The following is a 72089-nucleotide window of genomic DNA, read 5'->3' on the forward strand; positions in this document are numbered from 1 at the left end:
TATCTTCAACCACCAACTTACCATCCTGAGACAAGGCTGAGTATAGCCCACCAAGATCTCCGCCATGGCACAACTCAAGGGGGGGCGCCAACCCAGACAGGATGACCACATCAGTGAATCAACCCACTCAGGTGACGCACCCCTTCCAGGGACGGCATGAGAGAGCCCCAGTAAGCCAGTGACTCAGCCCCTGTAATAGGGTTAGAGGCAGAGAATCCCAGTGGAAAGAGGGGAACCGGCCAGGCAGAGAGAGCAAGGGCGGTTCGTTGCTCCAGAGCCTTTCCGTTCACCTTCCCACTCCTGGGCCAGACTACACTCAATCATATGACCCACTGAAGAGATGAGTCTTCAGTAAAGACTTAAAGGTTGAGACCGAGTTTGCGTCTCTGACATGGGTAGGCAGACCGTTCCATAAAAATTGAGCTCTATAGGAGAAAGCCCTGCCTATATAAACTATAATAAATAATAAAAACTTAAAACACACGTAGTTATGTTCTAGCTGTAGATCCAGTTCTGACATTATATGTAAGCCTAGAAGAGGCGACCCGAATCCCGAGTTTCGGCTCAATAGGTCATTCGGAGCCCGGAGCAGCGACCTTAATTAGTGCTGAAAATTCCCTTTTTCCAGGCGTTGCTATGGTGTCCCTGAATGAGCTATCGGACAGAAACTTTATGGTATGTCTCTATGAGATGAGACGGTTTCAATGCACCTAGGCTTGTGATTCTGGGACTTTTCTAAAGGTCATCATTTTCGCGATGTTCAAAATGAATTGAAGTCATTGCAAATGGATGACGCTGTTTCTCGGCCTGAGAACCTTCTAGAGCCGCATAACTCACCGTACACTATCGACTTAAGCTCTAGAACATGTATACAATGTTTCAGAGCTCTAGGTCTGACGGTTCTTTGATAGTTCGAACGCAGGTAACCTTCAATAAGAATGCCCCATTCAAAAATGTAGAACCAGGAACAGCTATAGCCCTTGGTTCACCCCAGACCTGACTGACCAGCACAAAAACATCCTGTGGCTTACTGGATTCGCATCGACTAGCCCCTGCGATATGCAACTTTTCAGGGAAGTTAGGAACCAATATATTCTATACAGGCAGTTAGGAAAGCAAGGCTAGCTTTTTCAAACATAAATTTGCACCCTGTAGCACAAACTAAAAGTTCTGCGACACTGTAAAGTCCATGGAGAATAAGAGCACCACCTCCCAGCTGCCCACTGCACTGAGGCTAGGGAAACACTGTCACCACTGATAAATCCACGATAATTGAGATTTTCAACAAGCATTTTTCTACAGCTGTAATATTTTTGAATTTCACGCTCTGCCGCTAGTGGAACCCCAGCCCTAAAAAGTTATTAACAAACAGATCACCGGCCATTTCGAATTCCACTGTACCTTCTCCACTATGCAATCTGGTTTCCGAGCTGGTCATGGGTGCACCTCAGCCACACTCAAGGTCCTAAACGATATCATAACCGCCATCGATAAAAGACAATACTGTGTAGCCGTATTCATCGACCTGGCCAAGGCTTTCGACTCTGTCAATCACTGCATTCTTATCGGCAGACTCAACAGCCTTGGTTTCTCAAATGACTGCATCGCCTGGTTCACTAACTACTTCTCAGACAGAGTTCAGTGTGTTAAAACAGAGGGCCTGTTGTCAAATCAAATCAAATCAAATGTATTTATATAGCCCTTCGTACATCAGCTGATATCTCAAAGTGCTGTACAGAAACCCAGCCTAAAACCCCAAACAGCAAACAATGCAGGTGTAAAAGCACGGTGGCTAGGAAAAACTCCCTAGAAAGGCCAAAACCTAGGAAGAAACCTAGAGAGGAACCAAGCTATGTGGGGTGGCCAGTCCTCTTCTGGCTGTGCCGGGTAGAGATTATAACAGAACATGACCAAGATGTTCAAATGTTCATAAATGACCAGCATGGTCGAATAATAATAAGGCAGAACAGTTGAAACTGGAGCAGCAGCACAGTCAGGTGGACTGGGGACAGCAAGGAGTCATCATGTCAGGTAGTCCTGGGGCACGGTCCTAGGGCTCAGGTCCTCCGAGAGAGAGAAAGAAAGAGAGAATTAGAGAGAGCATATGTGGGGTGGCCAGTCCTCTTCTGGCTGTGCCGGGTGGAGATTATAACAGAACGTGGCCAAGATGTTCAAATGTTCATAAATGACCAGCATGGTTGAATAATAGTAAGGCAGAACAGTTGAAACTGGAGCAGCAGCATGGCCAGGTGGACTGGGGACAGCAAGGAGTCATCATGTCAGGTAGTCCTGGGACATGGTCCTAGGGCCCAGGCCAGTTGAAACTGGAGCAGCAGCATGGCCAGGTGGACTGGGGACAGCAAGGAGTCATCATGTCAGGTAGTCCTGGGGCATGGTCCTAGGGCTCAGGTCCTCCGAGAGAGAGAAAGAAAGAGAGAAGGAGAGAATTAGAGAACGCACACTTAGATTCACACAGGACACCGAATAGGACAGGAGAAGTACTCCAGATATAACAAACTGACCCTAGCCCCCCGACACATAAACTACTGCAGCATAAATACTGGAGGCTGAGACAGGAGGGGTCAGGAGACACTGTGGCCCCATCCGAGGACACCCCCGGACAGGGCCAAACAGGAAGGATATAACCCCACCCACTTTGCCAAAGCACAGCCCCCCACACCACTAGAGGGATATCTTCAACCACCAACTTACCATCCTGAGACAAGGCCGAGTATAGCCCACAAAGATCTCCGCCACGGCACAACCCAAGGGGGGGGGGCGCCAACCCAGACAGGCTGACCACAACAGTGAATCAACCCACCCAGGTGACGCACCCCCCCAGGGACGGCATGAGAGAGCCCCAGTAAGCCAGTGACTCAGCCCCGTAACAGGGTTAGAGGCAGAGAATCCCAGTGGAAAGAGGGGAACCGGCCAGGCAGAGACAGCAAGGGCGGTTCGTTGCTCCAGAGCCTTTCCGTTCACCTTCCCACTCCTGGGCCAGACTACACTCAATCATATGACCCACTGAAGAGATGAGTCTTCAGTAAAGACTTAAAGGTTGAGACCGAGTTTGCGTCTCTGACATGGGTAGGCAGACTCGCCCTGCCTCCATAAAAATGGAGCTCTATAGCGAGAAAGCCCTGCCTCCAGCTGTTTGCTTGCCCTTGTTTGGGTGTGGGCCTGATCAGAAATTTAGGGACAATTAGACACTTCCTCAGTGGTAGAGGCCTGTGTCTTGTGACCGTAGCGTACGTGTAGGTATGTACGGCAGGACCAAATCAGAGAGATAGGTAGGAGCAAGCCCATGTAATGCTTTGTAGGTTAGCAGTAAAACCTTGAAATCAGCCCTTGCTTTGACAGGAAGCCAGTGTAGAGAGGCTAGCACTGGAGTAATATGATCAAATTTTTTGGTTCTAGTCAGGATTCTAGCAGCCGTATTTAGCACTAACTGAAGTTTATTTAGTGCTTTATCCGGGTAGCCGGAAAATAGAGCATTGCAGTAGTCTAACCTAGAAGTGACAAAAGCATGGATTAATTTTTCTGCATCATTTTTGGACAGAAAGTTTCTGATTTTTGCAATGTTACGTAGATGGAAAAAAGCTGTCCTCTAAATGGTCTTGATATGTTCTTCAAAAGAGAGATCAGGGTCCAGAGTAACGCCGAGGTCCTTCACAGTTTTATTTGAGACGACTGTACAACCATTAAGATTAATTGTCAGATTCAACAGAAGATCTCTTTGTTTCTTGGGACCTAGAACAAGCATCTCTGTTTTGTCCGAGTTTAATAGTAGAAATTTTGCAGCCATCCACTTCCTTATGTCTGAAACACATGCTTCTAGCGAGGGCAATTTTGGGGCTTCACCATGTTTCATTGAAATGTACAGCTGTGTGTCATCCGCATAGCAGTGAAAGTTTACATTATGTTTTCGAATAACATCCCCAAGAGGTAAAATATATAGTGAAAACAATAGTGGTCCTAAAACAGAACCTTGAGGAACACCGAAATTTACAGTTGATTTGTCAGAGGACAAACCATTCACAGAGACAAACTGATATCTTTCCGACAGATAAGATCTAACCCAGGCCAGAACATGTCCGTGTAGACCAATTTGGGTTTCCAATCTCTCCAAAAGAATGTGGTGATCGATGGTATCAAAAGCAGCACTAAGGTCTAGGAGCACGAGGACAGATGCAGAGCTCGGTCCGATGCCATTAAAATGTCATTTACCACCTTCACAAGTGCCGTCTCAGTGCTATGATGGGGTCTAAAACCAGACTGAAGCATTTCGTATACATTGTTTGTCTTCAGGAAGGCAGTGAGTTGCTGCGCAACAGCCTTCTCTAAAATTTTTGAGAGGAATGGAAGATTCGATATAGGCCGATAGTTTTTTATATTTTCTGGGTCAAGGTTTGGCTTTTTCAAGAGAGGCTTTATTACTGCCACTTTTAGTGAGTTTGGTACACATCCAGTGGATAGAGAGCAGTTTATTATGTTCAACATAGGAGGGCCAAGCACAGGAAGCAGCTCTTTCAGTAGTTTAGTTGGAATAGGGTCCAGTATGCAGCTTGAAGGTTTAGAGGCCATGATTATTTTCATCATTGTGTCAAGAGATATAGTACTAAAAGACTTGAGCGTCTCTCTTGATCCTAGGTCCTGGCAGAGTTATTTGAGCTATTTGTTGTCCGGACCTCTGGCAGTCTCTATGGGGGTGCCACAGGGTTCAAATCTCGGGCCATCTCTTTTCTGTGTGATGTCTCTCTTGCTGCTGGCGATTCTCTGATGCACCTCTACGCAGACGACAGAATTCTTTATACAACTGGCCCTTCTTTGGACACTGGCTTCTTCAGGCTAGAGTCCTTTTTTCTGAATTACCGACTGACTGACATGCCCAAAGTAAACTACGTGTTACACAGGCCCAGAAGCCAGGATATGCATATCATTGGTACGATTGGATAGAAAACACTTTGAAGTTTGTATAAATGTTAAAATAATGTCTGTGACTATAACACAATAGATATGGTAGGAGAAAATCCAAAGAAAATTGTTTTTTTTGTTGATAGCCATGCTCTTTCAATGGAAGGTCATAACCAATTCCTATGGCTTCCACTAGATGTCAACAGTCTTTGTTGAAGGTTTCAGGCTTGTTTCTTCCCAAACAAGGAAGAATTTTGAGTTTTAGTACTGGGAGTCAGAGCTGTAAATCAGTCTGTGCGCGCGCGACGAAGAGGACCTGCTAGTTTTCCTTTCCTATTGAACATACTTCATTCCGTATGAAATATTATAGTTTAATTACACTTTAGGGTACCTGAGGATTTTATAGAAACATATTTTGACTTGTTTTAACAAAGTTTAGCAGAAGCTTTTTGGATTCCTTTCTCTGCATGTTGAACGAGTGGATTACTCAAATCGATGGCTCCAAATAAACTGACTTTTGGGATATAAAGAAGATTTTATCTAACAAAGTGACCATACATGTTGTAGCTGGGACACTTTGAATTGCAAATCAGAGGATGATTTTCAAAAAGTAAGTGAATATTTAATGGCTATTTGTGATTTTATGAAGCCTGTGCAGGTTGAAAAATATATTGTGGGCGCCGTCCTCAAACAATAAGGCATGCTTTCGCTGTTAAGCCTATTGTAAATCGGACAATGCAGGTAGATGAACAATAATTTAAGCTTTTAACCGATATAAGACACTTGTATGTACCTAAATGTTTAATATCCATAACTTCTATGATTATTTATTTGAATTGCGCACCCTCCAATTTCACCGGAAGTTGTCAATAGGAGTCCCACTGGCGCTAAGAATTAACTAACCTCCAGACGAGCTTCAATGCTATACACCTCTCCTTCCATGGCCTCCAACTGCAAGTAAGCTAAATGCATGCTTTTCAACCAATCGCAGCCCGCACCTGCCCGCCCGTCTAGCATCACTACTCTGCACGGTTCTGATTTAGAATATGTGGCCAACTACAAATATCTAGGTGTCTGGTTAGACTGTAAAATCTCTCCTTCAAGACTCACATTAAGCATCTCCAATTCAAAATTAAATCTTGAATTGGCTTCCTATTTCGCAACAAAGCATCCTTCACTCATGGTGCCAAACATACCCTCATAAAACGGACTATCCTACCGATCCTTGACTTCGGGGATGTAATTTACAAAATAGCCTCCAACACTCTACTCAGCAACTTGGATGCAGTCTATCACAGTACCATCCGTTTTATCACCAAAGCTCCATACACTAGCCACCACTGCAACCTGTATGCTCTCGTTGGCTGGCCCTCGCTTCATTTTCGTCGCCAAACCCACTGGCTCCAGGTCATCTATATGTCTTTGCTAGGTAAAGCCCCACCTTATCTCAGCTCACTGGTCACCATAGCAGCACCCACCCATAGCACGCACTCCAGCAGGTATATTTCACTGGTCACCCCCAAAGCCAATTCCTACTTTGGCCGCCTTTCCTTCCAGTTCTCTGCTGCCAATGACTAGAACGAATTGCAAAATCACTGAAGCTGGAGACTCATATCTCCTCACTACGGTCAAGCATCAGCTGTCAGAGCAGCTTACAGATCATTGCACCAGTACATAGCCCATCTGTAAATAGCCCACCTAACTACCCCATCCCCATATTGTTTTTGTTTTTTTGCACCCCAGTATCTCTACTTGTACATTCATCTTCTGCACATCTCTCACTCCAGTGTTTAATTGCTAAATTGTAATTATTTCGCCACTATGGCCGATTTATTACCTTATCTGCCTGTGTTATTGACTGTGTTGTTGTTTGTGTCGCACTGCTTTGCTTTATCTTGGCCAGGTCACAGTTGGCCTCCCTGGATAAATAAAGGTGAAATAAATAATTGCAGGCTCTGTGTATCTGTAAACCTCACACTGTGTCACTCCTCATTGACTATGTGTGTGTGTGAGTTCAGAAAATCACATAAATCACATACAGCTCCAAAACCTGCCTTAACAGATTCATTTGAACATGCCGCAACTGAATCTATAACATTTTTGGTTAAAGAAATGTGGGGGGGTTTTCATCACCAAAAAGACATTGAAATATTTCTGTCTGGTTCTTTTTTTTTCATACACCGTAAGTTTATGTACATTGACGTGAAGTGATCAAATTAGCGGTGTATTACCGTTTTTGACCTATAATCCCAGAAAATGGGCCTTAACTCAAAAAGTGTTGAGGCCTCGATGCCATCTTGTTTCTGGGCTAAAAGCCCATTTGGCCAAACTGTGCTCACAGAGTTTCGCCTTCAAAGTATTTTCCTTTTAGGAGAGACGGCCATGTCTGTTTGGTGATGTTTTGTCCATTTGCAATAATTTTCCAGAAATGTCGGAAACCAAATGTCAGAGAGACTTTATTTGATGACTTCCCAGGAGATCTGGCCCTGGGGCACGACCTGAGGCCGCCGGCCTATTTTAATAACACTCGTGGACGTCTAGTAAGGGACCATACATTTGCAATATGGAGTTTGCAATATCCTCATCAACCATATGGGTAATGCCAACGGTGTCTATTATGTAGGAAAGATTGGAAACAACAATAACAACAATAGGGATCTAGACAGCCACAAGCCAGGGAAAATCTGCGGTCCCTGCCACAATATCTAACCGCATCGTGGGCTGCGTTCAAGACCTCAACAAAACCACGCTAGATTGATAGGCAGCTAGGCTAGCTGCTACACCAAGACAGATGGTAGTGGTCCCAGCAACTGATGCCAACTGCATCGCGGGATCTAAACTCAAATGGTAACTATCTAGTAACTAAACTTTTTCAATAGACTTTCAAAATTTTCCAAAACAACAAACTGAGTTCCCCCTCATTCCGTGTTCAACAGGGAGTGACGCATTGTGCAGTGCGTATGTACACGCATAAGCTACGGACAACATACACAATTGCATTTTATCGATGGCAATTTGAATGCATAGATATACCGTGACAAGATCCTGAAGCCCATTGTTGTGCCATTCATCTGCCGACATCACCTCCTGTTTCAGCATGATAATGTATGGCCCCATGCATAAGGCTGTAACGCAACAAAATGTGGAAAAAGTCAAGAGGTCTGAATACTTTCTAAATGCGCTGTACAAGTCCTGGGTGCTGAAAATGTCCTAGTTCTTCCATACTCATCAGACATGTAAACCATTGAGCATGCTTGGGGTGCTCTTGATCAACTTGTATGACAGCATGTTCCAGTTCATGCCAATATCCAGCAACTTCACACAGCCATTGAAGATGAGTGGGACAACATTCCACTGTCTGATCAACTCTATATGAAGGAGATGTGTCGCACTACATGATGCAAATGGTGTTCACACCAGATACTAACTGGCTTTCTGATTCATGCCCCTACCTTTTCTTAAGGTATCTTTGACCAACAGATGCAAATCTGTATTCCCAGTCATGTGAAATCCATAGATGAGGATCAAATGAATTTATTTAAATTGACTGCACTTAAATTGACTGAACTGTAACTTTACATGAACTGTAACTCAGTAAAATCTTTGAAATTGTTGCATGTTGCGTTTTATATTTTTGTTCATTTTATGTCCATCTTTAATTGTCCCAGAAATGCTCATGAAGCTGGTTCATTGCTGGTTCTGAGGTTTAATCATTGTTTGAAATGTACTTTCCAACTGAGGGTTCTGACAGACACGGGTAGATATTTTTAACCTGTTGCTTCTACTCGGGACGCTTGCGTCCCAACTAGAGCTCTGGAAATGCAAATGCGCTACGCTAAATGCTAATAGTATTAGTTAAAACTCAAAAGTTCATTAAAATACACATGCAGGGTATCGAATTAAAGCTACACTCGTTGTGAATCCAGGCAACAAGTCAGATTTTTAAAATGCTTTTCGGCGAAAGCATGAGAAGCTATTATCTGATAGCATGCAACACCCCAAAAGACCCACAGGGGACGTAAACAAAATAATTAGCATTTCGGCGTTACACAAACCGCACAATAAAATAGAAAACATTCATTACCTTTCACCATCTTCTTTGTTGGCACTCCTAGGTGTCCCATAAACACTATTTGGGTCTTTATTTCGATTAAATCGGTCCATATAAAGCCTAGATATCGTTATATGTAGACTGTGTGATAAACGAAAAAAACATCGTTTCAAAACGTAACGTCATTTTTTAAAATTAAAAAAGTCGACGATAAACTTTCACAAAACACTTCGAAATACGTTTGTAATGCAACTTTAGGTATTAGTAAACGTTAATAAGCGATAAAATTCATCAGGAGGCGATGTAAAGATCATTAGCTGTCCGTCTGGAAAAATGTCCAGCTAGAAACTCAACGAAAATATCCGGTCCTAGACCGAAGGAGATACGGTGTCCTGTATGTGTTTGACCAAGAAAAAACTCGAAGGGAAATGACAAGACTCTAGACACCGTGTGGAAGCTGTAGGTACTGCAACCTCAGTCAATTAATTGTGGTTCACGTTTATCAATGGGTTCAAGTAGCGCATGGATATATTTTCCCATTTTCAGTGATCAGTTTTTCCTGTGCTTTTCAATGTAAATGCCGTTCTGGTAAAGCCACAGCAGTGATTTAACCAGTTTTTTAAACGTCTGAGTGTTTTCTATCCACACAGACTAAGCAAATGCATATACTATATTCCTGGCATGAGTAGCAGGGCGCTGAAATGTTGCGCGATTTTTAACAGAATGTTCAAAAAAGTAGAGGGTCGACTTAATAAGAGGTTAAATCATAAGAACCGCTATTTTTGCAAGCATAAGGACCTCATTCAACAAATATAAATCGTTTTTCTATGCTGATGATTCAGCTCCACTCGTGTCCCATAAGGACAAAACCTCAGTGAAAGAAATCAGAGTTATCCAATATCAGTAAATGGCTTTCAGATAACCAACGTTATCCCTAACCCTAACCCCAGATAACCAACGTTATCCCTAACCCTAACCCCAGATAACCAACGTTATTCTACAATGTAGAAAATAGTGAAAATAAAGAAAAACCCTTGAATGAGTAGGTGTGTCCAAACTTTTGACTGGTAGTGTATGTAATGTGTATATCTATATAATGTTTTTGATCCATGCAATAAGGTGACCATAATGGTAATATGGCTGATTCAAACTTATTATTAGTATTTGCTCCTGAACTTACAAGAGGTATAAATACTTTTTTGTTTTCTGTTTTTATTAATTTCAGAAAATGTATCGTTTTTTTTCACTTTGAAAATGTGGATTAGGTTGTGTAGATAAGTGTGCGAAAATCTCGATTGAAATTTAAGGCAGCAAAATGTGAAAACTGTTTAAGGGTGCTCTCTCCCTATCCCAGTCTGCTCTCCCCACATGCTTCAAGATGGCCACCATTGTCCCTGTTCCTAAAAATGTAAAGGTAACTGAACTAAATGACTATCGGCCCGTATCACTCACTCCTGTCATCATGAAGTGCTTTGAGAGACTAGTCAAGGATCATATCACCTCCACCTTACCTGTCACCCTAGACCCACTCCAATTTGCTTACGGCCCGTGCATTCTGCCCTATCCAATCTGGACAAGAGGAATATCTACATATGTAAGAATGCTGTTCATTGACTATAGCTCAGCATTCAACACCATAGTAACCTCCAAGCTAATCATTAAGCTTGAAGCCCTGGGTCTGAACCCTGCCCTGTGCAATTGGGTCCTCGACTTCCCGACGGGCCGCCCCCCCAGGTGGTGAAGATAGGAAACAACACTTCCACTTCGCTGATCCTCAACACTGGGGCCCCACAAGGGCTCAGTCCCCTCCTGTACTCCCTGTTCACCCATGACTGCCTGGAGATGCACGCCTCCAACTCAATCAAGATTGTAGACGACACAACAGTAGTAGGCTTGATTACCAACAACGATGAGTTAGCCTACAGCGAGGAGGCGAGGCCTCTGGGAGTGTGGTGTCAAGAAAATAACCTCTCACTCAACATCAACAAAACAAAGGAGATGGTCGTGGACTTCAGGAAACAGCAGAGGGAGCACCCCCCGATCTACATTGACGGGACACCAGTGGAGAAGGTGGAATATTTTAAGTTCCTCTGCGTACACATCACCGACAAACTGAAATAGTCCACCCACACAGACAGTTTGGCGAAGAATGCGCAACCTCAAGAGGCTGAAGAAATTTGGCCTGTCACCTAAAACCCTCACAAATCTTTATAGATGCACAATTAAGAGCATCCTGTCGGCCTGCATCCCTGCCTGGTTTGGCAACTGCACTGCCCACAACCGCAGGGCTCTCCAGAGGGTGGTGCGGTCTACACAATGTATAACCAGGGGCAAACTACCTGCCCTCCAGGACACCTACAGCACCCAATGTCACATGAATGCCAAAAAGATCATCAAGGACAACAACCACCCAAGCCACTGCCTGTTCACCCAGCTATCATCCAGAAGGCAAAGTCGGTACAGGTGCTTCAAAGCTGGGACCGAGAGACTGAAAAACAGATTCTATCTCAAGGACATCAGACAGTTGAATAGCCGTCACTAGCACAGAGAGGCTGCAGCCTACATACACAGACTTGAAATCATTGGCCACTTTAATAAACGGAACACTAGTCACTTTAATAATGTCACTTTAATAATGTTTACATATCTTGCATTACTCATCTCAGATGTGTATACTGTATTCTGTACTATCTACTGTATCTTAGTCTATGCCGCTCTGACATTGCTTGTCCATATATTTATATATTCTTAATTCCAGTACTTTACTTACATTTGTGTGCATTAGGCATTTGTTGTGAAATTGTTAGATGTTACTTGTTAGATATTGCTGCACTGCCGGAACTAGAAGCACAAGCATTTCACTACACCCGCAGTAACATCTGATAAACACGTGTATGTGACAAATCAAATGTGAGTTGATAAACATTCACCATTGGCACTATATGTTGAGTTTTTGATGAGCAAGTAGCAACTCATTTTATTCTATTCACTCAGTCTATTTATTAACAAACCCAAACATCTGCCAGCAGAAAATACATTTTCGCCCTAATATTGAAAAATGTAGAAAACCAGAAACGTTTTAAAACAGAGGCTTGGGGGTCACCTTATTGAATTGGTTAATTATAAAATATCAGATACCTAAAATGACAACACTCTAGGTAAAAATCAATTATAAAAGATACGATTTCTTAAATCATTTTGCCAAATATACAATGTATTTGTACAGTCTAAAGAAGCAAAAAGAAGCAGCAACACACAATGAATTATTACCAAAATAATAACAATCAGATTATGTTTTAGGTCAAAGCCTCATTAGCTTTTTACAAGTCTGCCTGATATTAGCCATCCTAATGCCATACATAATAGGATTGAAAAGTGGTGGACATATTAGAAAATAAACTAATAAAATAGTGCGAATTATAGGTGGAAGATGTGCAGTATCATATCTGCCTTGCAGAATCACAAATAAACAGCCAGAGGAGAAGTTCAGCAAAGAGGCTATATGTGGCATACAGGTGTTAAATGCTTTCTGTTTCGTCTCTTTAGAAGACTTTAAACAAATGTGTAGAATTTTTACATATGAGTATATGGTAGGACATATAGTACAAGAAATAGAAAGCACAGTGCCAACAAGACCCCATATGTTATTCAGCGTAGTATTTGAACAGGCAAGCTTGACTATCGAGTAGTTGTCACAATACACTCTGTCTAGAACATTACCACAAAATTGCAGTCGCAAACTCAGGGAGATAACGATGGCATTGAGGAAAAAAGAATACAACCAGGACAGCAGAATTAAGCCCAAAACTATTTTAGGTGTCATAATATTGTTATACTGTAGAGGATAACAAATACAAATGTACCTGTCATATGACATAACTGCTAAATTACAAAATTCTGTTATAGCATATGTGTACAACACATAAATCTGGAGATAACAATAAAGAAGGGAAATATCATGTGTGTCAGACAGCAAGTAAAACATGAGAGCAGGAAACAAACCAGTGCTCCCATACAACTGATTAACAAACAAAGCACATAGAAACAGATACATGGATTCATGAAGGCTTCTTTCAATGCAGATAACTCCAATAAGTAAAGTATTGGCAAGAATGATGACAAAATATATTACAGTCACTACAGTAAAGTAGAAATACTTCATTTGTCCAATATCACCGTATGCAGCAAGCCTGAAGACCTCGTAGTGAGTAGAGTTGTCCATGGTCCTGGTAGATGGTAAAGGTGTGCTGTCAAATTTAGATGAAGAGTAGATAATCCTCTATAGTACTGTAGCTTAAATATAAATTGAAACAATGAAATCACAAGGACCAGACAACCTAAATGGAACATTCACTGACCTGTTCTTCTTACTGTGATAGATTTTCCCACATCTATACTCACCAATATAGATGCTTTTTCATTCTCCTGATAACATAATTCATAGCCTAAATCAAACAATATTATACTTTGTATCTTGCACTCGTATTACTTATTACATTAAAATGCTAAATAAATTGATTACATCTAAAGTATGCCAAGTCCTAAATTTATACCGACCATTTCTAATCCATGTTGAACTGCTTAAACTCAGCTCCTCACTTGATTATTATACTTGTGGGGGGAAAAAAGTGTGTCATGGTGTGATATGCAAATAAGCACCAATACCTGGGGAAAATTTGATCGTTTCAGAGTCAAGGAAACCATATTGAGAAAAACAGATACAATTTTGAAACACTGGCCTTCCAAGGGGTTCAAATCCTTTCTTAAATTCTATAGAAATACAACAATTCATAGAGAATAGTATATTAAACAGGGCATGTCTAGCTGGTATAGAGTCAATTTGCGGGGGGACCGATTAATTGAGGTAATTGAGGTCAAATGTACATGTAGGGAGAGTTACATTGACTATGCATAGGTAATAAACAGAGTAGCAGCAGCGTAAAAGAGGGGTCTGGGTAGTCCTTTGATAAGCTGTTCAGGAGTATTATGGCTTGGGGTAGAAGCAGTGAAGAAGCCTTTTGGACCTGGACTTGGCGCTCCAGTACCACTTGCCGTGCGGTAGCAGAGAGAACAGTCTATGACTAGGGTGGCTGGAGTCTTTGACAATTTTTAGGGCCTTCCTCTGACACCGCCTGGTATAGAGGTCCTCGATGGCAGGAAGCTTGGCCCAAGTGATGTACTGGGCCATACCCACTACCCTTTGTAGTGCCTTGCGGTCGGAGGCCAAGCAGTTGCCATACCAGGCAGTGATGTAACCAGTCAGGAGGCTCTCGATGGTGCAGTTGTAGATCCTTTTGAGGATCTGAGGACACATGCCAAATCTTTTCAGTCTCCTGAGGGGGAATAGGTTTTGTCGTGCCCTCTTCACGGGTGTCTTGGTGTGCTAGGACCATGTTACTTGTTGGTGATGTGGACATCAAGCTACTTGAAGCTCTCAACCTTCTCCACTACAGCCCTGTCGATGAGAATGGGGGCATGTTCGGTCCTCTTTTTCTTGTAGTCCACAATCATCATCTCCTTAGTCTTGATCACGTTGAGGGAGAGGTTGTTGTCCTGGCACCACACGGCCAGGTCTCTGACCTCCTCCCTCAAGGCTTCTACATCGTTGTCGGTGATCAGGCCTACTACCGGTATCGGCAGACTTGATGACGGTGTTGGAGTCGTTCCTGACCGTGCAGTCATGAGTGAACAGGGAGTACAGGAAGTGACTGAGCAAGCACCCCTGAGGGTTCCCCGTGTTGAGGATCAGAGTGCCGGATGTGTTGTACCTACCCTTAACACCTGGGGGCGGTCCGTCAGGAAGATCCAGTTTTAGAGGGAAGTGTTTAGTCCCATAGTCCTTAGCTTAGTGATGAGCTTTGAGGGCACTATGGTGTTGAACGTTGAGCTGTAGTCAATGAACAACATCCTTACATAGGTGTTCCTTTTGTCCAGATGGGAAAGGGCAGTGTGGAATACAATAGAGATTATATCATCTGTGTATATGTTAGGGTTGTATAAAAATGGGAGTGGGTCTAGGGTTTCTGGGATAATGGTGTTGTTGTGAGGCATGACCAGCCTTTCAAAGCATTTCGTGGCTACAGACATGAGTCCTACAGGTCGGTAGTCATTTAGGCAGGTTAGCTTAGTGTTCTTTTGCACAGGGACTATGGTGGTATGCTTGGGACATGTTGGTATTACAAAATCAGACGGGGAGGTTGAAAATGTCAGTGCATACACTTGCCAGTTGGTCAGCGCATGCTCAGAGTACATGTCCTGGTAATTCATCTGGTCCTACTGCCCTGTTAATGTGGACCTGTTTAAAGGTCTTACTCACATCGGCTGTGGAGAACATGATCACACAGTCGTCCAGAACAGCGGATGCTCTCATGCATGTTTCAGTGCTACTTGCCTCAAAGCGAGCATAGAAGTAATTGAGCTGGTCTGGTAGGCTCGTGTCACAGCGCTCCAGGACAAGTTGTCTACAGAAATAAAGGAACTTAAAATCAAGAAATTCAACCAAGACAAAAAAGACAAGGCCGATGGTAAAGTCTACTTCTGGAGAAACCCTGACAAAAGGGGTCCTGCTCCCCCTCTCCATGACAGACGCAGGAGGGATGCCGCTTACTTCGATCCACCCTTGTCTGATCAACGCTCTACAACCAGCGTCTCATCGGCTTCCAGTGGTGTTTTTTTATTCAACGAGAGACTGGACGGGCGGAAAGGCGGAGGTGGCCGCAGGCACGCGCATCGACGAGATGCCGCACCCGACGGGGTAAGAAGAAACGTCTATCAGAGGCAGAGGAGCCCGTTCACACGGTCCCAGAACTCACGGGTCTTTAATTTATCAAGCAAGATATTGAGCCCTGCCCATGTCTCTTTGCTTAATAAAGGGTTATATTTTGTGCCTACAACCCAGTGCAACGATTTTGATGTTAAGGTAGACATGTTTAAGTTTTTTAGAAATATCCGTTTAAGTGAATACTTTAGCTCCCTTAATTCTGACACTTCTATTGACCCAGTAGGTTGCTCTCCTGCACATACTCCGACTCCTTTTAGAAGCAAGCGTTATTTTATACCTCCAGCCAATCGCAATCACTTTATCGAGACATATTGCAGACTTGTGGAAAATTATGTTGGACATCTCCTTAAGAATAAACAGGGGTCCAAATCTTTCCATCATTTACCTAAGGATGAAAAACAAGCTTTGCTTGATTTACAATCCGATACGTCAGTCCTTATTCGTCCTGCTGATAAGGGTGGGTCGGTTGTACTCATGGATAGGACAGTTTATGTACATGAGTGTCATAGACAGCTGCTTGACAACACCTTATACAAGAAACTCAGAAGTGACCCCACTTCCCGATTTCAGAATACTATCTTTACTGTCCTAGATGGGTATTTAAGTTCTGGTCAGATAACCAAAAAATAACATGATTTTTTGGCTATTCAGCACCCTAAAATTGCCACTTTCTATACTTTGCCGAAATTACACAAGAATGTTACACAACCTCCAGGGTGCCCTATTGTAGCGGGCATTGATGCAGTAACGGCCCCTCTATCTACCTCTATCTACTTTTGATTGACTTTTTTATATTAGACCATCTCAGAACAGCAGAACAGCTCAGAACAGCTCCCTCCTTTGTAAAGGACACCAGCAGTGATCTGATCTCTATCATTGAATCTCTATCTTGATCCTCTCCTGAGAATACCTTGTTAGTTACTTTTGATGTTGAGTCGTTATACACAAATATTCCACACGAGGGCGGTATTGAAGCTATGGAACATTTTCTTCTGCAACGTGACCCTAATGAACAGTGGCTGAAATAGTACTCACGCATAACTATTTCATGTTTCTGAATGATTTCTTTATTCAGACGAAAGGTACTGCTATGGGATCCCCCATGGATCCTAACTATGCTAATTTGTATGTGGATTACATGGAGAAACAGTCTATTTTCAATCCTCTCAAAAATGTTTTCTTGCCTCACATTATTTGGAAACGGTATATTGATGATATTTTTGTTCTATGGAGGGGTGATGCAAAACAGCTGCAGGCATTCCACGCTTTTCTTAACTCCTGTTCTGATCATTTGAGATTTACTATGCAATCTGACACATGTCAAATCAGTTCTCTTGATCTTCTGATCTTGTGTGAAGATAATGTTCTATACACTAATCTTTACAGGAAGCCTACTGATCGTGACAATTTGTTGAGGGCTTATAGTTGTCACCCACTTCCCTTGAAAAATAGTTTGCCCTACAGCCAATTCTGTCGAATCAAAAGAATTTGCAAAAAACAATCAGATTTCGACAGAAATATGGCTGAGACGCAAAGAAAGTTCAAGGAGAGGGGCTACAAGAATGATCAGATTAATATTGCCATTGAGAAAATTCAAAACAAAACCAGACATGACCTTTTTCAAGGTCAGTCTCACAAAAAGACGCATTCTTGTGTTCTAACTACCCGCTATTCAAAGTGCTCTGAACAAATTAAGGGAATTGTTCACAAACATTGGCACATCCTAAAATCCGATGATAGTCTCGGTAATGTGTTTTCGGACCTTCCCTTGGTCGTATTCTCGCGGGGCAGAAATTTTAGAGACCAATTGGTACACTCTGATTTACCACCCCAAGATATTCCGAAACAACGTCTATTTGCGCCCCTACTGAATGGAAATGACAAATGTAATGGCTGTGCTCAATGCAATGGCACTTATAAATGTAGATCCTTCAAACACCCACAAACAGGGAAATCGATCCCAATCAAAGGTGTTATTACGTGCTCCACTAAGGCAGTTATTTATCTTATAACTTGTCCTTGTGGTAAAAATGATGTAGGTAAAACAAAGCGCGATTTAAAAGTACGTATCTCAGAGCATCGTAGCACCATTAGGTGTAAAAACTTTACTTATCCAGTTGCGGCCCACTTCTTGGAGGCAGGCCACTCGATTTTGTCTCTGCGTTATATTGGCATCGAACATGTCACCCTCCCTAGGAGAGGGGTGACCTTGATAATTTATTGTTAAAACCCTTCGGTCTCAACGTAGACTTTGATCTGAAGCCATTCTTGTGATTATTGTGACTTTGCCATTGTAATTGTTTGTAAGCTTGTGTAGTCAAATTAATCTATGATCGTATTCTATCCATTTGTTGTTTGTATGCTGTGTTTTGTATGACATTTTAATATTTGATAATTAACGAATGATATTAGGCCACTCTTGGCCATGATTACAGACTCCTGTGTCTTTTGACACTACATAAACGAGTCATCCTGCAGTGTTTGTGATTATACTCTTTTTGGGTATATATACATTTTTGCATCTGAGCTCCTAGAGTGTGCGGCTCTCTTTTATTTTCAAGGCTCGTGTCACTGAGTAGCTCTCGGCTGTGCTTCCCTTTGTAGTCTGTAATAGTTTGCAAGCCCTGTCACATTCGACGAACGTCAGAGTCAGCATAGTACGATTCGATCTTGTATTGACGCTTTGCCTGTTTGATGGTTCGTCGGAGGGCATAGCGGGATTTCTTATAAGCTTCTGGGTTAGAGTCCCGCTCCTTGAAAGCTGCCGCTCTACCCTTTAGCTCAGTGCGGATGTTGCCTGTAATCCATGGCTTCTGGTTGGGGTATGTACGTACAGTCACTGTGGGGACAACGTCATCGATGCGTTTATTGACGAAGCCAGTGACTGATGTGGTGTACTCCTCAATGCCATCGGAAGAACCCCAGAACATATAGTCTCTGCTAGCAAAATTGTCCTGTAGCTTAGCATCCGTTTCATCTGACCATTTTTTTTATTGACCGAGTCTGGTGCTTCCTGCTTTAATTTTTGATTGTAAGCAGGAATCGGGGGGATATAATTATGGTCAGATTTGCCAAATGGAGGGTGAGGGAGAGCTTTATACATGTCTCTGTGTGTGGAGTAAAGGTGGTCTAGAGTTTTCTTCCCTGTGTTTGCACACTTAACATGCTGGTAGAGATTTGGTAAAAACAGATTTAAGTTTCCCTGCATTAACCTGCTGAGTGTAGGGGGCAGTATTTTGATGTTTGGATAAAAAAACGTGAAAACCTGAGGAAAATCCAGTGCTGTTTTTCCTGAAAGCTCTCTGTTCCATTGCCTGCTTTCGCTCCATTTAAAGAGATATCAACCAACCAGATTAATTTTCCTATGGGTTCCACATGTTGTGAACAGTCTTTAGACATAGTTTCAGGCTTTTATTTTGAAAAATGAGCGAGAAAGATCACATCGTGTCATTGGATGGCTGGGTGCCAGCAGCGTTTTGAATGCGCAACAGCTTGGAGCAGACATTTTCTCTCTCTCTCCTATTGAAGAAGCTACAGTCCGGGTGAAATATTATCGATTATATATTGTAAAAACAACCTAAGGATTGATTATAAAAAGCATTTCACATGTTTCTACGAACTTTACAGATACTATTTGGAAGTCTGACGTGACCGCTCGAGCGTGTGGATTTCTGAACAAAAACAGCCGAAGATCATCAAAGGTAAGTGATTAATTTTATTGCTTTTCTGCGTGACCAATCTACTTGGCTGCTAGCTGTTTGTAATGTTTTGTCTGCTGAGAGAGATGTCCTTACATAAACACTTGGTATGCTTTCGCCGAAAAGCTTTTTTGAAATCTGACACGCCAGGTGGATTAACAAGCTAAACTGTGTAACTGTGTTTTGCTATATTGCACTTGTGATTTTATGAAAATTAAATATTTTTAGTTTTTGGCGCTCTGCAATTCAGCGGATGTTGACTAAATGATACCGCTAACGGGATGGGTGCATCAGAAGTTAGTCCCCAGCCACTAGAAGTGGCAGCATCGGTCTGTGGTGGTATGTAGACAGCTACGAAAAATAGAAATGAAAACTCTCTAGGTAGATAGTGTGGTCTACAGCTTATCATGAGATATTCTACCTCAGGCAAACAAAACCTTGATACCTCCTTAGATGTTGTGCACCAGCTGTTGTTTACAAATATACATAGACCGCCACCCCTTGTCTTACTAGAGGCTGCTGTTCTATCCTGCCGATACAGTGTAAAACCCACCAACTGTATGTTCTTCATGTCGTCGTTCAGCCACGACTCGGTGAAACATAAGATATTACAGCTTTTAATGTCTTGTTGGTAGTTTAATCTTGCTCATAGGGCACCGATTATATTTTTCAATGATTGCACGTTGTCCAATAGGATGAATGGTAGTAGGGGTTTATTCGCTCGCCTACAAATTCTCAGAAGGCAACCCGACCTCCGCCCCCTTTTTCTCCGAAAGCAAATGACGGGGATTTGGGTCTGTTCCCGGGAAAGCAGTATATCCTTCACGTGGGACTCGTTAAAGGAAAACGTTTCTTCCAACTCGTGGTGAGTAATCACTGTTCTGATGTCCAGATGTTATTTTTGGTCATTAGAGCCAATAGCAGGAACGGTATGTACAAAATAAGTTTTAAAAAAAGTTCAAAACAACGCAAGAAAAAACAAACAAAATATCACAGTTGGTTAAGAGCATTTAAAATGTCAGCCATCCTCTCCCCTGCCATTCTTCTCCGGCATCTCTTCTTCTTATTGGTGTCCTTTAGTTGTGGTTTCTTTGCAGCAACTCAACAATGAAGTCCTGATTCTCGCAGTCTCCTCTGAACAGTTGATGTTGAAATGTGTCTGTTACTTGAACTCTGTGAAGCAGTTATTTGGGCTGCAATTTCTGAGGCTGGTAACTCTAATGAACTTATCTTCTGCAGTAGCGGTAACTCTTGGTCTTCCTTTCTAGTGGCGGTCCAAATGAGAGCCAGTTTCATTATAGCGCTTGATGGTTTTTTCCACAGCACTTGAATAAACTTTCAAAGTTCTTGACATTTTTCAGGATTGACTTGGTCTTTAATCAAATAGGGTAATCTTCTGTATACCACCCCTAACTTGTCAAAACTGATTGGCTCAAATGCATTAAGAAGGAAAGACATTTCACAAATTAACTTTTAACAAGGCACACCTGTTAATTGAGATGCATTCCAGGTGACTACCTCATGAATCTGGTTGAGAGAATGCCACGTGTGTGCAAAGCTGTTTTCAAAGAAAAGGGTGGCTACTTAGAAGAATCTCAAATATAAAATATATTCTGATTTGTTTAACACTTTTTTTGGATAACACATGATTCTATATGTATTATTTCATAGTTTTGATGTATTCACAATTATTATACAATGTAGAAAATAGTACAAATAAAGAAAAACCCTGGAATGAGTAGGTGTGTCCAAACTTTTGACTGGAACTGTATTTTTAAGAATTAAGCTTTATCAGACCGGCCCAGTAATTAGGGCAAATGCCAGATGGGTCATTCCTTTAGCTCAGTGGCCAGTCTAAAAAGTTGCAAGCGTAGAGATAGATGGAGGACTCGCGTGGCCAAAAGTCACTAGAGTAGTAACTGGGTGGGACTTCATATGGTTTAAGGAAGGATCACATAATTCCATAAAGGGCACAATGAGGGATCAGCTAATGAATTATACTTGTGAGCAAACATTCCATAACTGCTGGTGTCAGTAAATCGCCAACATTGGCTTCATACCTGTTCAAACAACACTCTCTAGGTGGCAGTATGCACCCTTCCAGTATGTTTGAAAACTCATAGAAGTAGTAGAAGAAAATGGACTACTTCAAAATGGAGATGGCCTCAATGGAACTTCCAGTGATCTTACAGACTCCATATAGAGACCCACAGTGGAGGTGTCATAATACCCATAAAACCAAGCCATCAAACAGAGAAATGGTTCCAATTGTTTCAAAAAATCCCCTATGGAACCATTTCCCTATTTGACTGCCAGGTTTCATGGGTATTATGTGGTACTCTATTGGGACAGACTGAAGTGTCTTTAGATTAAGTGTAGCTGAGTGGGGGATTGGGCTGATCTTCCTCATTGTGCATGAAGCTCTTTCAAAAATGCATTGAAATTATTTTAATTGGCAAGAAAAAATGCAACTGTTTGATCAAGAAAATGGATTCATCCTTAATATTTTACAGGATATTATTTGTGTTTTTCACTTGTAATTCACATTTCTTCAGAATATCTGCTAGATCCGTCATGTCTAGAAGAATACTTTCTTGCCCATTTGTGGAAACAGAACTTATTGTATCCTTTTATCCTTTTACTCTGTCCCCAACCCCCCTGAAACACACGTACATGTCCACTGACATGCTAAAAGAACATTGTTCTTCTAGCAGCATCACTCATTTGACTTTACAACAGTAAAATACATTTAAAAGAAATTCAGAAGAATTCACAGAAATAGAATGCAACACAAAGGAGAAACAAGAGATTAGGTTGATGATCAAAACAAATGTATAAGCATTCAGTTCTGGCAGATGATCCTGTCAGACCTGGGATTCAAACCATCAACCCTGCCCTGCTGCTGTAATATCTAAAGTCATAATTGGTACCAGTTTAGGTTCAGATTTTCGATGAGGAAAATCAAGAGTTCGGAAAGATTTTTCTTCTTATAATTTTTGTAATACATGTCCTGATCTTCTTGGTCCTAATACCATATATGATAGGGTTTACCAGTGGTGGGAAAAGAATGAACTGTACTGATATTAATACATTAACCTCTGTGCCTGTTGTAAACAACAGAAAAAAGGATGGCTTGCAGAGAAGATGATGAATATGTTCTAGTGGGGAGAACACACATTCAAAGTATTCGTTCGTGACTCCTTTGAGGCTTTCAAGCAAACAATATCTTTACATATGAGAGCACAACTAACACCAAAGGTAAAACCACTAGACTTGATATGATACATATACCATACAGGTTGATCAGCGCACTTTCAACACGAGAGAGTTTAACAACTGCTTATTCATCGCAAAAAAATCTGCTGTTCCTGCACAAAGGGAGCCTTGAAGTGATACACATTTGAAAAGATTTATGGGAATAAAGTATACCAAGGCTAACAACATATTCACTTTAGAAGGAGTCATAATGCTATGATATTGAAATGGCCTAAAAATTTAGACATACCTGTCATAAGCCATTACTGCTAGAATAACGTACGCAAACGTTACATATATATTGCAGAAATGTTTATGTACGGTGGGCCAAGAGACCAGAGCTAAGAGACCAGGGCCAAGAGACCAGAAGAGGCATAACGGGTTGGGGTGTAGGGTCATCCCAAGGATCCCACTTAGCATCTATTTGAGCACAGCTTGAAGGTAGGGAGGGCCACTCCCCTTGATGCTCTATAGTTATGCAGTTAACTAGCTAATATGACACAACATTCTGTTACAATACATTATAAACTTTACAATAGTATTTGGGCTACAGAGAAATTATTCTAAAATGACACATATCTATACCGTCAATAATAGCAATTATAAGTAATAAAACACATAATTAAAAGTTTATTACAACCAGGTTATGTTTTAAGGTAACTGCCTAGTAACTTTTTACAAGCCTGCCTGATATTAACCATCCTAATGCCATACATAATAGGATTGAAAAGTGGTGGACATATTGGAAAATAAACTAATAAAATAGTGCGAAGTATAGGTGGAAGATCTGCAGTTTCATATCTGCCTTGTAGAATCAAAAATAAACAGCCAAATAAGAAGTTCAGCAAAGAGGCTATATGTGGCATACAGGTGTTAAATGCTTTCTGTTTCGTCTCTTTTGAAGACTTTAAACATATCTGTAGAATTCTTACATATGAGTATATGGTAGGAAATATAGTACAAGAAAAAGAAAGCACAGTGCCAACAAAACCCCATATGTTATTCAGCATAGTATTTGAACAGGCAAGCTTGACGACTGAGTAGTTATCACAATACACTCTGTCTAGAATGTTACCACAAAATTGCAGTCGCAAACTCAGGGAGATAACGATGGCATTGAGGAAAAAAGAATACACTTGGGGCAGTAGAATTAAGCCACAAATGGTTTTAGGTGTCATAATATTGTTATACTGTAGAGGATAACAAATAGAGATGTACCTGTCATAGGACATAACTGCTAAATTACTAAATTCTGTTATAGCATATGTGTACAACACATAAATCTGGAGATAACAATAAAGAAGGGAAATATCATGTGTGTCAGACAGCAAGTAAAACATGAGAGCAGGAAACAAACCAGTGCTCCCATACAACTGATTAACAAACAAAGCACATAGAAACATATACATGGGTTCATGAAGGCTTCTTTCAATGCAGATAACTCCAATAAGTAAAGTATTGGCAAGAATGATGACAAAATATAAAACAGTTACTACAGCAAAGTAGAAATACTTCAATTGTCCGATATCACCGTATGCAGCAAGCCTGAAGACCTTAAAGTGAGTAGAGTTTTCCATGGTCCTGGGAGTTGGTGTGCTGTCAATGTTTGAAGAAGAGGAGCAAATCCTCTATAGTACTGTAACTTCAATATTAGTTAAAACAATGAAATCACAAAGACCAGACGACCTAAATTGATAACATTGACCTGTTCATGTTATCGTGATAAATTTTCCCATTGCTGTACTCACCAATGTAGATGGCTTTTCATTCTCCAGATAACATAATTCATAGCCTAAATCAAACAATATTATACTTTCTATCTTGCACTCATTATTCATTGCATTAAAATGCTAAATATATTGATAAAATTAATGTACTGTTTAGACAGCTCATTTCTAATCCATGATGAACTCCTGAAACTCAGCTCCTCACTTGATTCTTATATTTGTGAGATGAAAAAAAAGTGCCTGACATGGTGTGATATGCAAATAGTCCCCAATACCTGGGGAAAATTTGATATTCTCTGTCAAGGAAACCATATAGAGAAAAACAGATACCATTTTGTAACACATGCCCTCCATGGGGCCGGTAGCCTAGTGGTTAAGAGTTTAGGGCCAGTAACAGAAAGGTTACTGGTTTTAATCCCTAAACCAGTTAGGTGAAAATCTGTTGATGTGCCCTTCAGCAAGGCACTTAATCCTAATTGCTCACTCTGGATAGGAGCGTCTGCTAAATGACTTAAATTGTCTAGAAATACAGTAATTCATAAAGAATAGTATATTAAACAGGGCATGTCTAGCCGATGTGAAATGACTAGCTAGTGTGCGTTTCACACTCGCGTTCAATCGGAGACGTTACCCTCTCTGAGACCAAGAAGTAGTTGTTTCCCTTGCTCTGCAAGGGCAGTGGCTTTTGTTAAAACAATGTAGCCTGGTACTCTACACTGTAGAAGTATGTGACATAATTTTCACATTTTAGTCATTTAGCAGACACTCTTATCCAGAGTAATCAGGATTAAGTGCTCAAGGGAACATCGACAGAATTCTCACCTAGTTGGCTCAGGGATTCAAACCAGCAACCTTTTGGTTACTGGCCCGATGCTCTTGACCGCTAGGCTACCTACCACCCCATCACCAATGGACTGGGCAGGCTACACTCTCTAACATTTTAGCAGCAGTTTGTTTGCTATGTATTGTGCACCATGTACAATAAATAAATAGTTCCGTGAAACCAATCCAAGTCTCTGACAAAGGGACGGTTTCCTGGACCCAGAGTCTACTCCTGAACTAAACCACACTGTCAATGGAGATTCTCCATTGAAAATATGTTTTATTCTAGCACCAGTCTTAATCTGGGTCCTGTATTCCAGCCCTTAGACTTGATCCCAACTGCTGTTAGGAGCCAGGTCCTGGGGGCATGGAGCAGTTTGGCATTTCTGGAACTTAGGGTGCGTGGAGGTTCATAGGGGAGAGTAGGTCTGACAGGTAGGCTGGTTCAATGCCATTTAGAGCCTCGTAAACAAGGAGAATTTTAAACAAATTTCTTTGAGGGACAGGTAGCCAATGGAGATCAGCAAGTGAATAAAAGGTATGACAATATTTCACAAATTAGCAAATGTTTTACATGTATGATTTTCACCATCCTCACCCCCATTCATTATTACACTAAACTAAGTACACAAAACAAAAATATAAACGCAACATGTAGTGTAGTGTTGGTCCCATGTTTCATTAGCTGAAATATGATCGCATTTGACATGATCACTTCGAACTGAAATTTCATTATTTCATACCTGGGATATGAACTCACAACTTCTGGATTTCAAGGTATATAGATTTTATTTTTTTTTTGCTGCACCTCAATATGTAGTATTTCTGAAGTCCCATACATGTTCATTTCATTACTTATAATACATCTCTGCACTTAGCAAAATAGTGCCATCTACACTGTTATTTTAGTTATCAGTGTAATGGGTGCGTGTAGGTGGCAGGGAAGTCAGGCGCAGGAGAATGAAATTGGTTGTTTTAATAAAAGTTAACAAAACACCCCAAAAATATATATATAAAAATAATCAAAGTGGGTACAAAACCCGTCGCACCAACACATAACTTGCACAAACATACAATCAAACAATCACCGACAAGGACATGAGGGGAAACAGAGGGTTAAATACACAACATGGGATTGGAACCAGGTGTGATGGAAGACAAGACAAAACCAATGGAAAATGGATCAGTGATGGCTAGAAGATCGGTGACGTCAACCACCGAACATCGCTCGAACAAGGAGAGGGGCCGACTTCGGCGGAAGTCGTGACAGTACTCCCAGCTGCGCGTCGACACCGACCTCGGGGACGACCCAGAGGACAAGGCGCAGGGCGATCCGGATGGAGACGGTGGAACTCTCGCAGCATAGAGGGATCCAACACGTCCTCCACCGGAACCCAGCATCAGGTTTCGGGTCGAGAGCCAGACCCGGTCCCCCGGGGCGAACGCCGGGGCCTCACTGCGGTGGCGGTCTGCGCCAACTTTCTGGCACAGCACGGTGCAGCACGGCATGCTGATGGTGGACAACGGAGGCATCCCATGTCTCCTCCGCGCGCCGGAACCAGTCAACCACCGCAGGAGCCTCGGTCTGACTCTGATGCCAAGGAGACAGAACCGGCTAATACGCCAATACACACTGGAAGGGAGAGAGGTTAGTTGAGGAGTGGCGGAGAGAGTTCTGGGCCATCTCTGCCCAGGGCACGAATGCTGCCCACTCTCCCGGCCGGTCCTGGCAATAAGACCTCAGAAACCTACCCACATCCTGGTTAACTCTCTCCACCTGCCCGTTATTCTCGGGGTGAAAACCTGAGGTAAGGCTGACCGAGACCCCCAGACGTTCCATGAACGCCCTCCAGACCCTCGACATGAACTGGGGACCCCGATCAGACATTATATCCTCAGGCACCCCGTAGTGGCTGAAGAGATGAGTAAACAGGGCCTCCGCAATCTGTAGGGCCATAGGGAGACCAGGCAAAGGGAGGAGACGTCAGGACTTAGAAAAACGATCCACAACGACCAGGATCGTGGTGTTACCTGTGAAGGTAGAAAATTGGTTATGAAATCCACCGACAGGTGCGGCCACGGCCGTTGTGGAACGGGTAAGGGTTGTAGCTTACCTCTGGGCAGGTGCCTAGGAGCCTTACACTGGGCGCACACCGAGCAGGAGGAAACATAAACCCTCACATCCTTAGCCAAAGTGGGCCACCAGTTCTTCCCACTAAGACAGCGTACTGTCAAGCCGGTCCCAGGATGAGCAGAGGAGGGTGACTTCCAGCTGGAGACTGAGGGGGAGCAGGCTCTGCACGTGACGCCCGCTCAATGTCCGGGTCCAGCTCCCACACTACCGGCGCCACCAAGCAAAAGGCGGGGAGTATGGGAGTGGGATCCATGGGCCGCTCCTTTGTGTCATACAGCCGGGACAATGCCTCTGCCTTAACATTCTGGGAGCCTGGTCTATAAGAAAGGGTCAACACAAAACGGGTGAAAAACATGGCCCACCTTGCCTGGTGAGGGTTCAGTCTCCTCGCCGCCTGGATATACTCCAGATTGCGGTGGTCAGTTCAGATGAGAAAAGGGTGTCTAGTCCCCTCAAGCCAATGTCTCCACATCTTCAAGGCCTTGACGACAGTCAACAACTCCCGGTTCCCCACGTCATAGTTTCGCTCCACCGGGCTGAGCTTCTTTGAGAAGAAGGCACAACGGTGGAGCTTCGGTGGCGTACCCGAGCGCAGAGAGAGCACAGCTCCTATCCCAGCCTCGGACGCGTCCACCTCCACTATGAACGCCAAAGAGGGATCCGGATGGGCCAGCACTGGAGCCGAGGTTAACAAAGCCCTCAGGTGACTAAAATCCCTGTCCGCCTTAGCTGTCCACTGCAAGTGCACCGGGCCCCCCTTCAGCACTGAAGTAATGGGAGCTGCTACCTGACCAAAACCCTGAATAAACCTCCGGTAGTAGTTGGCAAATCCTAAGAATCGCTGCACCTCCTTTACCGTGGTGGGAGTCGACCAATTATGCACGGCTGCAATGCGGTCACTCTCCATCTCCAACCCTGACGTGGAAATGTGATACCCATCTCCACCCCTGATGTGGAAGCGGTCACCTGCCGCTCTACCCTCGGGTGGGTGGTCGAAGACTGCCCGGAAACGGTGGTGAAATCCTCAAACTGGTCCAACACCGCATCTCCCTCTCTCCATATGGCGTTGGCCCACTCCAGGCCTTTCCCGGTGAGGTATGAGACGAGGCCGGACACCCTCTCACGGTCCGATGGAGCTGGGTGGACTGTGGCCAGATAGAAGTTTAATTGAAGGAGGAACCCCTGGCAGTTGGCATCACTCCCGTCGTACTCCTGTGGCAAGGAGAGACGGATGCCACTGGGTTCAGGCGGGAAAGGTGCGCTCAGTGGAGACCCCGGTTGTGCTGGTGGAGGTGCTAGAAGAACTCCCTGTCTCTCCCAGCGGTCCATTGTCTGGACAACACGGTCCATGGCGGCACCAAGATGGTAAAGTATTACTGCATGCTCCTGGACGCGCTCCTCCACCTCTATGTCCGGGGTACCTTCTCCGGCTGACTCCATAGAAGGTTTGTTGATTCTGTAATGGGTGCGTGTTGGTGGCAGGGAAGTCAGGCGCAGGAGAACGAACTTGGTATAAACGGAGTTGTTTAATAAAGGTTAACAAAACTATTAAAAATATATATACAGTTGGCAAAAAAGTATTTAGTCAGCCACCAATTGTGCAAGTTCTCCCACTTAAAAAGAGGCCTGTAATTTTCATCATAGGTACACTTCAACTATGACAGACAAAATTAGAGAAAAAAAATCCAGAAAATCACATTGTAGGATTTTAAATGAATTTATTTGCAAATTATGGTGGAAATTAATTATTTGGTCAATAACAAAAGTTTATCTCAATACTTTGTTATATACCCTTTGTTGACAATGACAGAGGTCAAACATTTTCTGTAAGTCTTCACAAGGTTTTCACACACTGTTGCTGGTATTTTGGCCCATTCCTCCATGCAGATTACCTCTAGAGCAGTGATGTTTTGGGGCTGTTGTTGGGCAACACGGACTTTCAACCCATTCATTCTTTCCTTTACACGGATCAGTCGTCCTGGTCCCTTTGCAGAAAAACAGCCCCAAAGCATGATGTTTCCACCCCCATGCTTCACAGTAGGTATGGTGTTATTTGGATGCAACTCAGCATTCTTTGTCCTCCAAACACGACGAGTTGAGTTTTTACCAAAAAGTTATATTTTGGTTTCATCTGACCATATGACATTCTCCCAATCTTCTTCTAGATCATCCAAATGCTCTCTAGCAAACTTCAGACGGGCCTGGACATGTACTGGCTTAAGTAGGGGGACACGTCTGGCACTGCAGGATTTGAGTCCCTGGCGGCGTAGTGTGTTACTGATGGTAGGCTTTGTTACTTTGGTCCCAGCTCTCTGCAGGTCATTCATTAGGTCCCCCCGTGTGGTTCTGGGATTTTTGCTCAACGTTCTTGTGATCATTTTGACCCCACGGGGTGAGATCTTGCGTGGAGCCCCAGATCGAGGGAGATTATCAGTGGTCTTGTATGTCTTCCATTTCCTAATAATTGCTCCCACAGTTGATTTCTTCAAACCAAGCTGCTTACCTATTGCAGATTCAGTCTTCCCAGCCTGGTGCAGGTCTACAATTTTGTTTCTGGTGTCCTTTGACAGCTCTTTGGTTTTGGCCATAGTGGAGTTTGGAGTGTGACTGTTTGAGGTTGTGGACAGGTGTCTTTTATACTGATAACAACTTCAAACAGGTGCCATTAATACAGGTAACGAGTGGAGGACAGAGGAGCCTCTTTAAGAAGAAGTTACAGGTCTGTGAGAGCCAGAAATCTTGCTTGTTTGTAGGTGACCAAATACTTATTTTCCACCATAATTTGCAAATAAATTCAAAGAAAATCCTACAATGTGATTTTCTGGATTTTGTTTTCTCATTTTGTCTGTCATAGTTGAAGTGTACCTATGATGAAAATTACAGGCCTCTCTGATATTCTTAAGTGGGAGAACATGCACAATTGGTGGCTGACTAAATACTGTATATAAAAATAAAGTGGGTACAAAACCTGTCGCGCACTAACACATAACTTGCACAAACATACAAGGACATGAGGGGAAACAGAGGGTTAAATACACAACATATAATTGATGGGATTGGAACAAGGTGTAATGGAAGACAAAACCAATGGAAAATGAAAAATGGATCAGTGACGTCGACCGCCGAACACTGCTCGAACAAGGAGAGGGGCCGACTTCGGAGGAAGTTAATCAGTTAATCTGACTATTCTCTCATCATTGAGTTCATTTACTTATTTCAGCTATTTGAGTTGGGGTTTTCAGTATAGTTGTCTGTTTTAAGTACTCCTGAATCACTATGATAAGTATAATAGTTTTTCTTGAGTGTATTTTTAACAGACCTGACATTTACTTTGAAGTGCAAAATGTAGGAATACAAGTGAAATCAGTCATTGACATAGACAAGGTGGCATAGCATGAAGATCGGAATGTTGTGAGTTCAAATCCCAGGTGAGGACATGTTTGAATAATACTTACTGTATAAATGAACATGCACAATGTAATCATGTATGTCAAATATGTGAGTTGAAAACAGTGTATGGTAAAAGCACTGTGTATGGGGGGGAAGTTCCTAACATTGTCAAAAGACAAATGGCTGTGACTGGACCAGTGGTTTGACTTGATGGGCTTGGCAACAGTAACAAGTGATGTATAATGAAACTAGGATATACATGCCCTGGGTAAACATGGATAACGTTTCTTTGCTACCATCACGTGACGTCCCCGGGAAAAAATGGGAACGAGACAAAACATCCTGAGGAACCATGACACAATGGCCTAAAAACTTAGTTTTGAACTGTGACTATCGGACCAAGGCCTTCAGAGGGAACAAAAATATTTCAATAGCCTACTTTGAATCAAACTTAAAAATCTAGAAATTAACAGACAACATAACATCACTTAAGGGCTGAAATCTGAAGGGGATGGCCAGCAGAGATAGGTGGGATGGGATGAGAGAAACCGAGAGTTGGAATCTGGAACTGGAGATGAGTGAGAGTGAAGTTGCTGAGTGAGTGGTAAAATGACGGTAAAAATATAAAACTAAATAAAGACACTAAAAAGGAAGGTTGTTGGTTGGGAGCGAAGGGTGCTGAACCGGTGCCTGTGAGGTTGCTGGTTCAGTTCCCCAAGGGATTTGTCGATGTGCCCCTGAGCTGGGCGCTTGACCGTGGTCGCTCTGGAAGGGAACATCTGCTAGATGACTCAAATGTAATGCAAATGTTGAGCAGCTTCTCTGCAGGTGGATTGTATATTTTAAAAGTCAATAAAAATACAGAAAATGAAAACACCTGCTGCTGCAGCAGCCGTCGCCAGTGTTACACTAGCAACTAGCGTGGTGAGATTACAGTTTGCTCTTGCCACTGATTCTTTGCTCTTGCATTCTCAGTAGTGATGTGCCTAGACATGTCCCTTGCTCCTTTTTAAATGGTTCCACTCATTACAGGTCAAAAAGATGTTGGTTCATTCCACAATCCTGCTCTAATACAGTTGAATGGCAGGGAAAGGGGATACCAAGTCAGTTGCACAACTTTCCACCTTACCGGCTTGAATCAGCGACCTTTCGGTTACCAGCCCAATGCTCTTAACCTCTAAGCTACCTGCCACCCAGCTTCTGAAGACCTAGGCAATGGCTGGCTGAGCTAGCTCGATTTTTCTTTATACACAGATACCAACAAAGAAAAATCCTGATTGGATATTTTCACTTCACTATTAACCCTGTTCTTTCCAAACTGAACTAAACAAACTGAAGAGATGCAATCAAAAAGATCATTCAAATTATCCAAAAAAATGAAATCGAAATTTAAACAAAATCTAAGTAATCGGGGAAGCCCCGGGGATAAAGCGGGAACTAAAACCTCCAGGTGACGATGACACAACGTCCTGACCACTTCACGCAACCATTTGTTGATGTTCAGGGAACGTCCTAATGACACATTTTGCCAGCAGGATATCATTTTTCAGCCCAATTCTGAAAACTGTAGAAAACCAGAACTTTCCTAGAAGAGAGCCTTGAGGAACACCATACTTAATTGGTGAATTATAAAGATCAGATACCTAATATGACATAAAACATTCTCAGTGACAATATATGACAAACTTTATGATTTTTAAAATTATCTTTGGGCCACATATTTGTATAGTCAATTATAGCAACTTAAGAAAAACATAATTCAATATTACAAAAATAAACAATCATGTTATGTTTTGGGGTTAAGGCCTCGCACCTGCCTGATATTAACCATCCTAATGCCATACATAAAAGGATTGAAAAGTGGTGGACATACCAGAAAATAAACAAATAAAATAGTGTGAAGTATAGCTGGAAGATCTGCAGTTTCATATCTGCTTTGTAGAATCACAAATAACCAGCCAAATAAGAAGTTCAGCATAGAGGCTATACTGTATGTGGTGTACAGGTGTTAAATGCTTTCTGTTTCGTCTCTTTAAAAGACAACATATTTAGAGGAAATAGCTAAAGGCACAGGCAAGTAGTTGTCACAATACACTCTGTCTATAACATTACCACAAAATTGCAGTCGCAATCTCAGGGAGATAATGATGGCGTTGATGAAAAAATACACCAAGGACAGGCCATTTCAATGGACGGTTTCCTGGACCCAGATTAAGTATAGTCCTGGACTAAAATACACTTTCATGGAGAATCTGTCCATTATTCTTGTTCCCAACCACTGGCAGGTATCTTGGTATTGTTGAGGGACTACCTTGTTAGCTTCAGTCTGAATGAGGGAGGCAACACAACAGTCTGAGGAGATGTAATCGTTGGTAGCCTGGCCCCAGATCTATTTGTGTTATCATTCCAACTCCTTGTCATGTATGGAATGACAAGGGGTGGAATGTTAGCACAAACATACCGGTACCCAGGCTATATACGTATTAGGGCACTATAGTTTTTCCTGACCATATGATCTAACCAGGGAAAACAGGGAATAACGCAGGACCCTGAGTACTAGCTATAGTCTAAAACCTAGGCCCAGAGCCTTTCCTGCTTAGGTAACAATTAGGACCGTTATTGACACTCTGGGCTTCCCTAGGCCTACAGTACACTTTCAGAGCCTATCAACCCAGAGGCGATGACAGAAGCTGTGTGTCCCAAAAGGCACTCTATTCCCTATATAGTGCACTACCTTTGACCAGAGGCCTCTGATCAATATAGGGAATAGGGAATATAGAGAGAGAATAGAGTACAATTTGGGATGCAATCAAGACCAGCCGTTCCTCTCCTGGAGCCCCTCAGGTCTCTACAGGTTAATAGCTGCATTAATTGGTTCCTAAGGAACAAGGCAATATAGTGGACTAATGACCTGGCACCTAATGACTCGATAAACATGTTTATTATGCCCTTGTTATTGACTTCTACTGTCCCCATGGTGAAGTATGGATGGAGTAAAACAAAGTACTGGTGTTTCATACATAATTTTCATTGACAGAACTCCAAAACTTTTGACAGCTTTTTACAAGATGGATAGAGTACATGACAAATGTGTTTCATACATGCAATCCATCATCATTACCCTTGCTGTTTTCTTTTATTCTGTGGGTCAAACATATTTTACAGTAACCCTGGAAAAACAAGATGGGTATGTGGTTGTCCCACCTAGCCATCTTAAGGTGAATGTACTAACTGTAAGTTGCTATGGACACAAGCGTCTGCTAAATTACATAAATGTAAATCTGGTATTCCAATTTATAAATAAAACAAAATACAGTATATACAGTATATTTATCATTATGAATGAATTATCTGGATTTTGTGAGGACAGAATAAGCTATCCAAATTAGGCAACATGTTACTCTTGTGTCCCAGGTAGTTGCCTTTCTGGTATGAAGAATACCAAAGCTAGTCATCTGTCAGATAGCTGGCACACATATATCATGTTACATTGAACAGTTGGCCCTCAGAAAACATGACATGCATCCAGATCTCAGGCAGAATACAGTTGGTTTTCATGCTACAGTATTTCCCTTAATTTCTCTCTCAAAATGTCAAACAATCCCCAAGCTTGTATGTACTGTACAGGGCCTATTTTCTGTTAGGATGGATGTAATGGTGCCAGATAAACCCACATAAGGTGGGTTTACCTTTTCCACATTTACTGTACATCAGTTTATCCACTGTTACATACTTAGATACAGCTGTCAACATAAGTAAGAATTCAAAGTAATGAACTTCTGTTTTTTTTGGTTATGTAATAATATTCATGTATTACATTTTGTAGGTGCTTTTCATTACACAAGAATAATCTCAAAGTGAATCAAATAAAAGATAAACAAAAGAAGCAAACAAAATATATATATAGAACCAAACCTTGAAAGCAACCATCAAAATCTAGAAGGAAGGGAAGGCTCATAGAGATGAGTCATAAGGCCTATTTTGAAGGCCCCAACAGTCTGAGCAGCCTTGCGATTGTCAGGAAGGGAGTCCCAAAGGCATGGTGCTTGGGAGCAAAAGAAACTGTCCTCTGTTGTGGGTATCCAGGTCCTGGTGGCATGGAGCTGTTTGGCGTGGCTTTAACTTAATGGAGGTTCATAGGGGGACAGTAGGCCTGACAGGCAGACGAGTCCGATTCCATTTATTTATAAAGTGAATGAAAGGTAAATGACAATATTTCACAAATTAGCAAATGTTTTACATGTCTGATTTTCACCATCCTCACCCCCATTCATTATGGTAACTATAAGTAACAAAACACACAAGTCAACCTCACAAAAATCTAACAATCAGGACAGAAAAGGTCACACTACTGTTCAGCTTATGTTTTAGGGTACAGACCTACAGGTAGTATGTATTTACAAGCCTGTCTGATTTTAGTCATCCTAACGCCATACACAACAGGATTAAAAAGTGGCTGGCACATCAGAAAGTACACTGATAAAATAGTGTGAAGTACAGTTGGAACATTTCTCATAGGCCTATCAAATCTACTCTGGAGCAGATTTAAGAAACAGCCGAAAGAGAAGTTGAGCAGCGAGGCCAGGTGAGGAGTACAGGTGCTGAAAGCTTTCTGTCTGGTCTCAATGGAAGATTTCAAACAAATTGTCAGAATCTTAATATAAGAAAACAAAATAGTAATTAAAGGGATGGCGACAGACAAAACAACACCGTAGAGTCCATAGATGTTATTAACTGTTGTGTCTGAAGTTGAACAAGCAAGTTTCACCAGCAGGTAGTTGTCACAGTACACTTTGTCTATAACGTTCCCACACAATTTCAAACGAATAGTTAAAGACAGTGTTATGATGAATTTTACAAAAGAGTACAACCATATTACACAAACTAAAATACACACCCTGTTGGGTGTCATGACAACATTATACTGTAGTGGATAACATATAGCAAGGTACCTGTCATAGGACATGACTGCTAAATTGCTGAATTCAATAGATCCATATGTGTATATACTAAACATCTGTAGGTAACAGTACACAGTGGAAACTGAATGCGCATCTGAAACCAAATGAATCATAAGAGCAGGAAACAAAGCAGTGCTACCATACAACTCATTCACAAACAAACTGCACAGAAACAGATACATGGGTTCATGAAGGCTCCTCTCCATACATATAACCATGATAAGCACAATGTTCGCAAAGACTATGGAGATGTATAACACAGTTAATATAATCAAATAGAAGTACTTTAAGTGTCCACTGTCACTATATCCAGCTAGCATAAATGACGTGAATTGTGTTGAGTTTTCCATTTTCCTAAAAGTACATTGAAATATTTGTAGATATATTTGTCTATCAGGTGAAACTATCAGTCTCTTATTGATGTCTCATAAATCCTTAATTCTTAGATTTGCCATCGATGACCAAAACTCTTTGCAGTATTGCCACGGTATAACTCTTCAAAGTGTTATATCCCATAGGCATTCCCGTGGAAAAACATTGTTCCCTGCGGCTGCAATGTACATTGAGTAGTCTATACAGCAAACTTCATTCATCCCTAGTGTAGTTCAATAATATCAATATAATGAATAACAAATACAATTGACGCAATGTCTCAGCTTACCAGCCTTTACTTTACTGTTACACTGACAAACACTCCAATCATAGTGTGTGAATCAAACAGGAGGCACGTCGTGCAGAGCCATACGGTGGTAAAACCCCCTTGCATAAGTCATATATACATCTCCCCACCAGAGACCATGGATCAATCCCTGTGTCCACCTATCTCCCACTTGCCTGTCTCCCCCTCTGATGTCCTTACTGTTTGAATTATAAACAGTTTTTAAAAATATATCTAAAACAACAAAACAGGATTTAAGTCTAAAAAAGGATATAAGTCCAGATCACCTAGTATCTTTCTCCAGACTGCCGTGGTGTAGACATAGGTATACTGTACGTTGTGTGTCAGTGGACTATTCCACATAAACTACTGTCACATCAACTGACCTTTTATACCTTTTAAACAAAGGAAAAAAACAGCGTACAACAGTTTGTTTACTCAAACTCTAATGACACCCAGAATCAAATTGTCATGGTGTGGCTCAGCCTCCTGTGGGTGGGTAGGTAAGTGCTCAGGCAATAAGTGCATAAGTGGCTGCTAAATGTTCTCTCTGCCGACATGACAAAAAATGTAAAGAATTTTAGAAAATTTGCTTCAAAACTGCAATATTTTCTCTAGGCCCCATGACAAAATGTGTAGAATTGCAGAATATTACATTTAAAGCTGAGCATTTTTCTCTCCAACATCAAATCCCCCCAAAAAGGCTAGAGCCCGCCCTGGATTGGTGGCACGCATCCCCATTTTCATTAGATCTGTTCATGTTCAAGTTTGTTTATTATATACACATGATGTACGTGGAGTACACAGTGCAACAAAATGCTTACTTGCAGGTTTACCTCTCGACAATGCAACAACAATAGGAAAGTAGTTATTAACTGAATAAAAGAGTACAAGAAAAATACATTCTCGATGTAAAAAAAATAGGATACAAACTTAGCTAAAATATCTACAAAAAGTCACTCAATTGAATTAAATAGGATATTTACACATGTGTAGGGGAATTGTGCAATAACAAATAGACATTGTGCAGTATTATAAATACAGTAGGAATACAGTAGCAGCAGTCATGGAGTGTGTGTGTGTGTGTGTGTGTGTGTGCGAGCCTTTGTGTGAGTGAGTGCACGTGTGTCAGTGTGTCAAGGTGCAGGGAGTAAGTGCAAAAAACAGTTGTGCCGGCCATCAATCCCGGTTCAAGAGTTCAGTAGTCTGATGGCTTGCGGGTAAAAACTGTCTATGAGCCTGGAGGCCGGGACCCGATTCTCCGGTACCCGCTGAAGGGCTTTGAGGTCGTAAACGGAGCAATTTCCGTAACAGGCCGTGATGCAAAGGGTCAGGACGCTCTCGATGGTGCTGCGATAGAATTTGTAGAGGACCCGAGGGGGAATGCCTAAATTCTTCAGCCACCTGAGAAAGTAGAGGCGCTGTTGCACCTTCTTGACCAGGGTGGTGATGGTGTAGGTCCATGTGAGGTTCTCTGTGATGTGGACGCTGAGGAACCTGAAGCTGCTGACTTTTTCCACTTCAGTCCCGTCGATGTGGATCGGGGTGTGTCCTCCTCCCTAAAGTCGACAATCAAATCAATTAGTTTTGCTGACGTTGAAGGAGAGGTTGTTGTTTTGATACCACACTGCCAGAACTCTGACATCCTCCCTCTAGGCTGACTCGTCATTGTCAGTGATTGGGCTTCTACTCAGGCTGGTCACTAGAAACAGACTTTGATTTTGGATATTTGAAAAGGTCCTGAGGACGTCGATATATGCCTTCCTCGGGGCTCACTAACAAAAACAATTGCACAACACTGGGCTTGAACTCACAAAGCCCAGAACCAGCGCATTCTGGTAAGACCACTATGCCACAGCAGTTCCCAATTCCCTAGCAAGCAGGGGGATTACTTGATGACTAAATGGAAATGGCCATTTTTATTTAATGCTTTCCCCAAACCATAGCTTTAACCTTAACCCCTGTGAATTAATACCTAAACTTAACCCTTTGAGTTGTTTCTGTTTTAACCATGTAACCACACGGAATTAGCCCTGTAACCACGTGGAATTAATGAGTAAAAAAAATAGACATTCATCCAATTACTGCATATTCCGAAGTGAAACTATGAGATCTGGTTATACAGGGTTGTCGTCACCAAACTTGATGATGGAGCTGGTGCTTTGCCATATATTCATAGGCGAACAAGCAGTACAGCAGTGGGCTGAGGACACATCCCTGGAGGTCCCGTGTTGAGAGTCAGAGTGAACGAGGTGTTGTTGCCAATCCTCACAAACTGTGGCCTGCAAGTCAGGAAGTCCAGGATCCAGTTGCAGAGGGTGGTTTCGACAAGCTTGGAGGGAACAATGGTGTTGAATACTGAATGAGCGTCTGCTTAATGATTAAAATACAATCTAATGTAATTATAGTCAATGAACAGCATTCTTACATAGGTGTTCCACTTGTCAAGGTGTGATAAGGCCATGTGAATAGCAATGGAGATGGCATCTTCCGTGGATCTGTTGTCATGGTAGGTAAATTGGAATGGGTCCAGTGTGTCTGGCTACTGGCCTTGATGTGGGCCATGACCAGCTTCTGAGGACGTGGCCAGGGATGTCATCTGGGTCGGAGGCTTTGTGAGTATTCACTCACAAAGCGTTTTCCTCAGGTCAGCCTCGGAGTGCAGAAGCACCTGGTTGTCCGGAGCAGAGAAATACCTCTTGGATTGCTCGGTGTTGGTGGCCTCAAAGCGACCATAGAATGTGTTGAGCTTGTCTGGGAGGGAGGTGTCAGTGGGCATCTCACAGCTGGATTTGCCTTTGTAGTCCGGGATGGCCTGTTGTCCTTGCCACATGCGTTGTGTGTCTGAGCTGTCATATTTTGATTCCAATGAGTCTATATTGTCTTTTAGCATCATTAATGGCTTTCCAGAGCTCATACAGGCTTGCCTTGAACACATAATGCGCAGCAGCGTCATCAGGCTTTGCTTTGCTGACGTTGAATGCTGCAGTACTGGCTCTCAGCGTTGCACGGATTCCTCCGTTCATCCAGGGTTTTTGGTTGGGGTATGTCTGGATTTTTTCTGTGGGTACAACATCATCAACACATTTTTTAATTAAACTTGTGACTGAGTTTTTTTAATTTAACTAGTTTAAAGAGGTAGATTTTTCCATCACCTGCCACAGTGGCTGGTGGACCAAACATTTAATTGTAGGCCCTGCTCTCGTAGGACAGGAGATGTTTGTGATATTTAAGGATGTTTTAGTTTTTTCTGGTTAAAGGACAGCTTTGGGGTATAAGGATTCTTGTTGGCTAATGGTCTCGTACTGTTCACTGAGTGCTACGTGGTGTCGGCGGTATGTACACAGCACTCATGAAAACAAACGTGAATTCTCTCGGCAGATAGTGGGGCCGGCAATTCAGCATCATAAACTCCAGATTGGGTGAGCAGGAGCTTGTGATTACTTTCGCATCGCTGCAGTATCGAACGTCTATCAGAAAGCACTTTTCAGTCCAACTTGGATATCCCTTTTCCTTCCTCTTCGCCGCAGTTTCCTTAATGCGGTTGATCCAGCTACAGGTAAGCCCGGTATGTGGGAGGCAAAGAAGCATAGTGAGTGTGGGAGAGTTGGAGGGAGAAATTCCCCAAATACAGGTGTGCCAAGCTGGTAGTGTCATACCCAAGAAGCCTTCAGGCTCTAATCGCTGCCAAAGGTGCTTCAATTTATGTAAATGTGATATTTCAGCTTTTATTTATTTTATACATTTGCAAAAATTTCAACAAAAAATAATTTGCTTTGTCAATATGGGTTATTATGTGTAGATTGATGAGGGGGGAAAACAATCTTATCAATTTTAGAATAAAGCTGTAACAAAACAAAATGTTAAAAAAGTGAAGGGGTCTGAATACTTTCCGAATGCACTGCACATCCTGACAAAAGCAAAGCTCATTGCTTATAAGCAGAGATGGGTTGCCAGGCTGGCACCGTACGAGTTTGACATCAAGTACATCGCTGGTCCCAAAAATGTCATTGCAGATTCCCTGAGCAGAGAGCACTTCATACGATCCAGTGCACTCCACCGCCTGACGAGGTTTCCGTACGAGACATTACTAGCCGAAGATAATGCTGTGCACACAGACCTAGTGCAAGATGTGTTTCGCTGGTCCACTCATCCCTTTGACAAAGCCTCTAACACCAATGAGTTAGTCATTAGCTGCCAGTCTGCTGTTGCCACCCCATCTGGTGCTTTATAAAGACAGGAAGTTTCTGCTGTTCTTCACTCAAAAAGGCGCTGGGTGGGGGATGTGTGTTCCCGTGCACTGCTGTTGCCACAGCGTCCACAGGCTGTGATGCCATCAAAGCAGTCCGATGTTGATGTCCTGCCACAAGACTAACGGATGAGTAAGCAGCGTGATGATGACGTGATGAGCAGAGTGATCTTCTTTGTGGAGCGGGGACGAAGACCGTCACGGAGAGAGCATCCTCACGTGTTTGTTGAGATTCTGCGTCTTCTCAGAAGTTGGAACAAGTTCACCAAAAAGATGGGTGTATTGAATCACGTTTCAAAGAACATGATAAAAAAGAGGAAAACATACCTGTATACCAGTCGCCATGAGAGACATAGTGTTAAAGCGTGTCCATGATGAAGCTGGCTACCAGGGTCAACAGAGAACGATGTACCTGACAAGACATGGTCTGGAGAGGGATGTCAAGGAGTATGTTTGGTGCTGCAGGAGATGCGTCATGAGGAAAACTCCTGATCCGGTGGCCAAAGCTCCACTGGAGAGTATAATCACAACTGAGCCTCTCAAACTATTGTGCATAGACTTTTGGTCTGCAGAAGATTCCACAAACAAGTCCCTGGATGTGCTCGTTGTTACTGACCACTTCACCATATTGGCTCATGTGACCAAACCAGTCTGCCAAGTCTGTGGCTCATCAGTTGTGTAACAACTACTTCTGTGTCTACGGGTTACCTCGTCGTATACACTCAGATCAGGGAGACAACTTGGAGAATACCGAGCTATTGAGCTATTGAGTGTTGCAGGCGTACAGAAGTCCCACACCACGCCATACCATCTGATGGGCAATGAGTCCTGTGAAATGATGAATAGGACATTGGGAAACATAACCTGGGCTCTGCCGACGAGAGAAAAGCACAGATGGCCTCAGGCTCTGTAGTCTCTCACATTTGCATTAGGGATGCGCCGATATTACATTTTTGGCTTATACCGATATCCGATATTTTCCTTGCCAAAAAAAAACAGATATTGATAACCGATATTTTAAAAAATTGCGGCCTTTTATGCATTCTAGTACAGTTAAATAGTTAACACACACAAACACATGGACGCAGTGGTCTAAGGCACTGCATCTCAGTGCAAAAGGCGTCTCTACAGTCCCTGGTTGGAATCCAGGTTGTATCTCATCTGGCCATGATTGGATCCCATAGGGCAGCGCACAATTGACCCAGCGTTGTCCGGGTTTGGCCGGGGTAGGCTGACATTGTAAATAAGAATTTGGTCTTAACTGACTTGCCTAGTTAAATAAAGGTTACACACACACACACCACACACTACACTACACTGACCAAAACATTATTTTGTTGGCATTTACATATGTCCCCATTACCAGTAAAACAATCAAACCTATTTCTTTCACTTTCTTGCTGTTTTGTTGTTCATTTGTTCAGTCATTTCATTCTCAACCAGGATCTCATCATATATGTCAAGCAGAGAAGTTTCAGCTCTGTCTGTCCGTGGCCTCTCTTCCTCTGTGCGCACTGTCACTGTGTCCGTTTCCATCTTGTCCAGCTGTGTATGTAAAATTTCAAGGTAAACCCTGTTTCGTATCTGCATCGAACTAGCGGTCCTTGTACCTAGCATCGAGCATCGTGGCAACACAGTAAAGAGGCGCAGAGAGAATGCCACCGAATCACTTGTTCACAGCCTCGAGTACTTTTGTAAGTTTTAACCCCATGTTCTGTGTCGGCAGTTTTGTTGAGCGGGTGTTTCAATGCCATGACAGAGGGTATCACGTCTGCTGCAGACGCAGTTGATTAGCTTATTTCTCAAGTCAGTTGTTCAAACGGCGCTAGGAGTGTGTTCATGTTTTCAAGTTTCAAACATGTTTTGAAATGGCAGCAGCGGTATGAGAACCAGAACATTCTTGAGCAATACGGCTTTCCACAGTACGAAATCCTTGTCGTCCCACTGTACTGTCAGACTCATAATGCTCATGGGGCTGACATCGCTGGTCCAAATGTCAGTCATGGAGCTAATAGCAGTGACGCCCATAGCAAGTAGCTCATGTATGCGAGTTTAAAAATACTGTGTAGCTCCGGTACGGCAACATCTGAAAAATAGTGTGTACCGGTGCTCTCTCCTTTGAGTTGTGTCTCTGAAATGTTCTTACTCTTCTGTTAAAGGAATATAACAATTCCTATTTGTGTTCATTTAACCAATTCAATTTAAATCACTCTGTCTGTTTCTAATCATTTGTAAGATCCGTATTTGCATAAAATGGACAGAGACCAGTCTACCAAATTAGCCAATAGCATTTATTCGCGAGAGCGCTGATCATAGTACCATGTACATCAGTTCATATATTACATATGATGTCATAGGTTTTAAAATGTCCCTCCTCCTCTCCGACCAGGACAAAGCAGCTTCAAAAGTTCATTCCAACTCACTAGCGCACATACATGACACACAATATATCTGGATTATCTCCTGAAGTCTCACCACAGTTTATTACCACTTAGCAGACAGTTCCAGTCCCCCCCAGATACGGAAAACCTGGACGGGCTCTCGCTGTCTTATTTTATACCCACAGAGTTATTGCCGGGTCGCTTCAAACATGGGTTAAGGATTCTCTTTGCTTACTTTAGACCCACACACATACATTCCTTCTTCCACAATGGTTATCATTTCCAATTACCCCTTGTCCATGCTACATAACCTCTTTCCTAGGAACTAACATTATTAATCAGATATTGTAAAACAGGCTAGAGTTGAATTAGTTATAGTTCTATTTAAATGTACACATTGTTTAGTCATTATTCATAAAATTCCTAACATTTTCAAATGACTGCTCGACTTGAACTTGTTTAGTTGTTGGAAGTGTACAGTTCGTATTTTTCTGCTTTTGTTCTGTGTGATGCTGTATTTTTTGTGGCGTCATTACATCATCTACCTACGTTACATAGGTATGCCCGTCAGTGCACATTGGTGTTAAACTAGACATCAGGCCGATGCCGATGTTGGCATTTTTAGCTAATATCGTCCGATTCCGATATGCTCACCGATATATTGTCCCTAATTTGCTTACTTACTTACTTACTGACTTTATTGTCCCCATGGGGAAATTTTTGTTTCAGTGTCATGTACACAACTGTACAATCTATGAGACCACAGGCTTTGCCGATTTCCTGCAGTGGATGATGATAATGATGCTGAGTAAAGAACAAATGTGTAGATGTCGGAGCTGCCCTCTGAAGGAACAGGTGACATTTCATATCTTGATTCTGTTCAAGCTGTATCGCAGCCGAGGTCCTGGCTCAGAACTTAACAGTGTAGTGAGTGAGCACACTGACCAGTCTTCTTCTGACCATCCCCATACTGACCTACCAAACTCTGACCATTCCTTACCTGACGCGTTACACACTGACTGTGTTGACGCACCCACCATCAACACAGCACACGACACTGTCACCCCTTGTGTAGTTAAACCAGTGTTGAGATTTATTGAGAGTTAGGTTTTTATAGAGTCTGAAAGGTTTTTATAGCTATGTGGCGGTATCTCTCCACATGAGTATTTTGTTTTCTAAAGGCCAATATGTTCATACAGGGGGTCAAAGGTATTTTCATATTATATTTGTTTTTTTACGTCCCTGTGGACATGGTTTGATGTCACAGGACAAGAATGAGACGAGGATATGTTCAAGTCCCTTATTGTGGTTTTCTTTTTATTTGAGGTCCTTTCAAGTCACCGGGTGTTATTAACATGTGACAGGCATGTTTACATATGAGGGCTATGGGGACTGATCAACCTCTTTTCACTCAATTTATCATGGAGAATAGTTTGACGACTGGAATATTTAGTGACTGTTTAAGAAGCAGGGTCTGCACCCTTAATACACATCTCTACCTTTGTCTTCTCTTCTAAATGTTTTTTGCTGCATAATTTTGTACATACAGTATGTTGAGTGTTCATGGTATGTTTGCATATTTTCTGTCTAGTTAGCAAGTGGAATTCAGTAGTGTAACTGTAACGTTCGTCGTTAAGGGTAGACCAAGGTGCAGCGTGGTAGGCGAACATTTTCTTTCATTTTAAATGTTCCACCAAAAAACAATAAACAACTCAACGAACGAAAAGCTTCGTTGTGCAAAAATACATGCAACCAAACAAAGACAAGATCCCACAACTGAAGGTGGGAAAAAGTGCTGCCTAAGTATGATCCCCAATCAGAGACAACGATAGACAGCTACCTCTGATTGGGAATCATACTAGGCCAACAAAGAAAAAGAAAGCATAGATATACAAAAACTAGAGTACCCACCCTAGCCACTCCCTTACCTAAACAAAATATAGAGAATAAACAGGGATCCCTAAGGCCAGGGCATGACATTAACAGGGTTATTCTTTTTTTATTTTGTATTAACCCATCCACCACCACTCCTCCTTGGAGGACACATATATTTTTTATTTCTTTTTTACAGCTTTTAACTTATACATTTTGCATACAGATTTGACATACATGGTACTTTTATATACAGCAATCATATAACAGTAATACATTACTGAACATAAGCTCCTTAATCCCGCCACTCTCAGCTTATCCCACCTATCACCATAGACCACCCTCGTGGTTTCCATGCGCCGTATGTTTTTCAATTGTGCTGTGATGTTTTACATTAATTTTGAACCTTTCTAATCATATAGTGTCCACAGATTGTGAGACAAAGATGAAAACCTTTCCTATAAGTATTATTATATTATTTATTGCCTGACAAACCCTGATCTGTTTCACCTGTCTTGTGATTGTCTCCATCCCCTCCTGGTGTCACTTATTATCCCTGGTGTATATATCCTTGTGTTTCCTGTCTCTCTGTGTCAGTTCGTCTTGTATGTTTTTCAAGTCAACCAGCGTTTTTCCCGTAATCCTGCTTCTATTCTCTTTTGCTAGTCCTCACAGTTTTTGGGAGTTCCAAATCACCCAACACTGCTATTTGTAAGGTTCATTTGAAGTAAAAAAAAATTCTCCCATTCCTGAACCTGTGACCAGACACAAGCTACATAGGGGAAATACCAGAATAAATTATCTAAGCTGTGTTTGAATACTCATACTAACCGCACTAACTGTACTCTTTGTGACATGAATTGATTGTATAGTATGCTTATTGGTCGTAGTATGGATATAGTTAGTATCCCAAAAGTTCCCAGATGTCGTACTAAATTCGGTAAAATATGAAGTATACACACAGAGGACACTATTTCCATACTTTAGGGCCCATAATGCATTATTCAGGAAATTGATGTGGCTTCACATTGTTTTCAGATTTGAAGAAAATGGCGGAAAATATGCAGCCGAAGTACTTCGAGAGCGGATACAAATTCATCGCTTTAACTAATTATGACAAATGTTTAGCATTGTAATAAAGTAATTACTTTTCAAATAAGTTACTTTACACGTTATGTTGGCTGACAATTTGTACGAACCACATAGCATATCATTACAGCAGTATGAATCGTTATGTTAGCTAGCTACCTAATGTTAGTTGGTTACTTATACACCAAACTTGCCAACTATGGCCTCCCGGGTGGCGCCAGCTGTGCCATCAGAGTCCCTGGGTTCGCGCCCAGGCTCTGTCGTAACCGGCCGCGACCGGGAGGTCCATGGGCGACGCACAATTGGCCTAGCGTCGTCCGGGTTAGGGAGGGCTTGGTCGGTAGGGATGTCCTTGTCTCATCACGCACCAGCGACTCCTGTGGCGGGCCAGGCGCAGTGCGCGCTAACCAAGGTTGCCAGGTGCACGGTGTACCCTCCGACACATTGGTGCGGCTGGCTTCGCGGGTTGGATGCGCGCTGTGTTAAGAAGCAGTACGGCTGGTTGGGTTGTGTATCGGAGGACGCATGACTTTCAACCTTCGTCTCTCCCGAGCCCGTACGGGAGTTGTAGCGATGAGACAAGATAGTAGCTACTACAACAATTGGATACTACGAAATTGGGGAGAAAAAGGGGTAAAATTCAACAACAAAAAAAAACTTTAGGATAACTACCCAATGTTTATTGACTTGATTATTCCTGTCATGCTTAGCTAAATGGTCCTTGTGCGTTCTCAATGAACATTCAGGTGCTTTCGTAAATTCGCTCTGGCTATCTACTCCGATTTCAGAGCACTCTGGTCTGAGAATAATGAATTTACCCCGTTGAATATGGCCGGTGTCAGTAAACGTCGGCAAAAAAGTGTAATTAAATTGTTGCCAGCAGCACAGTTACAGTCAACAACTATCTGGATAACATAACTGCCTAACCAGCTCTGCTAGTGCGAGTAAAATGGTCAGAGTGGTCTCATTTGTGTCTGGTAGTTAGCAAGCTAGCCAATGTTAGCTTGGGTGCTTGACTGCCGTTGTAAGGTCAGAACTCTCAAATCAACCCTACTCTTCGGCCCAAGCATCCAGTGTGCACTCCGAGAGCAAACCGCTCTGAATGTACGAGCACACTCTGGCACATTTACATTTACATTTAAGTCATTTAGCAGACGCTCTTATCCAGAGCGACTTACAAATTGCACTCCAGATTGAATTTAAGAACAACTAGTAATTTGTTATGCTAACTAGCAAGCAAATTGGTTGCATAGCAACATCAACTTCCCATAGACAGGTGAAGAGCTAGTTCGCTCAACTGAAAGGATACTGTTTGTTTACAGTATACTAACATTAACTGATAGTATATAGTATGCAGTATATACTCATTAAGTATGTAGTATACAGTATATTAGTATAAAATTCGAACACAGCTCTAGTGATTCTGTCTCTTCATAGCTAAATCTACAGAGCTGATTATCTACAGGTATCAGATATGAAGGTAAGACCCAGATGCAGACCAAGTCGGATAACCAATAGTTTAATAATCCCAAATAGACAGGTCAAGACAGGCAGGGGTAAATAGTCCAGAGAAGTGAGGGAAAGATACAGGACGGCAGGCAGGCTCAGGCAGAGGACGGTAATCCAGAAGTTGGGAAAAGGTACAGGATGGCAGGCAGGGTCAGGGGCAAGCAGAGTGGTCAGGCAGGTTGGCTCAGAGACAGGACAGGCAAGGGTCAAAACCAGGAGGACAAGATACATAGAGACTGGGGAAGAGCAGGCGCTGAGACAAAATGCTGGTAGGCTTGAACAAACCAGACGAAATGGCACAGACAGACAGAAAACACACTTATAAATACACAGGGGATAATGGGGAAGATGGGCGACACCTGGAGGGGGGTGGAGAAAATCACAAAGACAAGTGAAACAGATCAGGGTGTGACAACCGGGTTATTATTGGTGATTCCCCTAGCCACTCTATTGTAAGCCAATAGGTTTATTGGTTTTCATTTTTTAGCTTGCCTTCAACCAATCAACATGGAATCTTACTGGCGTAGCTTGCTTACGAGGGGCGGTGTGTGAGTTAGAATCGTCCCAGTCAACAAGCGCCAAACCAGCGATGAGTTAACTGCTGCAAAGCACTGTACATCAAAAGTGCAGATCGGAATATACAAGTTATATCAATTTGTTTATAAACATTTATGGAATATTGTACATGAGATGTGGTGTTTGTTTGTGGTACATTTGTTGAATATAATTTCAGCAAATGCTAGCTGGTTATTCACGGTGTCTGTGGGTGTTTTATGTATTTTGTACAGCGCGGGTGCAGAAAGTAGAATGATCTATGGAGGCTGCATTGCATGATGTACTAGCCATGCTGGTTTTCTATCAGATAATACATCTGTGACTGGTGCTACATGCTGGAGTCCTTGTTGATGATTGATTGTTTACAATGCAAGAAGAGCACTGTTACACTTGAATATAGATAATATCCCCATAATCTAAAATAGACATAAACACGGCCTGGCCAATTTCCTTCCTATTAACAAAAGTCAGACATGCTTTGTTTCTGTAAAATAACTTCAACTTCTTCACCAGCTCAGTGACATGTTTATTAAATGACCGTTTGTCATCAAGCCAGATACCAAGATATGTGTAGGAAGGAAGGAACTCAATTACTTATTACAAATTCATTTAAATCTGGTTTATGGGACCGAGAAAAAAAACTTTGCTGTGTTTGCATTTAGCACAAACTTTAGATCCAATAGTGACTTCTGTATAGTAGGATATTTTTCGTCCTGTTATCCCAATAGAAAATATCATAACACTACCACTACATAATAAGAGAGGGAAGGTAATGCAAAGCTACAATCAATGGTTGGCTAGTCAACATGTCATCCAAATCAAGATGCAAGGTTTGTCCAATAACAAGTGTAAATAGTTTGATTTACAGCCTGAAGCTATACATAACCTACTTGTTGTCATTACTAAAACAACAATTCATACCATCATAAGACAGTAAAAATCATCCTTTTTCAGAATATGAGTATTGAATATACAGTATGTTCAACTAGGATTAAAATAAATACAAATGTAGTGTTTCAATTAAATGGAAATTCAGAATTTGATATTTCTGTTCAGTTTTTCTTGTTTATGGAATTTATATCACTCCAAATGTGTAGCCTACATTCAACCATACTTTCTAGTTACATGCATATTATTGTTATTGCATCAATAAAACAATTAATTGCCTTCCAAAGCGGTCGTGAATATACATTTATTTTGAGAGATGCAGTGAGGAAGAGGCCTGGCTATAAGCACATAGATGCGTTATCACAACTCAATAACATTTAAAAAATATATTTTTACAGAACTGTAACCACAGAAATTATTGACATCATTTTTTTTCTTACTGTGCGGACAATACATATTTAAGAGTAACTGCATAAGGAGTAATATATTTGTGCTACCAATTGCACCCTATTCCCTTCATAGTGCACTACTTTGTCTCTGGTCAGAAGTAGTGCACTCCAAAGGAAATATGGTGTCATGTGGGACGTGGTGAGGCATTTTCCTGCTCAGGAAGTGTGCTACAATTACTCTATTCTTGGAATATTTGTAAATCACTTTCCCAGAAGAGGGCAATAGATACCAAGAAATGAGGGCCCATTTAACCTTGCAACAGTTTTGGCAGATTTTACCTTCTGAAGTCTCCCTGTTGTGTAAGATCATGTAACTAATGTGTCATATCAATGATTTTATGTGTATTACACATTTTAAAAACTGCACTTCGAATCTGCTGGAGATTAAGTCCATATATGACAGGGTTTAAGACAGGTGGTATAACAAGGAATTGTACACCCATTGCATTACGCATATTTAGTGTAATATTAACATCACTATTCCACCCTTGCAAAATATCAAACAGGGTCACTGTGATGAAAATAACCATTGTCAATAAATGTGGCACACATGTCTGTGTGAACTTAATCCTTCCCTCAGCTGACTTTACACAAGTCCTTACAATCTGACAGTAAGAAAAGGCAATGAAAAGGATCTGTAAAACATGAAGCACTATTATACAATAGCTCAAAATATGATTGATGGTTACGGGTGAACATGAATGCTTCAATATAGACGGATTGTCACAGAATATTTTATCAATGCGAGATCCACACAAAGGAACTCTGACGGTTAAAATAACTGTTATGAGTGCTATAAATAAAGGATAACACCAAGACAATAAGAGTAACTTTCTAACAGTTAAAGATGTCACAATGGTATGGTATAGTAATGGTCTGGATATTGCCACATACCTGTCGTAAGACATCACTGTTAGAATTGAAACTTCACACATGATAGATGTGTATATTACATAGGCCTGAGTCAAACATCCACCATAAGATATCACCTGAACATCTGACTGAAGGTCCAATAAGAACTTGGGGTAGAAACCAGTGGTTCCGTACAATCCATTGACACATAGACTACACAGAAAGATGTACATGGGCTCATGGAGGCCTTTCTCCTGAATGATTGTTATGATCAGAGTCAGATTCCCAGTGATGATGAGAAGGTATGTGATAAGAGACACGGTAAAATAGACTGATTTGTTGTTAAATGTCTCTTGTAAGCCACATAGATAAAAGAACTCAACTTGCGTTGAGTTCTCCATCGCTTTTGTTAATTTCCTTTCTTCGGTCAAAACAGCAATTCTTAGTCCTTACAAGGTTTGAGTGTGTATTGACGTGAATGAATGCATGTGAATTGTTGGATTCTGTGTAGGCTCAGACTAAATAATCATTTTAAAATACATTCACATCCTCCCTCAAACTCTTACTTTTAAAAATGAAAGATCCCGATTTATATCTTGAAATTAGACATCTGCGTGAATGAAAGAAATTAGCTTTGGTCCATGAAACGTCTTCTTGCTTGACAGAGGGATACTGCTCCAAGAACTTGTCATGTTAGCCTCTAAATATATCCTGGTCTGTGCTCACGTGGGATTGAAGTTTGTGTCAACATGTAACCACTCCATCGAGATGGATCTGTAATGAGTATAACAAGCAACTCATTTGGTTAAATTTACTCTATGTATTAACAAATCCAAACGTCTGCCAGCAGAATATGATTTTTCCCCCAAATACTGGAAACTGTAGAAAACCAGAACAGTCCAAGAACAGAACCATTTTTATTTGGTGAATTATAAAGACCGGGTACCTAAAATGAAATAAAACATTCTCAGTGTCAATACATGATAAACTTGATGCAATGTTTTAAATAATCTCTGGGATACAGAGAAATGATGTGTTACTGGTGTAGCCAGTCACAGGTTTAGAACTACAGAATTTATTTTAGCACCATAAATCAAAGCGGGATGAAACCCAAATGCTGTTGTGCTCAAAATATATCATCATTAACAAAAAGGCACAGGGCGAACCCAAAGTGAAAAGTACTCAGGAAATAGTAGGAGAGATTCCTCACAGGAAAAAAAGTAACATTTACAATGACCGACAAAGACAAAATGGCAGAGGGAGTATATATACAGTTGAAGTCGGAAGTTTACATACACCTTAGCCAAATACATTTAAACTGAGTTTTCACTATTCATGACATGTAATCCTAGTAAGAATTCCCTGTTTTTGGTCAGTTAGGATCACCACTTTATTTTAAGAATGTGAAATGTCAGAATAACAGTAGGGTCAGAAGTATACATCCACTCAATTAGTATTTGATAGCATTGCCTTTAAATTGTTTAACTTGGGTCAAACGTTTCGGGTAGCCTTCCACAAGCCTCCCACAATAAGTTGGGTGAATTTTGGTCCATTCCTCCTGACAGAGCTGGTGTAACTGAGTCCGGTATGTAGGCCTCCTTGCTCGCACACGCTTTTTCAGTTCTGCCCACAAATTTTCAATAAGATTGAGGTCAGGGCTTTGTGATGGCCACTCCAATACCTTGACTTTGTTGTCCTTAAGCCATTTTGCCACAACTTTGGAAGTATGCTTGGGGTCATTGTCCATTTGGAAGACCCATTTGTGACCAAGCTTTAACTTCATGACTGATGTTTTGAGATGTTGCTTCAATATATCCACATAATTGTCCTACCTCATGATGCCATCTATTTTGTGAAGTGCACCAGTCCCTCCTGCAGCAAAGCACCCCCACAACATGATGCAGCTACACCCATGCTTCACGGTTGGGATGATGTCTTCGGCTTGCAAGCCTCCCCCTTTGTCCTCCAAACATAACGATGGTCATTATGGCCAAACAGTTCTATTTCGGTTTCTTCAGACCAGAGGACATTTCTCAAAAAGGTACGATCTTTGTGTCCATGTGCAGTTGCAAACCGTAGTCAGGCATTTATATGGTGGTTTTGGAGCAGTGGCTTCTTCCTTACTGAGCGGCCTTTCAGGTTATGTCGATATAGGACTCGTTTTCCTGTGGATATAGATACTTTTGCACCTCTTTCCTCCAGCATCTTCACAAGGTTCTTTACTGTTGTTCTGGGATTATTTGCACTTTTCGCACCAAAGTATGTTCCTCTCTAGGAGACAGAACACGTCTCCTTCCTGAGCGGTATGCCAGGTCAACGATTAGATGTCCTAACCGACTTGCCAAAACTATAGTTTGTTTACAAGAAATTTGTGGATTGGGTGACAAATTAGTTTTAATAACTCCAACCTAAGAGTATGTAAACTACCGACTTCAATTGGATTCACAGGATGACAGAAAGTACACAAGATCAGTTGGATAACAAAGCAGTCTGGAGTTAATCAGACATATGTTTCATGAGGTGAAGATTATTGCAGTTGATTTTGAGCATTAGCGTTACATCTGCAAAGAATAGTTTCCTTGTTTTAGATGTCAATATCAAATTCAGTGTGGTTAATCTTAAGGACATCCATGATAGCGACAACACGTTTCAAGTTGATAAGCAACTATTTACAGGGGTTTAAATGGACACGTAAAATCTGATATTTGATTTGTCAATAACTCAGCCTATCCCTTAGTTTTTCTCAATACAAACAGTGTAACTATTCCATCCGCAAGGCAATCAAACAAGCTAAACATCAGTATAGAGACAAAGTAGAGTTGCAGTTCAACAGCTCAGACACGAGGTATGTGGCAGGGTCTACAGTCAATCACGGATTACAAAAAGAAAACCAGCCCCGTCGCGGACCAGGATGTGTTGCTCCCAGACAGACTAAACAACTTCTTTGCTCGCTTTGAGGACAATACAGTGGTAGGCTTGATTACCAACAACGACGAGACGGCCTACTGGGAGGAGGTGAGGGCCCTCGGAGTGTGGTGTCAGGAAAATAACCTCACACTTAACGTCAACAAAACAAAGGAGATTATTGTGAACTTCAGGAAACAGCAGAGGGAGCACCACCCTATCCACATCGACGGGACAGTAGTGGAGAGGGTAGTACGTTTTAAGTTCCTCTGTGTACACATCACGGACAAACTGAATTGGTCCACCCACACAGACAGCATTGTGAAGAAGGCGCAGCAGCGCCTCTTCAACCTCAGGAGGCTGAAGAAATTTGGCTTGTCACCAAAAGCACTCACAAACGTCTACAGATGCACAATCGAGAGCATCCTGTCGGGCTGTATCACCACCTGGTATGGCAACTGCTCTTCCCACAACCATAAGGCTCTCCAGAGGGTAGTGAGGTCTGCACAACGCATCACCGGGGGCAAACTACCTGCCCTCCAGGACACCTACACCACCCGATGTCACAGAAAGGCCGTAAAGATCATCAAGGCAACAACCACCCGAGCCACTGCTTGTTCACCCCACTATCATACAGAAGGCGAAGTCAGTACAGGTGCCTCAAAGCAGGGACCGAGAGACTGAAAAACAGCTTCTATCTCAAGGCCATCAGACTGTTAAACAGCCACATCCAAAGGTCCTGGTTGGCAGGATGGCAGGAAGCTTCGCCCAAGTAATGTACTACCTTTTGTAGTGCCTTGCGGTCGGAGTCCAGGCAGTGATGTAACCTGTCAGGATGCTCTCGATGGTGCAGCTGTAGAACCTTTTGAGGATCTGAGGACACATGCAAAATCTTTTCAGTCTCCTGAGGGGGAATAGGTTTTGTCATGCCCTCATCACGACTGTCTTGGTGTGCTTGCACCATCTTGCTTTGTTGGTGATGTGGACACCTAAGAACTTGAAGCTCTCAACCTACTCCACTACAGCCCTGTCGATGAGAATGGGGGCATACTCGGTCTTCCTTTTCTTGTAGTCCACAAATATCTCCTTTGTCTTGATCACTTTGAGAGAGAGGTTGTTGACCTGGCACCACACGGCCACGTCTCTGACCTCCTCCCTATAGGCTGTCTCGTCATTGTAGGTGATCAGGCCTACTACCGTTGTGTCATCTGCAAACTTGACGACGGTGTTGGAGTCATGCCTGCCCGTGCAGCCATGAGTGAACAGGGAGTACAGAAGGGGACTGAGCAAGCACCCCTGAGGGACCCCGTGTTGAGGATCAGAGTGGCGGATGTGTTATTACCTACCCAAAGCATTTCATGGCTATAGAAGTGCATGCTACGGGTCGGTAGTAATTTAGGCAGGTCACCTTAGTGTTCTTGGGCACAGGGACTATGGTGGTCTTCTTGAAACATGTTGATATTACAGACTCAGACAGACAGGGAGAGGTTGAAAATGTCAGTGAAGACACTTGCCAGTTGATCAGCGCATGCTCAGAGTACATGTCCTGGTAATCTGTCTGGCCCTGCAGCCTTGTGAATGTTGACCTGTTTAAAGGTCTTACTCACATCGGCTGTGGAGAGCGTGATCACACATTTGTCCGGAACAGCTGTTGCTCTCATTCATGTTTCAGTGTTACTTGCCTCGAAGCGAGCATATAAGTAATTTAGCTGGACTGGTAGGCTTGTGTCACTGGGCAGAGCTCGGCTGTGCTTCCCTTTGTAGTCTGTAATACTTTGCAAGCCGTGCCACATCCGACAAACGTCTAAGCCGGCTTAGTACGATTCGATCTTAGTCCTGTATTGACACTTTGCCTGTTTAATGGTTTGTCGTCCAGGTTAGAGTTCTGCTCCTTGAAAACTGCAGCTCTACCCTTTAGCTCAGGGCAGATGTTGCCTGTAATCCATGGCTTCTGGTTGGGGTATATACAGTGGGGCAAAAAAGTATTTAGTCAGCCACCAATTGTGCAAGTTCTCCCACTTAAAAAGTTGAGAGAGGCCTGTAATTTTCATCATAGGTACACTTCAACTATGACAGACAAAATTTGAAAAAAAATCCAGAAAATCACATTGTAGGATTTTTTATGAATTTATTTGCAAATTATGGTGGAAAATAAGTAGGGCAGCAAAGAAGCCACTTCTCTCCAGGAAAAACATCAGGGGCAGACTGATATTCTGCAAAAGGTACAGGGATTGGACTGCTGAGGACTGGGGTAAAGTCATTTTCCCAGTTGCCATCCTCCAAAATTCTTTGCCTGACTGTGCGTGCAGATGCACTCACACCTGCCTGCTGCCATTCCTGAGCAAGCTCTGTACTGGTGGTGCCTTGATCCCGCAGCTGAATCAACTTTAGGAGACGATGCTGGCGCTTGCAGGACTTTCTAGGGCGCCTTGAAGCCTTCTTCACAACAATTGAACTGCTCTCCTTGAAGTTCTTGATGATCCGATAAATGGTTGATTTAGGTGCAATCTTCCTGGCAGCAATATCCTTGCCCTTTTTGTGCAAAGCAATGATGACGGCACGTGTTTCCTTGCAGGTAACCATGGTTGACTGAGGAAGAACAATGATTCCAAGCACCACCCTCCTTTTGAAGCTTCCAGTCTGTTATTCAAACTCAATCAGCATAACAGAGTGATCTCCAGCCTTGTCCTCATCAACACTCCCACGTGTGTTAACGAGAGAATCACTGACATGATGTCCGCAGGGCTGAAATGTATTGGAAATGTTTTTTGGGATTCAGTTGATATGCATGGCAAAGAGGGACTTTGCAATGAATCTGATCCCTCTTCATAACATTCTGGAGTATATGCAAATTGCCATCATACAAACTGAGGCAGCAGACTTTGAGAATTTTTTTATTTGTGTCATTCTCAAAACTTTTGGCCACGACTGTATATACAGTGGTTCCTCCTTTAAAAGTTGCGAGCTTACACCGCAGGGACCAAGCGTCACAGCTTCATTGCTCAAGACCACCACAAGGCGGAGCACTCATTGTGCATTTGGGTCCCAAGGTTTTTATATGACCAATCATATCGAGTGGTTCCACTGACAAATTTGACGCAAGCCACCCGTCCTTGGGGGCTTTCTTCAATGAAGATGGCTGACAGAACATTACAGAGGAAGCAGATTTAAGTAGTTATGTCATAACGAGTCAAGCTAAACATTTACAATTGAGAGGAATATGTTAGTTAATGTAGAGACAAATGATTGTGCATATAATATGTCAAAGTTTATTTACAAAAATAGCAATTTAGGAAGTTAACTGACTAGCTAACATTAGCCAGCTAGCTAGCTAGTGTTATGACATGAGTACAGTATGACATTGTAATTTGTGTTGTTTAATGTTTTAGGGACTCCTGAGAAAACTAGCAAACCAGGCTGTTGTCTTGGAAAACAGTGGATGTAAAGAATCTAGCTAGCTAAAGCATTTACTGCAAATTGAATGTACAATTGTGTAGGTTAGCCTTGCCGCGCAATGCATCTGATGTAACATAGCTAACTATTTACTTGCTTATTGTGTAGTGGAGGATACACATAACTGCATGCCTATGGATGTGTAGCTAGCTACAGTAAGTAGCCGATCTGTGTATGCACCCCAAAACGTTAGGTTCCGAACTAATATTCATACCAATCTATGAACCTTAGCTATCATAGTTGTTGTGTCAACGTCAGGTCTGAAAGGTATTAATGAAGCCTATGGATTGAGTATAATATAATAACTTTGTGCCAAGTATGCAAGTCCTATATGCATGTACTGTAGTTATAACCACGCGAGAGACCCACATTGTAGCCTGTACAGTGAATATATTCACTGATCACATACTCTTCCTTGGCAAATAAAGGTGTGGTTCAGGTATGATTCTCTGAGACATTATTTTTCCGTCATATCCAATACCAGGTGTATCAAACTCCATTCTTTGAATGATGCTGTGTCTGCATGTATGTATTACAAGTATACACTTCAACAGTGTTTACCACTCCTGCTCCTGGGACAACAATGATTACACATTGTACCTATGCAATAGACTAGAAACATGATTTAACTCTACTGACTCCCCATCCCGCATGCGGGAGCGTAATCATCGCCTGACAATAATTAGCATAAAGCAACGGATATAAATATCCCTAGAAAATATTCCTATTCATGAAAATAACAAATGAAATATATTGAGACACAGCTTAGCCTTTTGTTTCAAAATATGCTTTACAGCCAAAGCTAGACAAGCATTTGTGTAAGTTTATCGATAGCCTAGCATAGCATTATGCCTTGCTAGCAGCAGCCAACCTTGTCACAAATCAGAAAAGCAATCAAATTAAATAGTTTACCTTTGATGAACTTCAGATGTTTTCACTCATGAGACTCCCAGGTAGATAGCCAAAGTTAATTTTTTCCCAAAATATTAATTTTGAAGGCGAAATAGCTCCGTTGGTTCTTCACGTTTGGCTGAGAAATCGCCCGGAAATTTCAGTCACAAAAACGGCGAAAAATATTCCAAATTAGCTCCATAATATCGACAGAAACATGGCAAACGTTGTTTATAATCAATCCTCAAGGTGTTTTTCTAATATCTATTCGATAATATATCTGTCGGGACAATTCGTTTTTCAGTAGGACCGATTGGAGTAATGGCTACCTCTGTATTTTACGCGAGAGTCACCCTGGGAGACATCAGGTGACCACTTACGCAATGTAGCCGTCTACGGCTATTCTTCAACATAAATGCGTAAAACTACGTCACAATGCTGTAGACACCTTGGGGAATACGGAGAAAGCATAAACTCGTTGATAGGACATTCACAGCTCAATAGGGACTCATTGGAACGCAGCGCTTTCAAAATATGGGGCACTTCCGGATTGGATTTTTCTCAGGCTTTCGCCTGCAACATCAGTTCTGTTATACTCACAGACAATATCCTTACAGTTTTGGAAACGTTAGAGTGTTTTCTATCCAAAGCTGTCAATTATATGCATATTCTAGCATCTTGTCCTGACAAAATATCCCGTTTAAAACGGGAACGTTTTTTTCCAAAAATGAAAATACTGCCCCTAGAGTCGCAACAGGTTTTAAGTAAAGGGTGATTTGTAATTCATATATACAGAAAGATAAAAAACGATGCATATCTAACTCCCTTCATCTGCATTAATCTGAGGACAGAGGATAGCATTTCAATGAGACTCTTAATTTCAACCAATGGATAATGTGAAACACTATTTAAAGAAGTTAATTTCCTGGTGCTATAAATACATAATACATGCATTATAATTATCATAAATGTAATATTATATTATAAATACAAGTTCAATCTGTACTTCAATGCACATATGGTGTGCATTATAAAACGAGGAAGAAAGATGAGGTGGGGAGAGAGGTGTAGAAGACAAAGGGAAGAGGTAAGAACAGAGGCAGACAGCATATGATTAATGAATTACAGTGCTACCCTAATATTATCTCAGTTCACCACAATTACAATGTCTCTAGCGGTGTCTCTTAACCAGCCTTGGGCCCACAGTTAGCCCGAAGGTTATCTTAAGAGCGGGTGAGGTGCCGATGACGGGACTGGCTTCCTCTCTCACATCAAAACATACCTGCAGACAAGAGAGATTGATAGAGAGAGAGCATGATTAAGCCTTGTTTTTTTATTCTAACACAATCAGTCATCATAATCATCAGGAGGTGAAATGCAAAACTGACCGTGGATCATTAACTCTGGGACTACTACATCTCTACCTGTATTTCAATGTAAAGCATCTCTTTAATAATACTTCCTGTTGACCTGGCCTCTCGCCTATGATCATGCTGTGCCCTCTGTGTCAGCCAGTTTAGATGCGGGAGGGGTTCACCGACACAGCTGATATAATCTAGAGGATTTAGGGAGAAGGGGGAGAGGGATGAAGTGAAGGAGAGAGACTGTTATTGTGTGTATGTTGTCTCATCTGGTATCCACACTAAGTGGCCCAAGAGAACTTTATGCAGAAAAACAGACACATGAGGACAAACAATAGAAGATAATGTCATTATTAGACATAAATACCACTTGAATTTTGATGATGACTTGATAATTTGAATCAGTTGTGCAGTGCTAAGGCAAAAACAAAAATGTGCTCAGGTGTTTGGAGAATTCTGATATGCCACAGCTGGTGAGGTGTCAGGTTTGCCTGTGTACTTAAAGGGTGATTATTCCAAAACTCTGAAATGTTGCAGATCTTCCCGCAGACAAGGTAGGGACAAATATCCCACACAGAAGAGGTGGATAAAATTCGACAGGTCAAGGTATCCTTCTTCCTCCAAACTGTGCATGTGAGACAGGTTCCATGTACATCAAGACAGGCAGAGAGGAAGAGAGAAAAATAACTCAGAACAGTTTAATTACCTCTGGTTATGGACACTTTTGCCAGCAATAAAGCTTCCACGGCCTGTTCCTCGGACAGTGAACATCTGGCAATGTCTACATTTTCGACCCCTTGATCAGCTCGCACTCAAAATTAAGAAAATAGCTTCTTATTTGTGGATATGAAAGCAATAACTGAGATATGACCCTTCAGTCTAAAGCAGCAGATGTCATTTTCAGGATACGTCAAAACAGCACAGAAAGCTTAACTTCTTATGTCTGGGGGCAGTATTGAGTAGCTTGGATGAATAAGGTGCCCAGAGTAAACTGCCTGCTACTCAGTCCCAGAAGCTAAGATATGCATATTATTAGTAGTTTTGTATAGAAAACACTCTGAAGTTTCTAAAAACTTTTTTAACGATGTCTGTGAGTATAACATAACTCATATGGAAGGCAAAGACCTGAGAAGAAATCCAACCAGGAAGTGGGAAATCTGAGGTTTGTGATGCTACCATGCTGTGTTGTCAGGTGTTGCTGCCATGCTGTTGTCTTGGGGCTCTCTTTATGTAGTGTTGTGTTGTCTCTCTTGTTGTGATGTGTGTTTTGTCCTACATTTTTATTTAATTAATTTGTATTTTTCATCCTAGCCCCGTCCCTGCAGGAGGCCTTTTGGTAGGCCGTCATTGGGAGAGAAGAAAATTGTTCTTAACTGACTTGCCAATTTTTTTTTATGTTCAAATTAAATAAATATTCAACTGTATTTGGGGAGTTTCTCCCATTCTTCTCTGCAGATCCTTTCAAGCTCTGTCAGGTTGGATGGGGAGCATTCCAGCAAAGCAATTCAGGTCTCTCCAAAGATGTTCGATCGATCGGGTTCGGGCTCTGGCTAGGCCACTCAAGGAATTTCAGAGACTTGTGTCGAAGCCACTCCTGCATGTCTTAGGGTCGTTCTCCTGTTGGAAGGTGAACCTTCGCCCAAGTCTGAGATCCTGAGAACTTTGATCCGTTTATCATTCCCTCTATCCTGACTAGTCTCCCAGTCTCTGCCACTGAAAAACATCCCCACAGCATGAGGCTGCCACCACCTTGCTTCACGGTAGGAATGGTGCCAGGTTTCCTCCAGATGTGACGCTTGGCATTCAGGCCACATAGTTCAATCTTGGTTTTATCAGACCAGAGAATCTTGTTTCTCATGGTTTCAGAGTCCGTTAACTGGGGAGTGGCTTTCATCTCGTCACTCTACCATAAAGGCCTGACTGGTTGAGTGCTGCAGAGATGGTCGTCCTTCTAGAAGGTTCTCCCATCTCCACAGAGGTACTCTGGAGCTCTGTCATAGTCACCTCCCTGACCAATGCCCTTTTCCCCCAATTGCTCAGTTTGGCCGGGCGGCCAGCTCTCAGAGCAGTCTCGGTGGTTCCAAACTTCTTCCATTTAAGAATGTTGGAGGCCACTGTGTTCTTGAGGACCTTCAACTCTGCAGAAATGTTTTGGTATCTTTCCCCAGATCTGAGCCTCGACACAATGCTGTCTCAGAGCTCTACAGACAATTCCTTCGACATCATGGCTTGGTTTTTGCTCTGACATGCACTGTCAAATGTGGGCTCCAATCTTATATAGACAGGTGTATGCCTTTCCAAATCAAGCCCAATCAATTGAATTTACCACAGGTGGACTCCAATCAAGTTGTAGGACCATCTCAAGGATGATCAATGGAAACAGGATGCACCTCAGTTTTGAGTCTCATAGCAAAGTGTCTGAATAATTATGTGCACATGGAGCTGGCGGCTGAGCTGCGGGAAGAGCCAGAGACTATCAGGGAGGCGATGGAGAAGTTGGGAGAGAGATGAGAGAAATGTTATGTGTTCTGCATCCGACCTGAAGAGCCTGTCAGCAGTCTGGTGAGTCCTGTGCCAGCTCTCCGTACCCTTCCTGAAGTGCGTCTCCCCAGCCCGGTACGTCCGGTGCCAGCTTCCCACACCCGCCCTGAAGTGCGTGTCACCAGTGCCGGCTCCACGCACCAGGCCTCCAGTGCGCCTCCCCAGTCCCGCTCCTAGGCCGGAGCCTTTCTCTGCGCCGGTGCCCAGTCCAGGCACGGCGTCCAGTCCAGCTCCAAGGCCGGAGCCTTCCTCTGCGCCGATGCCCAGTCCAGGCACGGTGTCCAGTCCTGCTCCAGGGCAGGAGCCTTCCTCTATGCCGGTGCCCAGTCCAGGCACGGCATCCAGTCCAGCTCCCAGTTCCAAGGCCAGAGCCTTCCTCTGCACCGATGCCCAGTCCAGGCACGGAATCCAGTCCCGCTCCAGGGCAGGAGCCTTCCTCTGCGCCGGTGCCCAGTCTAGGCACGACGTCCAGTCCCGCTCCAAGGCCGGAGCCTTCCTCTGCGCTGGTGCCCAGTCCAGGCACGGCGTCCAACCCAGCTCCAGGGCCGGAGCCCTACACTGTGCCCAGTCCAGGCACGGCGCCATGGCCGGAGCCCTCCTCTGCCGTACTGCTTCTTAACACAGCGCGCATCCAACCCGGAAGCCAGCCGCACCAATGTGTCGGAGGGTACACCGTGCACCTGGCAACCTTGGTTAGCACTCACTGCGCCCGGCCCGCCACAGGAGTCGCTGGTGCGCGATGAGACAAGGACATCCCTACTGACCAAGCCCTCCCTAACCCGGACGACGCTAGGCCAATTGTGCGTCGCCCCACGGACCTCCCGGTCGCGGCCGGTTACGACAGAGCCAGGGCGCGAACCCAGGGACTCTGATGGCACAGCTGGCGCTGCAGTACAGCGCCCTTAACCACTGCGCCACCCGGGAGGCCATGTAGGTAAAAGATTAAGTGAAAACCTATTGGAGGATTGCTCTCCACGAGGTGGGTTGGGCATGAAATTACAGCAGGCTGTTCAATACTGAGCCACCTGACGTGTGGCATTTCAAGAATCTGATTAAACAGCATGATCATTACACATGTGTACCTTGTGCTGGGGTCAATAAAAGGCCACTTTAAAATGTGCAGTTTTGTCACACAACACAATGCCACAGATGTCTCAAGTTTTGAGTGAGCGTACAATTGGCATGCTGACTGCAGGAATGTCCACCAGAGCTTTTGCCAGAGAATTGAATGTTAATTTCTCTACCATAAGCAGCCTCCAATGTAATTTTTGAGAATTTGGCAGTACATCCAACCAACCTCACAACCACAGACTACGTGTAGCCATGCCAGCCCAGGACCTCAACAACTGGTTTCTACACCTGCGGGATTGTCTGAGACCAGCTACTCGGACAGCTGATGAAACTGTGTATACATAACCAAATCATTTTGCCACTGTCATAATCAGTCTCAGGGAAGCTCACCAGGGTCTTGACCTGACTGCAGTTCGGCATCGTAACTGACTTCCGTAGGCAAAGGCTCACCTTCCATGGCTGCTGGAGAAGTGTGCACCTCACCTATTAATCTGTTTCAACTATACCGGGCAGTATGGCGTCGTGTGGGCAAGCGGTTTGTTGATGTCAATATTGTGAACAGAAACTTCACACAGCCTTTGAGGAGAAGTGGGACAACATTCCACAATCAACAGCCTGATCAACTCAACTCTATATGAAGTGTCACGCTGCATGAGGCAAATGGTGGTTACACCAGATACTGACTGGTTCTGATCCACACCACTACCTTTTCTTTAAAAGGAATCTGTGACCAACAGATGCATATCTATGTTCCCAGTCATGTGAAATCCATAGATAAAGGGCCTAATGAATTTATTTCAATTGACAGTAAAATCTTCTAAACTGAGCAATTTATATATATTTTCAGTGAATATGTCAAACAATTGTTACAGGGAGTCTGGAAGCAAGTGCAGTGTGAGTTTAATGAAAACAAACAAGAGCAGCGTCTAAAAGGAAAACAAAACTACCTGATAACTGAAAGAACAGAGTGCTAGATAAATGGTAAGTAATCAGGGAAGGTAGCCTAGTGGTTAGAGCATTGGGCCAGTAACCGAAAGGTTGCTAGATCGAATTCCTGAGCTGACAAGGTAAAAATCTGTCTTTCTGCCCCTGAACAAGGCAGTTAACCCACTGTTCCTAGGCCGTGATTGTAAATAAGAATGTATTATTAACTGACTTGTCTAGTTAAATTAAAACAAAAATTAATGTGATAAGGTGCAGGTGTGCGTAATTAAGGGTTGCCAGGACCGGTGGTTAGTAGACCGGTGATCTCGAGTGCAGCAGAGAAGTAGACTGACACTACCACCCACCCCCAACAAGCGGCTCCAGCTGTTGGACAACACCAGCCCAGAGAGCCAGACGAGATCACCAGGATGGAACACGGGAGCCTCACTGCGGTGGCGATCCGCCTGCTGCTCCTGACGGCATTGTTCCATGCCTCTTCTGTGTGCCTGAACCACTTGTCTGGCTCAGAGTCCACAGAGCCAGGGCTGGCTGATAACCCAAAACACACTGGAAAGGAGTCAGCCCGGTGTAGAAGTGTTGCAATGAATTCTGGGCGTATTCTGCCCAAGGAAGGAAATCAGGCCCACTCCCCCTGCTGGTCCAGGCAATGGCTCCTCAGGAACCTCCCCAGATCCTGGTTCATCCTCTCCACCTGCCCGTTAGATTGAGTCCGGTATGCGTAAGTTAGGCTGACCGTGACCCCAGCTTCTCCATGAAGTCTTTCCAAACACATGATGTGGATTGGGGGCCAAGGTCAGAAACAATGTCCACCGGAAGGCCACAGTGCTTGAAGACCTGCTGGAACTGTGCCTCAGCAACCTGGAGAGCAGTAGGTAGACCAGAGAGAGGGATAAAAACAGCAGGATTTAGAGAATCTGTCAACCACCAGAATATTGGTAAAACCATCAGAAAGGGTAAGATCCGTTACAAAGTTTATGGACAGATGTGACCAAGGCCGCTGAGGCACGGGAAGGGGAAGTAGTTTCCCTGGTGGAGTGTGCCGGGGAGATTGAGTACATGAGTTGACATAGTGGGCAAAGACCTGCACTAAAGTGGGCCACCAGTATTTATCAGAAAAGGATTGGATGGTGCGGGTGATACCTGGGTGTCCAGTGACAAGGGCTGTGTGCACCCAGGTCAACAGCCAATCTCTCACCTCCGTGGGGACGTAGTTGCGCTCTGGAGGGCAGGTGACAGGAACAGATTCGCTTTGCAGTTCATGACACACACCAGTGCGCCTGGCACCTACTACCATACCCAGTTCAAAAGCATTTAAATGTTGTGCATTGCCCGTTTACCCTCTGAAGTGTGCTACAATCACTCTATCCTTGGAATATTTGTAAATCCCTTTCCCGGAAGAGTGCGATTGATACCAAGAAATTAGGGGCCATTTAACCTTGCAACAGTTTTGCCAGATTATACCTTCAATTTAGTTGACTTCTGATATCAGGAAGTCGCCCTGTTGTGGAACATGTAACGAACCTCTCATATCAATGATTTTATGTGGATTACACTTTCTAAAAACTGCCCTTCGAATTATCTGTAGGTTATGTCCATATATGACAGGGTTTAAGACAGGTGGTATAACAAGGAATTGTACACCCATTGCATTATGCATATTTAGCGTAATATTAACATCATTATTCCACCCTTGCAAAATATCAAACAGGGTCACTAATGAAAATAACCATTGTCAATAAATGTGGCACACATGTCTGTGTGAACTTAATCCTTCCCTCAGCTGACTTTACACAAATATAAGGGCACAGACCCAGATGCAGACAAGGGAGACAGAAGGTTTGAGTCTGATATTTCTTAAAATCCAAGGTGCAGGCAAGAGAACGGTCATGGACAGGCAAAGAATCATAACAAGGTCAGAGTCCAGGAGGTACAGGGTGGCCACCCGGCCAAACTGAGCAATCGGGGGAGAAGGGCTTTGGTCATGGAGGTGACCAAGAACCCGATGGTCACTCCGCAGAGCTCCAGAGTTCCTCTGTGGAGATGGGAGAACCTTCCATAAGTACAACCATCTCTGCAGCACTCCACCAATCAGGCCTTTATTGTAGAGCGGCCAGACGAAAGCTACTCAGTAAAAGGCACATGATAGCCCGCTTGGAGTTTGCCAAAAGGCACCTAAAGGACTCTCAACACATATGAAAATGCCTGTTTATCAGTGAGAGGATGAGACACAAGATCAATGTTAAAGTCCGTGCTTCAACAATGGGGTGAAATTAAGGCCTAGATTCAATCAGATCAAGCGTTAACCGGCGATAGCCGACACCCACATACAGAAGTCGGAAGTTTACATACACTTAGGTTGGAGTCATTAAGAAGTATTTTAAAGTATTTTTTACTTAAGTCATTTTTTGGGTATCTATGCTTTACTTTTTATATTTTTGACAACTTCTGCATTTACTCCACTACATTCCTAAAGCAAATAATGTACTTTTTACTCCATATATTTTCCCTGACACCCAAAAGTACTCATTACATTTTGAATGCTTAACAGGACAGGAAAATGGTCCAATACACGCACTTATCAAGAGAACATCCCTGTTCATCCCAATTGCCTCTGATTTGGCAGGCTCACTAAACACAAATGCTTCATGTGTAAATTATGTCTTAGTGTTGTAGTGTGCCGTTGACTGTACGTAAATTTAAAAAACAAAAATGGTTTGCCTAATATAAAGAATTTTAAATTATTTATACTTTTACTTTTGATACTTAAGTATATTTAAAATCAAATACGTTTAGTATTTTACTCAAGTAATATTTTACTGGGTGACTTTCACTTTAACTTGAGTCGTTTTCTGTTAAGGTATCTTTACCTTTACAAGTATGACAATTGGGTACTTTTTCCACCAATGGACAGGTGTGTGCCTTTCCAAATTATTTCCAAGTCATGTCCAATCAATAGACTCCAATCAAGTTGTAGAAACATCTCAAAGATGATCAATGGAAACAGGATGCACCTGTGCTCAATTTCAAGTCTCATAGCAAAGGGATTGAATACTTCTTTTTTTTATACATTTGCAAACATTTCTAAAAAAACATTGTTTTTTTCAATTTTGGGGTATTGTGTGTAGATTGATGAGGGGGAAAACATTTAATCAATTTTAGAATAAGGCTGTAACCTAACAAAATGTGGAAAAAGTCAAGGGGTCTGAATACTTTCCAAATGCACTGTATATAAAATTGGCTATATACAGCTATTTAGAGTTTTTTGGTCAAGGTAACAAGATGGCTCCATGAAGCCAAACACCTGAATCTCAGTCATTGACAACAAATAAGAGGGGCCAAGTTATTCCACATGACATCCATGAAAAATCATTCTGACGAAGGCCATTGACTGCTAGAACATCATTATTTTAATATTTAGATAAAATAAAGCACCAAGAATTTAATTGTGAGTGAGATTTGCACCTTTTCCTTCTTTATGTCCATGAAAAATTACAAATGAAAATTGTCAATATAGCTTTATAGATCAACAAGAAAGATATGTTGATACAAACAAGCGCATCACCACAATACATTTAGATTAGGGCAGCAACTTTCTGGTTGAACATCTGTGCAATTCTATTCCGAATCTGAGTGAGTTTCATCCCGTATATGATAGGGTTCACCAGAGGAGGCACAACTAGGAACTCCACCGCCATGATATTCCGCAGGGCCAGCAGGCTGGTGTTACTGCCGTAGCGAGCAAACATCACATCGAAGGTGAGGGATATGGTGAAGTTAGTGAGGGTGATCAGATGAGGCAGACAGGTCTGCATGAACTTCTTCCTCTGCACACGGGAACGCAAGGACGCTTTGATGATGTTCACGTAGGATATCAGGATGAGTATTGTTTGAGAAACATGAGAAAACGTGAGAATGAAGCCGTAGAGGTTGTTCAGAGTGGTGTCAACGCATGAGAGCTTCACGACGGCCCAGTTTGAGCAGTAGAGTTTATCGATGTCGACGCCACAGAGGGGTAACCTAGCTGTTAGTCCCATCCCAATGCCACTTTCTAGCCATGAGAAAAGCCACGTAAGAAGAAGCAGTGTCCACACTTTTCGAGTAGTCATGATAGAGTGGTATTGTAACGGTTTACAGATGGCAACATACCTGTCATATGCCATCACTGTCAAGCTGGTGAATTCACAGAAGGCAAAGGAGTAGATTACCAATATCTGGGTCATGCACCCAGGGTATGTTATCACATGAGAGTCAAATAAAAGGTCATAAAGTATCTTTGGGTAGAAAGCTGAAGCACCATAGATACCATTAATACACAGATTACAGAGAAATAAATACATAGGTTCATGCAACATTTTCTCCAGAAAAATGGTAACGATCAGTATCAGATTTACAAAAATGGTGAAGATGTATAGGATGAGAGTTAATGAGAAGTAGATGTGTTTGTTTGTCTGTGTCGTGTTCAGTCCATGCAGCACAAACACTATCTGCTGGGAGGAGTTGAACTCCATTGTCATTGACAGCAGGCACACATGGCTAGTGTACACAGGACCTGAGAATATTCAGTTTATCCAAGTTTTGTTGGTTGGTCTATTTAAAAAACAATTTGATTACATTTTAACAGTAACTGCCACCCATACAGCAGTGTGTCAGCCTCTCAACAATGATAGCTCTTCTTCAAACAATGTTGTTGGTATTCAGATGTCAAACAAGTCAACCCAAAACCACCCAGCTTCAGCAGCCACCTACATTACAATGCAGTGAGCACACAGACCAGTATTCAACCTGTATCACATTCTGGTGAGCATGAAGCATTATATATATATTTTTTTAATGATCTTCACAGATCTTCACTTAATTTAACTCAAAGTTAGAGAGTAATCCTAAACAATATTTAACTGAATTAGTTAGATGATTAATCGAAACAAAGTAAGTATTTTCAAAGTCTTCAAAGTAGGTTCTCCTTGCAGATGATCATTGGTATGGTCTGTGTATTTGTATGGTCTCTGTATCTCTCTTCTGAGGGCCAGAGCAGATCACTTCCACCTGAGCAGACCAGATCATACCTACAGTAGGTATGACACTTCTCCACTCTCCGCACCACTCCTTTATGGGGCAGTATCTGAGTATCTCAACTGCCATAGCAACGTGTGAGATGTATGGAGTGACAGACAGGTGAACCCCTCAGACACACACTGCTCACTCTGGAGGTTACCTTCCTAATGAGACCATGTCTATAGGACTGACTATGAGATAGAATAGGATTTTGTTTATGTAGCAAGGTAATATTGTTGAAGTTCATATTCACACTTCCCACAAAATGCAAAGATCTCAGCAAAGTTTAGCTCACATCTGTGCAAATTTTTATATTTTCAAGTTTATGTTGGTCAAGTTCAATTTTTTTTGGGCTACATTTTGAACAGACCTTGTTTGGAGCATGGCCAAATTCCTATTTAGTAATTGGACCACAAGGGTACATTTTTCTTTGTCTCTAAAGGCTTTCCACAAAATGCACAGATTTCAGCAAAGTTTAGCTCACATCTGTGCAATTTTTTGTACCACTGCTCAGCTCCAGGAAGTGAATCAGAGAAGGGCTAGCTAGACTAGTAGTAGCCAGTTTTTGCATGAATTAATGATAAAAATGTATGTAATGAAAACATTTCAATTGCAAAATTCACTGTAAAATATTGTCGGAGCGTATAAAAATGGGTCTTAGTATTTTGTACAATAACCTTCATAAAGTTCATATTGAAGTGGTCCGTATCATCTATCAGCGGACTGTTTACAGGCCTCATGTCAGCTTACGTCTTGATTGACACAACCGATCCAGCCAGGGGCATCATGCTCCCCAAAAATGTTGAGGTGTTACCGATTAGTAAAATGTCTATCTTTGAATGTCCCCACAAGTGTCACAAGATGATAATGCTGATGTGCCAACTTCTGTCTGTACCGTTTGAGCTACAAACTAATATGACCCCACTTTGGAAAGATGAGACTCTCACTAGTTCTCCGTTTTGCTCACAAGTGTCACAGACTCGTCTGAATGTAACCCATACAAATTAATGAAAGTATGGAGGTAGTTTTGTGCCAAAAAACACATTTTCCTGAGCTTACTTATATCTCATAGATATGGGACAGACACTTTAAAATCTTATTCCTTGTGATTTTTTTTTATTTTTTTACTGTATTTTTTTGCCATTCATGAATGTTATTCATTGTGTTTCTTTGGGCTAAAGTAATAAAGGCCAAATTCAATATTTTATGAAATAATTTGTATTTTTATTAATATACCTAAAGGGGTCCTAAAATTCCAAATCAAATATGGTATGACCATCATAAAACATTTTCATATCTTCGCTTACAACCCACCCAAACGGCTTAGACTTTCATAAAAAAAAGAATTCTCCCCAATTTTGTGGTATCCAATTGGTAGTTACAGCCTTGTCCCAACGCTGCAACTCCCGTACGGACTCGGAAGAGGCGAAGGTCGAGAGCCGTGCATCCTCCAAAACACAACCAAGCCAAGCCGCACTGCTTCTTGACACAATGTGTCGGAGGAGACCCCGTACACCTGGCGACCATGTCAGCATGCATTGCACCCGGCCCGCCACAGGAGTCGCTAGTGCACGATGGGACAAGAACATTCCTGCCAGCCAAACCCTCCCCTAACCTGGACTACGCTGGGCCAATTGTGCGCCACACCATGGGTCTCCGGCTGCGACCGGCTGGACTCAAACCAGGATCTCTAGTGGCACAGCTAGCACTGCCTTAGACGACTGTGCCACCCGGGAGGCCCAGACTTTTATAGTTTTAAGAACCTACATCTGTAGTACACAGGCCTGACTTATATTGGGTTAGGGATGACTGAAACACAATACCCTTATACCTGAAACTTGACAGAAGGCCACTTGTTTTAGTCTTGCTGAACATTTCTGTCATTACAAAGACAACTCCTTTGGGGTTTCAGTGGTTCAAAATGGGTAACATTCTGCCACCCTATTTCTATGGTTATATCTTCAAGGGATGGTAAACAATGGTATGTAATATTGTGTGTTTGAGATATAACAAAGTGTATACCACATAAAACCCCAAAGACATTGGGATGCTAAGTAGATGACTTGAATGCCTGTCCATTATCCTCATGTCTTAGGGTATAGTATGTAGAAGCTGGTCAATTGAGCAAGAAAACATGTTTACTGAAATTTGTCTGTCAGTCTTCAGAGAACAGGTCATTAGTCCACTGTATCTCTCAATTCCCTTGAAAACAATTTAGAAACACCTACCTGTGAGACCAGAGAGGCTGAAACAACCACAGAGGTAGCCCTTGGTCGCCGTCTCATCTCTCGTTACACCATTTGAAGGGTTATTCCCAGGGAGGTGCAGAGTGTCATTAGGCTTAATTGCCTCCCTTCAGACTGGTCTGGTGTGAATGATGCAACAATGAGAAACTATAAACACACATTTTTGACCTGTGACCTGAGAGTGAAAATCATGATATGGTCAAGAATATTTAAACTTATGTTAGATCAAGCCCCGAGAAGCTATCTGCTTAGAGAATAGAACATAGAGACAGTTTCAATCAATGTGTTGAACTGTGGCTTGAACTGTGTGTCGTTAAAAAGCTTTAGTGTCAAAACTGGCCAGATACCGTTCTTGAGATAAGGCATCTAGTTTCTCCAGGGTCACTGTGAGATATGTTTGACCCAAATAATCCAGTGAGGGTCATGATGTATTTATAATACACATTGGTCAATGTATTCCATCCATCCTGTAAAAAGTATGAAAAAAAGTTGTAGGGTGCCATTTGGGACACAACCCTTCCGTCATCCCCTGAAAGTGTACTGTAGGCCTAGAAAGAAGGAGAAGAAAAAGGATACCAATTTGAGGAAAAAAGGAGCCACGACACTGATCGGCAAAGCACATAATTATATCTGGTTACAGATGCCGTATCTTCCCATTAGAAAACAGTGATGTAGTTGGACGTGATCCAACACATTTTCACCAAAGCATCCTTACCAGAAGTCCACTGGAACGTTCTGATAATCAAAGTAACTAGATCACGTGTGGAAATGGGTCTGGACAAATGGCTCACAGTTTAGAGTGACTAGTTCCTGACATTGTGTTAGTGTGTTGAGAAGGGAAGTGCAGCCACAACCTTTTAAAAAATAAAGAATAATAATACATTTAATATTTCTTTCTCCAGACTAGTTTACAAACACACTGCTAGGGCCTAATTACCATATATTGCATATTATGAGGCTACATGGACGTGAACGTTTTAGATACATTTTTATAATCAGCTACTTTGTCACATTCATATCCCATCACTTTCGAGTTAACCACTTACGCCATCAGTCTGGGATAGCAGTGGTTGTAAATGATCGCTATTTGATAACACCACGAGAGACATTTGCCTTTGAGTTTTACAATGTATGAATCCAAACTTATGTTATATAATCCTTTACTTTCTTCTGTAAAAGTATATGGATTTGTGTGAAACGGTCAAGCAAAATGTGGAATTTGATCATATATGCAAAAACGTGCCTTTTGAATGTTGTGTAACGTCACAGTAGCCTAGTCAAGGAAGCATCATGTAATACACACTCAGCGGACAGTTTATTAGGTACATACAGCTAGTGCCGGGTCAGAAATTTAGACAGAGACAGGTAACAAAATAAACCTCTGGTGGCC

The 72089-nt window shown here is 42.4% G+C and overlaps 5 protein-coding genes and 1 pseudogene across 5 annotated transcripts; all 6 read right to left on the reverse strand.

Annotated features, from left to right (window-relative positions):
- Positions 1 to 11522: 11522 nt before the first annotated feature.
- On the reverse strand, positions 11523 to 13529 carry LOC115118320 (olfactory receptor 2A25-like). Its single transcript, XM_029646907.2, has one exon. The coding sequence runs from the start codon at positions 13185 to 13187 to the stop codon at positions 12267 to 12269; it is 921 nt and encodes a 306-aa protein (XP_029502767.1). The 5' UTR covers positions 13188 to 13529; the 3' UTR covers positions 11523 to 12266.
- Positions 13530 to 21812: 8283 nt separating this feature from the next.
- On the reverse strand, positions 21813 to 23273 carry LOC135575003 (olfactory receptor 52K1-like; annotated as a pseudogene).
- Positions 23274 to 23309: 36 nt separating this feature from the next.
- On the reverse strand, positions 23310 to 24276 carry LOC115118322 (olfactory receptor 11A1-like). The gene has a single exon (XM_029646909.2). The coding sequence runs from the start codon at positions 24274 to 24276 to the stop codon at positions 23344 to 23346; it is 933 nt and encodes a 310-aa protein (XP_029502769.2). The 3' UTR covers positions 23310 to 23343.
- A 9536-nt stretch (positions 24277 to 33812) lies between these two features.
- On the reverse strand, positions 33813 to 36231 carry LOC115118316 (olfactory receptor 11A1-like). The gene has a single exon (XM_029646900.2). It carries the CDS (start codon positions 36081 to 36083, stop codon positions 35133 to 35135), a length of 951 nt encoding a protein of 316 aa, XP_029502760.2. The 5' UTR covers positions 36084 to 36231; the 3' UTR covers positions 33813 to 35132.
- A 13011-nt stretch (positions 36232 to 49242) lies between these two features.
- On the reverse strand, positions 49243 to 50884 carry LOC115118321 (olfactory receptor 1D2-like). Its single transcript, XM_029646908.2, has one exon. It carries the CDS (start codon positions 50634 to 50636, stop codon positions 49698 to 49700), a length of 939 nt encoding a protein of 312 aa, XP_029502768.1. The 5' UTR covers positions 50637 to 50884; the 3' UTR covers positions 49243 to 49697.
- A 15962-nt stretch (positions 50885 to 66846) lies between these two features.
- Positions 66847 to 68425, reverse strand: LOC115118315 (olfactory receptor 4S1-like). Its single transcript, XM_029646899.1, has one exon. It carries the CDS (start codon positions 67913 to 67915, stop codon positions 66974 to 66976), a length of 942 nt encoding a protein of 313 aa, XP_029502759.1. The 5' UTR covers positions 67916 to 68425; the 3' UTR covers positions 66847 to 66973.
- Between the last annotated feature and the right edge of the window lie 3664 nt (positions 68426 to 72089).

Source organism: Oncorhynchus nerka, linkage group LG14, assembly GCF_034236695.1.
Source record: "Oncorhynchus nerka isolate Pitt River linkage group LG14, Oner_Uvic_2.0, whole genome shotgun sequence".
In the NCBI taxonomy this organism is placed as follows: domain Eukaryota; kingdom Metazoa; phylum Chordata; class Actinopteri; order Salmoniformes; family Salmonidae; genus Oncorhynchus; species Oncorhynchus nerka.

Coding starts and splice junctions, on each gene's coding strand:
- LOC115118321 (XM_029646908.2), bottom strand. CDS start 50,636: ATGGAGAACTCAACGCAAGTTGAGTTCTTTTATCTATGTGGCTTACAA.
- LOC115118320 (XM_029646907.2), bottom strand. CDS start 13,187: ATGGACAACTCTACTCACTACGAGGTCTTCAGGCTTGCTGCATACGGT.
- LOC115118322 (XM_029646909.2), bottom strand. CDS start 24,276: ATGGAAAACTCTACTCACTTTAAGGTCTTCAGGCTTGCTGCATACGGT.
- LOC115118316 (XM_029646900.2), bottom strand. CDS start 36,083: ATGGAAAACTCAACACAATTCACGTCATTTATGCTAGCTGGATATAGT.
- LOC115118315 (XM_029646899.1), bottom strand. CDS start 67,915: ATGACAATGGAGTTCAACTCCTCCCAGCAGATAGTGTTTGTGCTGCAT.